We start from the raw sequence: 61726 nt of genomic DNA, 5'->3' as shown, positions 1-61726 counted from the left end.
TGTTCTGCTTTTTTAGTGTTTTTTTGTTGCATATAACGCTCAAAAAACACTCAAGACACTTTTCTAGTAATGTATTTTTTTTCCCACATAAAGCTAGTTTCGAAATGTAATTTGGGATTTTGGTAAAAATGTGAAAAACACTCAAAATACACACATTTTGGTAAGGTAGTTCTGTTTTTCAATTAAAAGTGTTATTCATGAGTTTGTAGCGTTTTTGGTATGTAAGAAACTTCTTTATATACACGAGTTTTTGCGTTTTTTGGCCTTGTGGTTCTTGTGAAACTATAAAACACTCATTATACACGTTTCTCGTAATGTCCTTTTGCTTCCCAATATAGAGTGCTTTCCCCATCCATTTGCGCGTTTTTTGTAGGTAAAAGCTCAAAAACACTTTTTGGTAATGTTATTCTATTTCTTCATATTTGTTGGTTTGCATCCGTTTTTGCGTTTTTCTACGTAAAACACAGAAAAAGATACGTTTTCAGTAATTTTGTTTTGGATTCACATATTGATTGACTTCCATATTATTTATCGTTTTGGTGTCTAACATGCTGAAAAACACTAAAAAGACAGGTTTCTGGTAAAGTTGTTTAACTTCCTTATATAGATGGCATGCACTTTAGAGTTTGGTACATAAAAATCCAAAAAAAAGAGCTATAATTAACTTTTTTGATAATGTTCTTTTTTCCACATAAATTCCCTGAATTTTGGCAGAATTTTGCCATCTTGGTACCTATGAAAAACAATATAAAAAAAAAAGCTATTTTTTTATTTATTTATTTTTTTTTTTTTTTCTCTATAAAGAGTGTTATTTTTGGGTTTTAACGTTTTGGTACTTAAAAACACTTAAAAAACACTTAAAAACACTTAAAACATATGTTTTTAGTAATGTTATTCTGCTTCTCCATAAAGGAGTTTTTTGCATGCCTTTTAGCGTTTTGGTTTGTAAGGTCAAAAACACTTCAAGGCAAGTTCTTGGAAAAAGTTAATTTTATTCCCATGTAATGTGATTGCCCTGTTTTTTTTTTTGTTTTTTGTTTTTTTTTTGTGATTTATTGCCTAACACGCTCAAAAACACTCAAAAGACACTTCTAGTAATGTAATTTCTTTTTCCAACATAGTTTCGCGTGCTATTTGGGGTTTTGCTACGAATGTGAAAAACACTCAAAATATACGCATTTGGTAAGGTTGTTCTGTTTCTCAATTAATAATGTTATTCGTGAGTTTCATCATTTTGGTATCTAAGAAACTTCTTTATATACACGAGTTTTTGCATTTTTTGCCTTGTGGTTCTTGTGAACCACAAGTTCTTTTGCTCAACAATAATAAGACACTCATACACGTTTCTCGTAATGTCTTTTTCTTTCCCAATATGGAGTGCTTTGCATCCATTTTCGCGTTTTTTGTAGGTAACAAGCTCAAAAACCCTCAAAATGTACCTTTTTGGTAATGCTATTTTATTTCTTCTTATTGGTTGGTTTGCATCCGTTTTAGCGTTTTTCTACGTAAAACACCGAAAAGACACTTTTCAGTAATTTTGTTTTAGATTCCCATATAGAATGACTTGCATGTTATTTACCGTTAGGGTGCCTAACAAGCTGAAAAACACTCATAAGACAGTTTTCTGGCAAAGACGTTTAATTTCCCCATATAGGTAGCTTTGCATGCTCTTTAGGGTTTGGTACATAACAGTACGAAAAAAAAGCTAAAATTAACTTTTTTGATAATTGACTCATAATTTCCTGAATTTTGCCCAAATTTTGGCATCTCGGTACCTGTGAAAATGAAAAAAAAAGAAAAAAATATCGTATTTTTTTATTTATTTTATTTTATTTTTTTTTTTTCTCAATAAAGAGTGTTATTTCTGGCTTTTAGCTTTTTGGTAAAGATCTTAATAACACTGATAATACACGTTTCTCGTAATGTCTTTTAGTTTTCCCAAAAATAGGGTTCTTTGCATGTATTTAAGCGTTTTTATTGGTAACATGATCAAAAACACTCAAAATATATGTTTTTTGGTAATGTTATTCTCTATCTCCATAAAGTGTGTTTTGTGCATGCGTTTTAGCGTTTTGGTATATAAGGAGCTCAAAACACTTAAAGACAAGTTCTTGGTAAAAATTGATTTTATTTCCATATGTAAAGTGATTCCTCTGCTTTTTAGTGCTTTATTGCCTATCACGCTCAAAAACACTCAAAAGACACTTTTCTGGTAATGTCATTTTTTTTCCCACATAAAGCTAGTTTCACATGCAATTTGGGATTTTGGTAACTAAGAATGTGAAAAGCACTCAAAATACACGCATTTAGTAAAGTTGTTCTGTTTCTTAATTAAGAGTGTTATTCATGAGTTTAAGCATTTTGGTATCTAGGAAACTTCTCCATATACAGGAGTTTTTGCGTTTTTTGGCTTGTGGTTCTTTTGAACTATAAAATATTCATTATACACTTTTCTTGCAATGTCCCTTTGTTTCCCAATATAGAGTGCTTTGTATCAATTTTCGCGTTTTTTTTTTTTGTAGGTAACAAGCTCAAAAACACTCAAAATATACCTTTTTTGTAATGTTTTTCTACTTCTTGATATTGGTTTTAGCGTTTTTCTTCGTAAAACACTGAGAAGACACGTTTTCAGTAATTTTGTTTTGGTTTGCCATATAGAGTGAGTTCTTCATTATTTATCGTTTTGGTGCCTAACATGCTGAAAAACACTTAAAACACAGATTTCTGGTAAGGTCGTTTAATTTCCTCATATGGGAGGCTTTGCATGCACTTTAGTGTTTGGTACATAACTGTCCGAAAAAAAGCTAATATCAACTTTTTGATATAAATTTCTTATCATATAATGCCCTAATTTTTCCCAGAATTTTGGCATCTCGGTACCTATGAAGGTGAATAACAAAAAAAAAAAAAAAAAAAGAAAATCCTTATACTTATTTATTTTTTTTATTTATTTATTTTTTTTTCTAAATAACGAGTGTTATTTGTGGGTTTTAGCTTTCTGGTAGTTAAGGAACTTAAAAACACTCATAATACACGCTTCTCGTAATGTCCTTACGTTTCCCAAACATAAGGTTCTTTGCATGTATTTAAGCGTTTTTATAGATAACATTATCAAAAACACTCAAAATACAGGTTTTTGGTAATGTTATTATGTTACTCCATAAAGTTTGTTTTCCATGCGTTTTAGCGGTTTGGTATGTATGGAGCTCAAAAACACATATTGGCAAGTTTTTGGTAAAAGTTGGTTTTATTCCCATGTAATGTGATTGCCCTGCTTTTTAGTACTTCATTGCCTAACACGCTAAAAAACAATTAAAAGACACTTCTGATAATGTCATTTTTTTCCCTCATAAAGCTAGTTTCTTATGCTATTTTGGGTATTGCTAACTAAGAATACGAAAAACACTCAAAATACAGGCATTTCCTAATGTTTTTCTGTTTCTCAATTAAGATTGTTATTCATGAGTTTCAGCATTTTGGAATCGAAGAAACTTCTTTATATACACGAGTTTTTTGCGTTTTTCTACGTAAAACACTGAGAAGATACATTTTCAGTAATTTTGTTTTGGATTCCCATATAGAGTGAGTCCCTTATTATTTATCGTTTTGGTGCCTAACATGCTGAAAAACACTCAAAAGACAGATTTCTGGTAAGGTCGTTTAATTTCCTCATATAGGAGGCTTTGCATGCACTTTAGGGTTTGGTACATAACAGTCCGAAAAAAAAGCTAAAATTAACTTTTTTGATAATATTCTTTTGTTCATATAATTTTCCTGAATTTTTTTCAGAATTTTGGCATCTCGGTACCTATGAAGATGAAAAAAAAAATCCTATTTTTTGTTTTTATTTTCTAAATAAAGAGTGTTATTTGTGGGTTTTAGCTTTTTGGTACTTAAGGAACTTAAAAAAAACACTCATAATACACGTTTCTCGTAATGTCCTTTTGTTTCCCAAACATAGTGTTCTTTGCATGTATTTAAGCTTTTTTATAGATAACATGATAAATATCACCCAAATTACATGTTTTTTGGTAATGTTATTCTGTTTCTCCATAAAGTTTGTTTTGCATGCGTTTTAGCGGTTTGGTATATAAGGAGCTCAAAAACATTTAAAGGCAAGTTCTTGGTAAAAATTGGTTTTGATTCCAATGAAAAGTGATTGCCCTGCTTTTTAGTGTTTTATTGCCTATCACGATCAAAAACACTCAAAAGACATTTTTCTGGATATGTCATGTTTTCCCACATAAATCTGGTTTCGCATGAAATTTGGGTTTTTGGTAACTAAGAATATGAAAAACACTCAAAATACATGAATTTGGTAAGGTTGTTCTGCTTCTCAATTAAGAGTGATATTCATGAGTTTCAGAATTTTGGTATCTAGGAAACTTCTCCATATACACGAGTTTTTGCGTTTTTTGCCTTGTTGTTCTTTTGAACTATAATACACTCATTATACACTTTTATAGCAATGTCCCTTTGTTTCCAATTATAGAGTGCTTTGTATCAATTTTAGCGTTTTTTTTTGTAGGTAACAAGCTCAAAAACACTCAAAATATACCTTTTTTGGTAATGTTTTTTTCTATTTCTTTATATTGGTTGGTTTGCATCCATTTTAGCGTTTTTCTACGTAAAACATTGAGAACACACGTTTTCAGTAATTTTGTTTTGGATTCCCATATAAAGTGAGTTCCTTATTATTTATCATTTTGGTGCTTAACATGCTGAAAAACACTCAAAAGACAGATTTCTGGTAAGGTCGTTTAATTTCCTTATATAGGAGGCTTTGCATGCAGTTTAGGGTTTGGTACATAACAGTCCGAAAAAAAAAACAACTAAAATCAACTTTTTTGATAATATTCTCTTATCATATAATTGCCTTGAATTTTCCCAGAATTTTGGCATTTCGGTACCTATGAAGATGAATAACAAAAAAAAAAAAATCCTATTTTTTTTTTTTTTATTTATTTATTTTTTTTTTTTTTTTTCTAAATAAAGAGTGGGTTTTAGATTTTTTGGTACTTAAACTTAAAAACTCTCATAATATACGTTTCTCGTAATGTCCTTTTGTTTCCCAAACATAAGGTTCTTTGTATGTATTTAAGCGTTTTTATAGATAATATGATCAAAAATACTCAAAATACATGTTTTTGGTAATTTTATTTCTGTTTCACCATAAAGTGTATTTTGCGTGCGTTTTAGTGTTTTGGTATATAAGGAGCTCAAAAAGACTTAAAGGCAAGTTCTTATTAAAAATTGGTTTTATTCCAATGTAATGTGATTGCCCTGCTTTTTAGTGCTTTATTGCACTAACACGCTCAAAAACACTCAAAAGACATTTTTTTCTGGTAATGTCATTTTTTTCCCACATAAAGCTGTCTTCGCATGCAATTTGGGGTTTTGGTAACTAAGAATGTGAAAAGCAGTCAAAATACACACATTTAGTAAAATTGTTCTGTTTCTCAATTAAGAGTGTTGTTCATGTAGTTTCAGCATTTTGGTATCTACGAAACTTCTTCATATACGAGTACGAGTACACTAGTTTTTGCATTTTTTGCCTTGTGGTTCTTTTGAACTATAAAACACTCATTATACACCTTTTCTTGTAATGTCCTTTTCTTTCCCATTATAGAGTGCTTTTCATCAATTTTCGTGTTTTTTTATAGGTAACAAGCTCAAAAACACTCATTGTTATCGGTGGTATTGGAATTTTAGATTTATCAATTTATCAGTTATTGGTTATTGGGCAATAAATTTATTGCCAATTATCAGTCATCACTGATAAGGTTATTGTTACCGATTTATCAGTTATCATGATTAATTTTTTTCGTCATCACGACCAGCTATATATATATATATATATATATATATATATATATATATATATATATATATAATATATATATATATATAGATATATATATATATATATATATATATATATATATATATATATATATATATATATATATATATATATATATATATATATATATATATATATATATATATATATATATATATATATATATATATATATATATATATATATATATATATATATATATATATATATATATATATATATATATATATATATATATATATATATATATATATATATATATATATATATATATATATATATATATATATATATATATATATATATATATATATATATATATATATATATATATATATATATATATATATATATATATATATATATATATATATATATATATATATATATATATATATATATATATATATATATATATATATATATTTATATACACCACTTTCAAATTTTACAACATTTATTTAGTTCTTGAAGTAATCATATTTATTTCTCTAGTGCTACTTCCAAGTTTCTCTCACTCTATCACTTTGTTCTACGACTACCCATCTTTGTTTCTTTATCCTCTTGTCCCATTTCCAACATATGCTATTTCTTAGCTCCATTTGTCAATCTTGACTCCGTCATATTCATGTTAATAATCAGATTGGCTCCATTATATTCAGAATTTTCTGATAATTCTCCACTTTTCATTTTGCATGATTATCTTCATGACTGTAGCATCATTTACAGACATATATTTTTTTTGGTCATTTAGCATATAATTTACATAAAATGATATACAAAATTAGAGCTAGTGTGTGTGTGTGTGTGTGTGTGTGTGTGTGTGTGTGTGTGTATGTGTGTGTGTGTGTGTGTGCAGTTGATAAAGACATGCTGTTGCTACAATGAGACAGATCATTTGTTGTGGGGGCTGTTGAACCACACTTAACAAGCTGAGGGAAGTGTAAAATATGTGGTCATTTATATATTTTGGTTGTGTGCAAGTACGGTGAGACAAGTCATAAAGGTTCACATGACTGCTGTACTGACAGGTGTGACCCTTTTATTCAGTGTGGAGCCTGCAGGGGCTGACAGATGATATGGAGTGTTTAAGTCACTATAACAGCAGTTTTGTTTTGTATCTGATGAAATTTTTAAGGATGCTAATGAAGGTCAGTATTGACTTTTTTTTAAGGAGGCAAGATAAAAGATATTTTGTAGCTTTATTCATCCATATACAGTATGTACAGTATTAGTAACAAGGGGAACCCACCAACCTCCTTGTAATCTCCTAAATTTCATTTTCATCTTCCTTTTTCCATTCTCCCTTTATTGCATATTTTCAGAAGTTCTTATATCCTTACCCACTGTCTTTTTTCTCTTCACCTCCCCTTTCCTTCTGTTCCATTTCCTGGTGATGGCACAGAATTATCAACAACAAGCTTTTGATGGCTGAGGATGAAGCCCGAATAAACCAGATACAGGCCAGGTCATTAGCAGCAGGCATGGCCGCCGTGCCCTCCAAGCCCGGGTGTTGAACCTGAGACCAAGCCAGGTAGGTGTGTGGCCTGTACACCTAGCCACTTGTACTTCTTGTGCTTCACTTCCTATGCTGTCACATGAAACATATTTATTCCTTGTTTTCACAATGTTTCACTCTTAATTTTTGTACTTGTGTTTTGCTATGTATGTATGGCAGCATGTCCTCAAAACACTAAGCAACATAAGAGGAAAGGAAATGAGGTGGTGATTTATTATTTCTCTTATATGACAATAAAAAAGTTGTCAAAGGCATGTCAAGTTTGTGTGCAGGATTCTGTATTTGAGTGTTGAAGCATGTGTAAATTCACTTGATAAGTATTTAGCTTTTTAAATTGATGTTTGGATGATAATGTGAAGGTTAACATGGCATTGTACTAATCTCCTAAAAAAAAGGCTGGGAACCATCTGTTCATAATGTGTGTAGGAGGCTCAAGGTATCAGGTGTTTAAGCTTTTAGATTGTGATTTGATAGGAGGAGTTATGTTAAGAAGGTCACATGACCTTGGTTGTCCATGTTGTATAGAATGTTTTCCAATTAAATTTCTTTCAGTCTCCCTATCTTTTTTACAGAGATGTAGTTTAGATATTTGATTCCAAAGTCAGTTAAGTTTTTCTCTTTTCATTCCTGATCAACTCTGTGCTCTTTCATAAGAGGCATTGATCTGTGCCTTTTCATAGAAGCATGGTCCATGACCTAGTGACATGCAAGGTTTATTGAAGGGACCTGAAAAAGAACCATTTTACAGTGATGAAATTATTCCTTTGAAAGTATTGACGGCTGATCTCTTTCTATAGGTGAGGGTTAGTGTTCTCTACTGTACCAAATACTGAACTGTCTTTTGTACTATTTCTCCATCTGTATCCTACCCAGTAATGGTAATAGACTGAGGAACTCCCCACCTTTGTTAATTTTTACTAAGTATTGTCCTAGTGGTAATCAGATGCAGCATTGATTTGCTTAGGAGTTGGGTATCTGAGAATGAGTGGTTATTGGCACCAAGTGCAGCTCAGTTGTGGGTAACTCCAGTTGTTGGGAGCATTCCATGGTACTCGTACACAGATGGTGGGATAGTCTTGCATTGGACTCTTACAAATGTGTACTATGTCCCAGTGAGTTTTGTTTTTATTTGACATGAATCCCAAGTTTATTTAGGCATTTCAGGGACTTATTGTGGGTGATGGAGATCTCCGCAGCACTCTTCTCTTGCTGGGTGGGTAGCTGTGGAAAAATTCATATGAATACAGATGTCAGATGTAGGTAAAATAGAGAAATGTTGATTTGATTGTGAACTAAATCCCACAACTTATATTATCTTTGATAAGAAAGGTTTCATTTAGACCATGAAAATTGGATAAAAGAAGCTGAACATTATTTTACTGCAACAAGAAGGCACACAAAGTGAAGGAGATCGCATACTTGACTTTAGTTTGTTGTTCCTTTGATGGGGAACTTGTATCATTGTTAAAAGCTTAAATCCTGTAAAATAGCATGGATACATCTGAATCTTTATTCAGTCAAAAGTTTATATGATGTGTAGACTATTCAAGCTTGCCAGCCTGGAGCCTGGAGCCTGCTTGTTGTAGAGTTGTCCTATGTTCTGTAGATTTGCTTGATATTATAAACAATTATGATAAAATTTTTGTAAACAATTTTGTTCTTTATTTCTGTCAGTATCAGATTCAGTATTTTCTCCATCTTATGGCAGCATATATTTTCAACACAGAGTGAGGGCAGTGTCATTCCTCCTGTCCACTACCCCAACTTCTACTCCCAACACTACCACAGCAATGAGCGGTCTGGTGTGGTGGCTGAGGATTCTTTTGAAGAGGACAACGCTTCTGCTTCATCTGAGCAGGTCAGAAGGTGGATGGCAGCAGTATTAGTAGCAGACTGGTGTTACCTTGATGCTACTGCTACATTTCATTATTTGCATAGTTTTTTCAGTTGTCATGGACTTTGTGTAATATATATAAAAGTATATGAAGCTCAAGAAACTTGTTGATAAGGTTTATGTTCAGCATACAAATTGTAGGATGCAAAGACAAGGATTGAAATATCATTGCCACAATTCCTGACAAAGCATTTGGTGCCACAGAATATTCAGCAATGTAATGTTTGTTTGGTAAACAAACCAGTTTCCCTGAATGATAGCTTTATTTCTGCAAGTTAATACAGTCTCTCTATGGGGGAGAGTTTGGACACAAAAGCCAAGCATATATATATATATATATATATATATATATATGTGGTTTGTGAGCCAAGCATACTGATCATTACACTATCATGTGTAGTTTTAATATGTAATTTAGATCAAGGACAGTGCAGTGATAGAGGAAAAATTGTTCACTAGATTTTTTCAGAGAAGTTTTATGACATAAAGGATTAATTGAACGATCAGTATATATATTGGCTTACTAGCTGCATCTCTTTAACACAGAAGTGCATCGCTGTTGTGGGAGGGAAGATATGCAGTGTTTCCCTGCCATCTGTGGGAGTTACATTCCAGAGCCTCCTGCAAATAGTTAAAATCTGTGAATATGGGAAACCATCCTTATAAGGATCAGAACTACCTATATTTATATTTTAAACCTTAAACTATGCATCTCACATTTACTAAGCAAATCACTTTAAGACAATAAAAAACAGTTATTATATGTATAGTACATGATATTTTAATTAAAAAATACAGTGCACTATAAAATAAAACGGGAATAAGTTGATATGTACAATAAACCCTTGATATAATGAACTTCTATTTACCAAATTTCAGGTATAACAACCTATTTAAGGCTGCTGTCTGCTGCCTCTCTCTCTCTCTCTCTCTCTCTCTCTCTCTCTCTCTCTCTCTCTCTCTCTCTCTCTCTCTCTCTCTCTCTCTCTCTCTCTCTCTCTCTATACACATATATAGCAAATTTTCATCTCAAGTGACCCACTCTCCCCCCATATGTGTTCATTATATCTTGGGTTACTGTAATTTATAACTGAAAGAATAATTTGGGCTCTTTGGGCTGAAAGACTGAGCTGGTGGTGACACCTGGCAACTCTGAAAACTCCCCATTAGTTAGGTTAGGTTAGGGAAAACTCTGCAAATATGCAAAACCATGAATATGTGAGGGAACGCTGCTATAGGCTATCTCTTATTTGTTGTAGATGTATTCCATTCTATTGGCATAGAACGATAGGAAAATGGCATCAAGGAAGTAGGGATGCCACCAAACTAAGGAAATAGAGAAGTCAAAATTTAGTCATTGCTCTGTTTTGTGAATTGGTAGATATTGTGCCTGGTGGCTCCACTTCACCATTCCTCAAATCAGGGCGGTCAAGTTCTCAACTTAAGCCAAAAGTATTCTAAAAAAGTAGCTTAAGAAAAAATATGTATTTAGTACAGTCCATGTAATGAAAAGGAACTAATCATGATTAAACAAAGAACTCTATGTTCTCCTTTATGAAAGAGAGAAATTCATATATTATAAATATGGGAGGTATGTATATTACAGTCCCTGTATTGAAGGGGAACTCATCATGATTGAATGGATAACTATGTTCTCTTTTATGAAAGAGTGAGAAATTCATATATTATAAATATGGGAGGTATATATATTACAGTCCCTGTACTGAAGGGGAACTCTTCATGATTGAATGGATAACTATGTTCTCTTTTATGAAAGAGTGAGAAATTCATATATTATAAATATGGGAGGTATATTTATATTACACTCCCTGTATTGAAGGGGAACTCATGATTGAATGGATAACTATGTTCTCTTTTATGAAAGAGTGAGAAATTAATTATGAGCGAAACAAAGTTTACTATGGAGGTTGTTGTTTCGTTTTGAGGGGCCTGGCTCGGTCTGACCATAACCCTATTCAATCGCTAATATCTCCAGAACTACGTGGCTGATCGTAACAAAATTAGCATCATATAATAGCACACCTCTATCAATTTTTTATGATATAGCTTTCATCTCTTCTATTGGGTGAAGTTAACTTACTAAAAGTAGAAGGGTGTCAGAAATGGGATTTCTCAAAAACTACTCAACCAGTTTTAATGAAACTTAAGAGGTGTCATGTTATAATTTTAATAAAATTCCTTACGTCAACTTTGAAGTAGCACTGTACATGCACAAAGTCAAAATTACAACTTTTTAAGTAATTAACTGATCAAGCTCAAATTTTTGTTGGTAATAAGAGTAATACAAGTTATGATGAAAAATCATGTGAAATTTGCAACACTACTGTGCATATGCAAAATACAATACAAAACTTTTTGTAAAGTGACCATCAGTTTTCTGCAATTTTCATCAATTTTCTTTTATCTCAATGAGAGCGGATAGATACCACTGAACACAAAATGAAATTTCCTACCAAGTGGTATATAGCACAACCACTGGGCTCTTGTAGAGTTTTGAGCTAGAGTGATTTGAATATTAGGCAAGTGCATGATGTGTGGGGTGCCTGAAGTTGCCTCTCTCTCTCTCTCTCTCTCTCTCTCTCTCTCTCTCTCTCTCTCTCTCTCTCTCTCTCTCTCTCTCTCTTCTTGAAATACCCCTTCCACTGATGCATTACTGACATCTTTGCTCGTTAATCGCCTTCCAAGGCATTTTACTGGTATATTATAACTTTTCTTCATTAAATTGTGTAACATTTGCTGTCTTAGATATAATTTTCTATCTGTACAACATCACCTCTCCTCTAGTAAACCTCATCTTTATTTATGATATGCATGTACAGTATTATGAATAAAATAATAAAAAATAATTAGGTAAAAACCAACTTAAAATTTTCTTGATGTGTCCTGTTGGTGATGCTCATCAAGGCTAGTGTCTTCTGGTATCAACCCTATGTCTCTTGAGACCCCCCCTCAACTTTTTCTTCATTAATTTCTGCAACATTCACAGTCTTAAATCTAGTTTTCAATTTCTAGAACACAATCTCTCCTCTACTAAACCTCATCTTCTTTTCCTCACTGAAACATAGGTGTCTGAGGCAACTTACAATAGCCCCTTTTCTGTTCCCTCCTACTTTCTTTATTCTCATTTTCAATCCAAAGCTGAATGTTGCGTTTATGTGTGCAATGACTTAACCTGCTGTTGTGCCCACACTCTTGAATATTCCGAGTTTTTCACCATCTGGCTACTATTACAGAGTCACTCTCAAACTAAATTTATCTGTGCTGTATACCTCTCACCTAACTCCTCAGACTATAAGAAATTCTTTGACTACTTAACCTCCAAAGTGGAGCACATTCTGACTCACTTCCCTTTTGCAGAGACCTCCATTCTTGGAGACTTCAATGTTCACCACCAGCTTTGGGTTTCCTCTCCCTTCACTGACCATCATGGTGAACTAGCCTTCAACTTTGCTATCCTCCAATTGGTGCAACACCCTGCTCATATCCTTGACCGTTTTGGAGATACACCCAACATTCTTGACCTTTTCCTAACCTCTAATCCTTCTGCTTATGCTGTTACCCTATCTTCTCCATTGGGCTCCTCCAATCACAATCTCATATCTGTATCTTGTCCTATTGCTCCAATCCATCCTCAGGATCTCCTAAGGAGAGGTGCCTCTGGTGTTTTGCCTCTGCTAGTTGGGGGGAACTGAGGAGGTATTTTGCTGAATTTCCTTGGAATGACTACTGCTTCTGTGCCAGAGACTGTGTGCCGAGCCCATAACGGAGGTGATAGTGTCTGGCATCGGGCCCTACATTCCTCACTCTTTTTCTCGACCTAAACCTTCCAAACCTTGGTTTAACACAGCCTGTTCTCCTGCTATTCATGATAGAGAGGTAGCTCACAAAAGGTACTTGAGCCTTCCATTACCAGAATCTCTTGCACTTTATATTTCTGCCCATACCTAAACTTTCCAAACCTTGGTTTAACACAGCATGTTCTCCTGCTATTCATGATAGAGAGGTAGCTCACAAAAGGTACCTGAGCCTTCCATTACTAGAATCTCTTGCACTTTATATTTCTGCCCGGAACCATGCTAAGTCTGTTCTCCGACTAGCCAAAACTCCTTCATTAATAGAGTGTCAAAATCTTTCAAGATCTACCTCCCCTCGTGATCTCTGGCACCTAGCCAAAAACACCTCCAATAACTTTGCTTCTTCTTTCCCTCCTTTATTTCAACCAGATGGTACCACTGTTATCATATCTATCTCTAAAGCTGAACTCTTTGCTCAAACCTTTGCTAAAAACTCTACCTTGGACAATTCAGGGCTTGTTCCTCCCTCTCCTCCATCCTCCATGCTACCTATTAAAATTCTTCACAATGATGTTTTCCATGCCCTTGCTGGCCTAAACCCTCGGAAGGCTTATGGACCTGATGGGATCCCTCCTATTGTTCTGCAAAACTGCTCCTCTGTGCTTGCACCTTGCCTAGTCAAACTCTTTCATCTTTGTCTATCAACATCTATCTTTTCTTCTTGCTGGAATCTTGCCTACATTCAGCCTATTCCTAAAAAGGGTGACCGTTCTAATCCCTCAAATAACCATCCTGTTGCTGTAATTTCCTGCTTATCTGAAGTTTTTAATGCATCAACAGGAAGATTCTTAAACATCTATCACTTCACAACCTTCTATCTGATCAACAGTATGGGTTCCGTCAATGCCACTCTACTGGTGATCCGGCTTTCCTTACTGAGTCTTGATTATCCTCTTTTAGAGATTTTGGTGAATCTTTTGCTGATGCCTTAGACATATCAAAAGCTTTTGATAGAGTGGCACAAAGCTTTGATTTCCAAATTACCCTCCTACAGCCTCTATCCTTCTCTTGGTAACTTGATCTCGAGTTTCTTTTCTGACCATTCTATTGGTACTGTGGTAGATGGTCCCTGTTCTTCTCCTAAATCTATTGACAATGGTGTTCCTCAGGGTTTTGTCCTGTCACCCACTCTCTTCCTATTATTCATCAATGACCTTCTAAACCAAACTTTTGTCCTATCCATTCCTATGCTGATGATACCACCCTGCACTTTTCTGCGTCTTTTTGTAGATGTCCAATCCTTCAGGAAGTAAACAGTTCACACAAGGAAGCCACAGAATTCCTGACTTCTGATCTCTCCAAAATTTCTGACTGGGGGAGAGTGAACTTAGTATTGTTCAGTGTCCCAAGAATTCAATTCCTCCGTCTATCAACTCGACACAACCTTCCAGACAACTATCCCCTCTTCTTCAGTGACACTCAACCGTCCCCCTTCTCTACACTGAACATCCTCAGTCTGTCCTCTGTCCTTTAATCATAATCTAAACTGGAAACTTCACATCTCATCTCTAGCTAAAACAGTTTCTGTGAAGTTAGGCATCAGTCTTCTTCACCAGTTTTTCTCACCCCCACCCCTCCTTATCTGTCCATGTATGTAGTATGCTATCTTTTAGATAGGGTGTAATCAAAAGTTTTCCATCTCATCAACTCCTTTCCTCTAACTGACCGTCTTCAGCCTCATTCTCATTGCTGCAATGTTGCATCTCTTGCTATCTTCTACTGCTATTTTCATGCCAACTGCTCTTCTTATCTTGTGAAGTGCATGCCTCCCCTCCTCCCTTGGTTTTGCTGCATAAGACTTGCTTTTTTCTCTCATCCCTATTCTGTCCATTTCCCTAATGCAAGTTAACCAGTATTCTCAATCATTCATCCCTTTCTCTAGTAAACCTTGGAACTCCCTGCCTGCCTCTGTATTTCCACCTTCCTGTGACTTGAACTCTTTCAAGAGTGAGGTTTCAAGACACTTAACTTGTATTTTTGACTAACATTTTTGACTGTTTGGGGACTGGCACCTCAGTGGCTGTTTTTTTTTTTTTTTTTTTTGCTGGAATTTTTGTTTCCCTTGGCCTGTGCCACTCCTACATGAAGGGGAAGAAAAGAAAAAAAAGGGAGGTAGATGTGATCAGGGACTGAACCAGGAATGAACATACCAGAATACCAAGCCTTAACTAACTGGACCATGAGGTACCTCACAGCTAATCTAGCTTTGGCTCATATTTGTGTCCTATCACTGCATTACATGGCTCTTCCTTCTAGGTTAATTTCTGATGTTTCATTAATTTAATGTGCTACAATAAGTATCCAAACAATCCAAAGTGTGTGTCTGGGAAGTGTGGTTCTGGTCTTGCAAGGTTTACCAGAGTATTCACTAGGAAGCCCCTGCTCCATTCATGTTTTCTCCCTTTTTTGGGTGGGACACTCATTTCCTGTTTGACTCAACAAAACAATGCCATCATAAGTTCGTACTAGGCTTTATTCTTTCCCCTATATGAAATCTTTTAAGACTATCCCACCACCATGTTGCCAATGTCATAGTTAAACAAAGAAATACATTTCCTATTACAAAATTAAAAATTATGAAAAAAAAAAAATTTATAAACATGGGAAGTGGATGTGACCAGGGATTGAAACCAGATCTGACAAGCTTAAAGGACAAGCCTTTAGCTGACATAATCATAAAGTACATCACATCTAGTTTAGCTTTAGCTCATGTTTTCACATCCTAGCTGAGGTCTAAAAATGTGTACTAAGCATTTATGTTCCTTTTTACATAAGCTACTGTTGTTATTTGTCGACAGTATATAATTTATTTAGAGCTGCCTGTTATTTATTTTTCCAGTTTTTAGAGTAACATCTCTCAGGTATCAATAATTTTAACCCCCTGAGCAACAAGCAACACAGTGGTGTGCATCTCAGGGCTCTGATGGGTAATGAATGTATGTGCCTCATGATTTTCAATCCTTAAATTAAAATGAAAGTGGGAGAGAGATATTTTGAACATAACTTAGCAACATTTACAAAGCTGCTCCCTACCACTTTTAGTGACTTGCCATCTGGTATTCTATACAAGGCAAGTATCATGGAAGGAGGTGATCTGCCCTCATCCTAATGAATGGCTAAGTGCAAATGCAAGCTAACCTCATCCACTCCCATTAAGTGCTGTTAGACAAGGAGTCACAGTGGAAGAACATTCCTTTTGATATGTGGGGAAAGCAGTGAGGGCAGGTGGGGCAAGTGAGCTGTAGCCAGTACTATATCCAGCATAATGAACACACCTTTACTTCCTGTTGAACTAAAATAATGAGTCAGACAAAAGTACCACTAGAATGGAGAAGGATAGGTGCTTCTTATGCTGTAAGTTTCATTATTCTAGAATCTGTACTAAATGAGATATAACTAGGAATAAGAGTTATTTTTCTCTAAAAACTCATTACAAGAAGAGGTTTCTGCACAAAACACCCGTTGCTTAGGGGCTAGCAGAAGTTTCTGCATACTGGTAGTCTAGCTGAGTAGGTAATGCTTTTTGAAAGGTGATTACAAAATAATTTTATTACTGTAATATTTAGAGGCACTAGATCATTGATTATGGGGTATTATGAGTGAAAGAATTCACTGAAGAGTGTCTCTGGTATAATTGGCACCCAATCACTAATTGGACATTATGAAGGAAGAGTAACAACTGTAATGTCAGTGTCATTATCAAATTCTGTCCCCCTCCCCACACACACATACACACACACACACAATGGGCAGCAGAATTCTTATAAAAGAAGGAATAATAACAGACAAACAATATGGCTCCAGGAAAAGAAAATCATGTGTAACAAATCTATTAAGCTTCAGCTCAAGAGTGATGACATCATGTAGGAAAGAGAAGCATTTGTGGACTGTATATAACTAGATCTGATAAAAAGCTTTCGACAAGGTTCCCCCATGAAAGACTTATGTGGAAACTTGAAAATATTAAGAGACTACATGGGACAAGTATAAAGTGGATAGAAAATTACTTCAAATGATGAGAAATGAGAACAGTAGCTAATGATGAAAAGTTGGTTTGGAAAACAGTAAAGAGTGGTGTGCCACAAGGGTCAGTACTATCACCAATATGGTATTGTTCATTGTTTATATAAATGATATTCTTGAAAAAATTGATAGCTACAACAGCCTATTTGCAGATAATGCTAAATTACAGAAAGAAATAAAAAGTTGCAAAGACTGTGAATATCTACAAAATGACCAATAAAATTTGTGAATGGAGCAAAAAATGGGAAGTTAAATTCGATGTAAGCAAATGTCATATGATGGAGATGTGCAGAAGTGAATAGAAGACCACATTGGACATACAAGGTAGAAAACGAATATATTAAAAGGATCCAGGAAGAAAAGGATCTAGGAGTAGTAAAGCCAGATAACTTCCAACCAGAGAAGCATACAGGTAGAATATGGAGAACATTTACAGATTACTATGAAACATAGTACAGCTTCTTACCTCATGAACAAAAGTAAGATGAGAAAAATAATCCCTATGATAATAAGACCTAGATTGGAATATGCAGCAGTTGTGTAGTCTCTATGTAAGAAGCATGTAAACAAGTTAGGAAGAATACAAACAATAGCAACAAAAATGGTGGCAGAATTTGAGGAATTAAGTTATGAAGAAAGATTAGAAAAAATAGATTTACCAATACTGGAACAAAGGAGAGAAAGAGATTTGATAACTATCTACAAGTTGGCAAACAAAATGAAGTTGGTAATGACAAAACCATTACTAAAAGAGACAAGCAGTCATGACAGTAGAATGGGACACTCACATAAGCAGGGGAAAAGAAGATGTCTAAACAACACAAAGAATAGTTTTCCACAAAGACACACTGAAGTTTGGAATGGACTAAAAGAAGATATGTATAGTTTTGGCAACAAGTGTACACAAACTAAAGGAAAAATTAGATATGTATAGGTATGGAGATGGGACCACATGAGTGTAGCTCGGGCCCTGTAAATTACACCTAGGTAAATACACAACACAGTGCACACCGTGCATGGCTACATGGATTTGTTTCTGACCATTATAGAGATGTTGTGTGATGTTTCAATAAGTGTGATGCCAAGAATGGAGTGTTATCTGAACTAAATGTATACTATCTATGGTAAGAAATAGTGGTACAGATATTATAATAACTTTCTAATTAATTACTGATTTGAAAGGTATATAAAGACAGGTTGCCTGATGGGATCCCTCCTATTGTTCTCCAAAACTGTGCCTCCGTGCTTGCACCTTGCCTAGTCAAACTCTTTCAACTCTGTCAACATCTACCTTTCCTTCGTGCTGGAAGTTTGCCTACATTCAGCCTGTTCCTAAAAAGGAAGACCATTCTAATCCCTCAAACTACCGTCCTATTGCTTTAATTTCCTGCCTATCTAAAGTTTTTTAATCTATCCTCAAGAGGAAGATTCTTAAACACCTGTCACTTCACAACCTTCTATCTGATTGCCGTATGGGTTCTGTCAAGGCCGCTCTACTGGTGATCTTCTGGGTTTCCTTACTGAGTCTCAATCATCTCTTTTAGAGATTTTGGTGAACCTTTTGCTGTTGCCTTGGATATATCAAAAGCTTTTGATAGAGTGTGGCACAAAGCTTTGATTTCCAAACTACCTTCCTATGGCTTGTGTCCTTCTCTCTGTAACTTCATCTCAAGTTTCCTTTCTGACCATTCTGTTGCTGCTGTGTTAGATGGTCACTTTTTTTTCCTAAATCTATTAACAGTGGTGTTCCTCAGGATTCTGTCCTGGCACCCACTCTCTTCTTATTATTCATCAATGACCTTCTAAACCAAACTTCTTGTCCTATCCACTCCTACACTGATGATACCATCCAGCACTTTTCCACATCTTTTCATAGACGTCCAACCCTTCAAGAAGTAAACATTTCACGCAGGGAAGCCACAGAACACTTGAGTTCTGATCTTTCTAAAATTTCTGATTGGGGCAGAGCAAACTTGGTATTGTTTATTGTCTCAAAACTCAATTCCTCCATCCATCAACTCGACACAACCTTCCAGACAACTATCCCCTCTTCTTCAGTGACACTCAACTGTCCCTCTTCTACACTGAACATCCTCGGTCTGTCCTTTACTTATAATCTGAACTGGAAACTTCACATCTCATCTCTAGCTAAAAACAGCTTCTATGAAGTTAGGCGTTCTGAGACATCTCTGCCAGTTTTTCTCACCCCTCCCACTGCTAACTCTATACAAGGGCCTTATCCGTGCATGTATGGAGTATGCTTCACACGTCTGGGAGGTTCTACTATTACTGCTCTTCTAGACAGGGTGGAATCAAAAGCTTTTCGTCTCATCAACTCCTCTCTTCCAGTTGACTGTCTTCAGCCTCCTTTCATCGCTGCAATATTGCATCTCTAGCTATCTTCTACTGCAGTTTTCAAGCTAGCTGCTCTTCTGATCTTGCTAACTGCATGCCTCTCCTCCTCCTGCAGCCTTGCTGCATAAGACTTTCTTCATTCTCTAACCCCTATTCTGTCCACCTCTCTAATGCAAGAGTTAACTGGTATTCTCAATGATTCATCCCTTTCTCTGGTAAATTCTGGAACTCCCTACCTGCTTCTGTATTTCCACCTTCTTATGACTTGAATTCCTTCAAGAGGGAGGTTTCAAGACACTTATCCTTTAATTTTTGACTACTGGTTTGGACCCTTTTCTGGAACTAGCATCACAGTGGGCTTTTTTTTTTATTGGATTTTTGTTGCCCTTGGCCAGTGTCCCTCCTATGTAAAAAAAAAAAAAAAGAAAAGAAAAAAGGGGGGGAAAGGGGAAAAAAAAAAAAATTAATTGCACTATCCTATGATCATATTGCATCAGATATTATATGAGGTTCCCAGAGCCAGAGTGATCTATGTGCCCTTGTGGTCAAAATTACTATTTTATTGCATTGTCTTCCCCAACCTTCCTAACGTGACGAGAGAGAGTGCAGACATCAGAATGGACCCCACATTAGGGTCAAAATCCATCCAAGTGAAATTATCCACAGAACCTTTTTGTCACGCTTGAGTGATAGCTATCAGTTGCTGGGGCCAGAGAGAATAACTCCCTCGCCACAGCAGCACGAGAAGAGTCAGCCAATGACAGCTCATGCAGTGATTCACGTGTCACACTGAGACACTTCCCCGCCACGACACCCACACACTTCACACTCTCCCTCCCTCCAGCCTGCTTGCTATCCATAAATAACAAGCTGCTATCTTAATTTTACTTTTACACAACACATAAGCCTTTCATTATTATGACGGACAACAACATACCCCTGAGGAGCCAGAAGCCACATTCCCAGATGCTTCTAAGATTTATCTTAGTGGGCTATGAACATCTTAGTGCTGGTAATTTTTTAAAGCAAAATCATTCGCAACTAAGAACCATGGAACATTCATAGCTATGAATGGGTCAGGGTTTTCATAGCTCACTAAGACAACAGTTTCTCCTCAACAACAACAACAATGTGAACATATCCTTGTCTGAAAATAAAATCAGAAAAAAAAACCTGAAAGTAAGCATTAAGATGGGTTTTATTATCAATATCAAGTAGTCTTCAAACACACTGAATAGTCTTTTGCTTTGAATAAATCATGTGTGTTTAACTGACTTGCTAGTTGAGTACTGAAATCACATATCTGGAAATTACACTCATTAATAATCACAGCAGCAACACACATGATCCAGTGTGTGTAGCCAACACAAACTAAGGCTAATTATAGTTAACCCAATCATTCCAAACATGACAATTGCAAATATAACTTTTTTTCATTATGTTCCTTAAAAAGAAAAAATAATTCTGTCAGGGCATTTTCTTTCACATTCACAAAAAAAAAAAAATAAAAATAAAAATAAAAAAATGTAAGTACAAAAGATGAGTGTTTCTTTTCTATGATCAATATCCCTGTGATAATAAGACAAGCAATTTTTTCCTAAATCTAGGTTCAAGATACATACTCATAAGAATATAAGAACATAAAAAATGGAAGCTGCAAGAAACCATCAGGCATACATGTGGCAGTTCCTGTATGAAATATACTTACCTATTTCCACCTATCTCTCCCCATCCATAAATCTTTAATTTTCTCTTAAAGCTTCCTAATGACCCAGCACCAACAACCTGATTACTGAGTCCGTTCCATTCATCTACCACTTTATTTGAGAACTGATTCCTTCCTATCTCTTTTTTAAACTAAATTTTTCAAGCTTAAAACTGTTATTTGTTGATCTATCCTGGTTACTAATCCTAAGAATTTTGCTTATATCCCCTGTGTTGTAACCCTTATAGCATTTAAAGACTTCTATCAGGTCCCCTCTCAACCTACATCTCTCTTAATGTAAATTTAACAGCTTCAATCTCTCTTTGTAAGGAATACTCCTCACTCCTTGTATCCTTTTAGCCATTCTCCTTTGTATTGATTCTAAAAGACCTATATACTTCCTGTAATATGGGGGACCAGAACTGCACAGCATAATATAGATGAGGTTTGACCAGCACCAAATATAACTTTAATATTACTTCGAGACTTCTACTTTTAACACTCTTAAAAATAAATCCTAATATCCTATTTGCCCTGTTTCTGGCCTCTATGCATTGCTTTCTTATATGGAATTTAGAGCTAACTATAAATTCTAAATCTTTTTGTACCCTAAACCTACCAGAGATTCATTGTTTATTGTGTACCTTCTGTGTGGATTTCCTCTACTTATGCTAAGTACTTTGCATTTCTTGATATTAAACTGCATTTGCCATCTGTCTGTCCATTCGTTCATCCTATCCAAATCTGCCTGCAAGGGGATGGCATCCAATTCTAATCTAATTAATCTACCTATCTTCGTGTCATCCTCAAATTTACTAACGTCACAACTAATTCCACTATCCAAGTCACTGATGTATATTAAAAACATCAATGGCCCTTATACTGATCCCTGTGGCACCCCACTAATTACTTAATCCCACTCGGATTTAGAGCTGTTTATTACGACTCTGTCGCCTGTCACTTAGCCACAACCTTATCCACCCTAACACCTTCCCATCTATTCCGTGTGCCCTAACCTTTCTCAGGAGCCTCTGATGGGGTACCTTGTCAAACACTTCACTGAAGTCCAGATATAGGATGTCATAACTATCACCATTATCTCCTGCCATGTAAACTTTACAGTAAAATCTTGACAAGTTTGTCAGGTAAGACTTCCCCTTCGTGAAGCTATGCTGTGACCAATTTATCAAGTTATGTTTGTCTAAATGTTCCCTAATGTTCTTTACTATTACTGACTTCATTATTTTTTCTACAACAGAAGTTAAGCTTAAATCTCCTTTCTTAAAGCTGGGTACTATATTCACTTGCCTCCACATTACCGGTATCTCAAGTGATTTCCTAAAGGCAGAAACTAACAGTTCACTAATAACGTCTTTGCATTCCTTAAGTACTCTGGGATATGAACTGTTCATGTTGACAAGTAGTTGGGTTTAGGAAGGGGGATAAAAACCCAGGGAGGAGTTAGGATTCTTTTAATCTCTAACGTTTCGGCTGAATAGCCATCCTCAGAGAGACTGATTTACATGAGTGAAAACACACTATTTATAACAACATACAAAATTTTCTCATTTGACATTCGTACAGAGTATTGCCATCCTGGCGTGTACCTCACCTAATTTAATTTTCCTAGTCAGGTGGCATTATCTGCCTATGTGACGAGCCTTTACTGGGGATTTTCCTTGTACCTGACCTGAGGGCCAATCTGGCGGAATTACCCACCCACCTGATAAAACCTTCTCTGTGATTAATGACTTCCCTAGTTGTTATGAGGGCTGCCTCTATAGCTTTTCTCATTCTTTTCTTCAATCCAACTTTAATTTCTTTAGCCTCTTCCCATTTTGGTAAGTGTTTACATTTTTCTATGTGCAATACAAGGGAGTTTGATGTGTTGTGTTTTAAAACACCTTTCCTATGCTCTGCTATTCTTGTTTTAAGTCCCCTGCCTGTTTCTCCTATGTACTGCTTTGTACAACCTTTGCATGGTATGCTGTACACTACGCTGTTATTATTAACAAGTCTGGTGTCTTTAGTCCTCGTTAGCTCACCAATTTTCTCTCCCGCTAATGTTGCTATTTTTAATCCTGTTCAAGACAAATATTTATTAATTATGGAAGCCTTGTCCGAATTTGGTACACATATATACCTCTCTCTTTCGCTGGTTGTACAGGGATCTTTATTCTCTTTGTTTTCAGTTGTTATTTTCTTTGCCTTATTCTTAAGCCTAACAAGGAGCCCTTCGGGATAACCCAGCTTTTTGAAAGTTGATATGATATATCGTATTTCTTGCTCTAGGAAGTTGTTGCTGCAAATTCTGAACGCTCTTAAGTAAAAATAAATAATCACACCAGATTTGACTCTCATGCTGTGGGTAGTGAATGAACGTCCAATAAGGACGATTTCATTCACTACCTTTCAGCCCACAGCATGAGAGTCAAATCTGGTGTGATTATTGTTTTTTACTTAAGAGCGTTCAGAATTTGCAGCAACAACTTCCTGACTAGGAAAATAAAATTAGGTGAGGTACACGCCAGAATGGCAATACTCTGTACTAATGTCAAATGAGAAAATTTTGTATGTTGTTATAGATAGTGTGTTTTCACTCATGTAAATCAGTCTCTCTGAGGATGGCTATTCAGCTGAAACGTTAGAGATTAAAAGAATCCTAACTCCTCCCTGGGTTTATATCCCCCTTCCTAAACTTAACTACTCTGGGATATATTTCATCTGGTCTTGGTGTCTTGAACTTTCTTAGCCTATCTATCACCTGTTCCACTATCTCCTTAATTATGGTAATATCTTTCAGCTTCTCATTCTCTTCTGCTCTAAAAATCTCACTATCCAGCATTTCCTGCATGTTTTCCTGGGTGAAGACAGTTAAAAAATACTTCTTCAGAATTTTACTAATCTACTCCCCAGAACTAACCAGCAACCTCAATCCTCACCAAACTTGTAGAACAATCAAGCACTTTCATTCATTGATGATACAAAATTCATTTCTTGGATTGGAATTTAGACTATCAGTTGTCAACTGGTTTTAAAGTGAGCCCTAACTTTCATTATGAAATCAGAAGCATCTGAGATCACTGTAGCACAATGGTGATAAGGCAGCATAGTGAAAACTGTGATGACAAAATGATTATGCTTATGAAGTGGTTAGTCTAGAAATAGTTCTGATATAAATTATAAAACTTGTGGCATGCAGTGAAGCAGAATTTATAGAGCAAGGGTGTCAGTTCTTTCCTTCCAAGCACAAAGTTTGTCTCTCATCAGTGGTATTACACATTACCAACAAATAGAAACAAAAGTGTTCAAAATTGTTATTTCTGACTCAAATCACTCCAATATGCCATTCAAAAATGGTGAAAAAAAATTGAAAGAATGTACAGATTTATAAATGCTTATCAAAGCTTTAATTATGCTTTATTCTGTCTCTCAAATCTCTAATATTAGAGTTACTAGTTTTAAAAGATTGGACTCCCAACTTTTTTATACAAGGCCCATGGATCTCATTTGGAGGAAAGTAGAGACAAGGATTTAATATGGTATACATTCACATTTGGAATCATTCCATCACATCTCAACCTCCAGGCTAGATATACAGAAGATGGTATAACTATTAATCATATGACCTTAATCATGTAAGATTAAAATGGAAATTAAAAAAGCTCTTCCCTGACAGGCAGTGAGGTTAAAAAAACTTTTCTCTGGCAGGTGGTGAGCTACAGCTACCTGGCTGCACCTCAAGGCCAAAGCCACTCCAAAGATGTGGTCTATGGGTCTAGTGCAGCAGCCAAGCCTCCTTCCTCTGGCCACAGCTTCTCTGCCAGATCTCCAACTCTTGGCCAGACACTTTCACTGGAAACTCAGAAATCTGGTCATACAGCAGCTCCTGGCCATGCCTCAGACCATACTCACCTCAGCACTACACCACCTGTTATTACGTTATTACTGCCTTCCAGTCCTCAAAATTATCTCACATTTCCTCTTCCCCATTAGTCCATTCCTCATCATTCTCTGCACCATCACCTTTTTTCTCCTCATCCTTCTCACCTTCTGCTCACTCATCATCTCCCCCACAACCATCACTCCCTCCTGCCTCTCCATTTACTCATCCTGAAGCCATATTTGCCATGCACCAAACTTCTGCCACAGTTCACCCTGCTGATCCCAGCCAATTTATCATCAAGGACTCCACTTTCCAGGTTAGTAAGTATTTGTGATTTCTCTCTCTCTCTCTCTCTCTCTCTCTCTCTCTCTCTCTCTCTCTCTCTCTCTCTCTCTCTCTCTCTCTCTCTCTCTCTCTCTCTCTCTCTCTCTCTCTCTCTCTCTCTCTCTCTCTCTCTCTCTCTCTTTCTCTCTCTCATTAAAAATGGTAATTTAGATTTGGGTCAATCTGTGAAAATACAAATAAGAAACAAATGCAAACACACACAAATGTACAAATTTGATTTTGGCTACCTTCTGTTCATTCATCTCCCTTTCCCCTTGTTTCTCCACCTTTTTATTTTTTGTTTGAGAGAGAGAGAGAGAGAGAGAGAGAGAGAGAGAGAGAGAGAGAGAGAGAGAGAGAGAGAGAGAGAGAGAGAGAGAGAGAGAGAGAGAGAGAGAGAGAGAGAGAGAGAGAGAGAGAGAGAGAGAGAGAGAGAGAGAGAGAGAAAATTGCCTCAGACCAGGGTATTTCCACTTGTATAGTCTTAAAACAGGCCATAGCCATTTTCTTCCATGTTCTTATTTGCTTCTACACACCTGCCATTATACCGTTCATGTTTCCCAATTTTCATTTTATAACCGTACAAACTGTTGCATCCCCTCTCTATACTTGCTCAAAAATATCTCATATTTTTCTTGCACTACTTTACCTTCAAATTGCTCTTTCCATTTAATTTTTCAATAAAACTTACTAAGCTCTGCAAAGTTTGCCTTAGCATAGTTCTGTCTCCAATTTCTGTATTGTTCTTTCCTGTGCAACACTGTTTCCTCCTGTAGTACTATCTCTATTGTCACATAATCACTTCTTCCCATTGAACTCAGACAATGTATACTTGGTCTACTTTCTGGGGTTTTCATAAACACTAAATCCAGCTGTGATGGTTCTTCTTCTCTTCTACATCTTATAGGCTCATTCACCCACTGTCTCGTTGTATTCACCATCATGGTTTGCATAAGTTCTTCACTCCATGACCCAACATTTTCTGTTACTTCCATCTCCTCCCAGTTAATTCTTTTAGTGTTGAAGTCACCTACTAAGAGTACTTTGTTACCTTTCCTTATCATTTCCTCCATACTATTTTTTTGTTTCTAGTTGCATACTTTTGAATTTATTAGTCTACCATGCATTAGTTTTTGGTGGTATGTATTTCACAATGATTTTCCTTTTTTCACATCTTTTGATCTTAATCACAACACTCATTGTTTCTACCATTCCATCACCATATTCCACTTCCTCAACAACAATATCCTTTTTTACCAATATCATCATTTCTCTTCCCTTTCCTTTTCTGTCCCTCTTCCATGTACTGTATCCTTCCTTTGCAAATCCCAACTTTATTTCCTCTTCTAGTTTGGTTCCTGTTAAACATACCACATCTGGTTTATTGTTCTTTAAATAGTCTTCAAGTTCCAGTAGGCTGAACACCAAACCATCTACATTAGTATACATAATCTTTAAACTTCTGTTTGGTGGTCTTGTGTGGCATCTTTGTGCCACCATTTCCTCACTTTCATGTCCACAACTTTCCTGTTCTCTATTCACTTTTTGACTTTTAGTTTACTTCTCTATTCTTTGTTCATGTCTCTTTTTATCCATATTTCCTTCAATCCTTTTGCTTTTGCCAATTTTCCTGTTCTTTGCAAGACATGTTCTGCTGCTGTTTGTGACATGATTCTTGTTTTACATTGGCTTTGTTCTATTTTTGTCATACTTTCCGATCCTGTAAACCTCTTCAATTTGTTCGACTCTCCCCTCTCCTTCCTCTGCCACTTCTGCTATAATTTCCTTAGTTCTTTTCACTTCTTTCTCTCTAGCTGTTTTCATGGGTAGGTTCTTTTCCTTGATCCCAAATACCACCATACACATCTTTCTCTGTACTGTGTCTCTCACAAGATTACTTTTTTCCTTTATTATTTTAATCACTTGCTTTTCCATATCCTTGTTGTTTCTGTTGCTGTTGCCTTGTTATGTCCTCCATGTCCACCTTTTGCTGTTCTCTCTCTTTCCAACCTTTGACTTCCTCTGTAACTAACTCTCACTCCTCCAACCCTAACCTCTCTTGCAAAGTTTTCTTTAATTCTTCATTCTCTTTCTTGAGTTTCTTAATCTCTTCACAGTATTTCTTATTTAAGTCCACTATTTTTGTCACCTCTTCTCAGTTCTTTGTTTTCTTTTTCCCTTTCCATCTCTATTATATCACTGGATATCTTTTTTTACATTGTCGCCACCCACTTCTGTTTCTTCCTTCCATGCCTTTATCATCGCTGTTAAGCTTCTTGTATTTTCACATTTTCTTCTTTAGTTATCCACATTCATGTATTTATATGAGCTACATTGAGATCCTCTTCCTTGAAGCCCTCAAAAATACTTGTATGTGTGTGTGTGTGTTAACCTAGTTGATTACACTTATCTAGTTGTGACATACTGTTCCATCATTACAGTGCGTGTGTCAAGGCTGAAGGAAGGACTTGGATAGTGAATGTGATAGTGTGGGTGATTGGGCCACTCAGGAAAAATTATACGATCAATCATACAAAAGTGTGATGCATGCTTCAAGTGCCAATGAAGAGCATTATGATAAGGATATATATATATATATATATATATATATATATATATATATATATATATATATATATATATATATATATATATATATATATATATATATATATATATATATATATATATATATATATATATATATATATATATATATATATATATATATATATATATGTATATATATATATATATATATATATATATATATATATATATATATATATATATATATATATATATATATATATATATATATATATATATATATATATATATATATATATATATATATATATATATATATATATATGTATATACACACACATTGTATAGGTCTTCTTGATAACTTGTTTTGCAGGGAAACTCCAGTTTCCTTCAACTTTATTCTTTCGTCAGTTGCTGTTTTGCCTATTTCTGCAGGCACCTTCAAGCTAAAAAAAACAATAAAATACTATGTAAAAGTTGTATATAATTCACATCATATGGCACTACACACAAAAAACAAAACACTACAAGCACCAAGATTATAAACTGGATTGACAGAAAACAATAAGTATCCACACACATCTTGCCTGTATGGCAATGAGAGAGGGACTGAAATAGTTGGGTTCCTACACTATGATAATGGTATTGGAACGGGCCTCCGAAACATTATCTTACAATATGTGATTGACTTGATGTTAAGTTATTATTCAGTACTGGATTTATGTGTGTAATATATATTGCCTCTAATAATTTTGTATCCATATTGGACTCTGTCTTGCGTAGTATTCTGAAATCTTTGTCACAAAAAGGGATGATCATGTTCATGTGAATGGGAACTTATTGCTGAAAATGATGGAACAGCTGGTTGATTATTAGTTCAAGGAGAAATACCTTTATGTTCAGCAATTCTATGTGCAAGGTTATGTCTAGTCTCATAAAGTTTGGTGGCATCCCTACTTCCTTGATGCCATTTTCCTATTGTTCTGTGCCAATAGAATGGAATACATCTACAACAAATAAGAGATAGCATATATCAGCGTTCCCTCACATATTCATGGTTTTGCATATTTGTGGAGTTTTCCCTAACCTAACCTAACTAATGGGGAGTTTTCAGAGTTGCCAGGTGTCACCACCAGCTCAGTCTTTCAGCCCAAAGAGCCCAAATTATTCTTTCAGTTATAAATTACAGTAACCCAAGATATAACGAACACATATGGGGGGAGAGTGGGTCACTTGAGATGAAAATTTGCTATATATGTGTATAGAGAGAGAGAGAGAGAGAGAGAGAGAGAGAGAGAGAGAGAGAGAGAGAGAGAGAGAGAGAGAGAGAGAGAGAGAGAGAGAGAGAGAGAGAGAGAGAGAGAGAGAGAGAGGCAGCAGACAGCAGCCTTAAATAGGTTGTTATACCTGAAATTTGGTAAATAGAAGTTCATTATATCAAGGGTTTATTGTACATATCAACTTATTCCCCTTTTATTTTATAGTGCACTGTATTTTTTAATTAAAATATCATGTACTATACATATAATAACTGTTTTTTATTGTCTTAAAGTGAATTGCTTAGTAAATGTGAGATGCATAGTTTAAGGTTTAAACTATAAATATAGGTAGTTCTGATCCTTATAAGGATGGTTTCCCATATTCACAGATTTTAACTATTTGCAGGAGGCTCTGGAATGTAACTCCCACAGATGGCAGGGAAACACTGCATATCTTCCCTCCCACAACAGCGATGCACTTAATGAATTGGGCCAAGATAATTAGTGAAAGCTTTCTGTGTTAAAGAGATGCAGCTAGTGAGCCAATATATATACTGATCGTTCAATTAATCCTTTATGTCATAAAACTTCTCTGAAAAAATCTAGTGAATAATTTTTCCTCTATCACTGCACTGTCCTTGATCTAAATTACATATTAAAACTACACATGATAATGTAATGATCAGTGTGCTTGGCTCACAAACCACATATATATATATGCTTGGCTTTTGTCTCCAAACTCTCCCCCATAGAGAGACTGTATTAACCTGCAGAAATAAAGCTATCATTCAGGGAAACTGGTTTGTTTGCCAAACAAACATTACATTGCTGAATATTCTGTGGCACAAAATGCTTTGTCAGGAATTGTGGCAATGATATTTCAATCCTTGTCTATGTATCCTACAATTTGTATGCTGAACATAAACCTTATCAACAAGTTTCTTGAGCTTCATATACTTTTATATATATTACACAAAGTCCATGACAACTGAAAAAAAAACTATGCAAATAATGCAATGTAGCAGTAGCATCAAGGTAACACCAGTCTGCTACTAGTACTGCTGCCATCCACCTTCTGACCTGCTCAGATGAAGCAGAAGCATTGTCCTCTTCAAAAGAATCCTCAGCCACCACACAAGACCGCTCATTGCTATAGTAGTGTTGGGAGTAGAAGTTGGGGTAGTGGACAGGAGGAAAGACACTGCCCTCACTCTGTGTTGAAAATATATGCTGCCATAAGATGGAGAAAATACTGAATCTGATACTGAAAGAAATAAAGAACAAAATTGTTTACAAAAATTTTATCATAATTGTTTATAATATCAAGAAAATCTACAGAACATAGGACAACTCTACAACAAGCAGGCTCCAGGCTCCAGGCTGGCAAGCTTGAATAGTCTACACATCATATAAACTTTTGACTGAATAAAGATTCAGATGTATCCATGCTATTTTACAGGATTTAAGCTTTTAACAATGATACAAGTTCCCCATCAAAGGAACAACAAACTAAAGTCAAGTATGCGATCTCCTTCACTTTGTGTGCCTTCTTGTTGCAGTAAAATAATGCTCAGCTTCATTTATCCAATTTTCATGGTCTAAACGAAACCTTTCTTATCAAAGATAATATAAGTTGTGGGATTTAGTTCACAATCAAATCAACATTTCTCTATTTTACCTACATCTGACATCTCTATTTATATGAATTTTTCTACAGCTACCCACCCACCAAGAGAAGAGTGCTGTGCAGATCTCCATCACCCACAATAAGTCCCTGAAATGCCTAAATAAACTTGGGATTCATGTTAAATAAAAACAAAACTCACTGGGACATAGTACACATTTGCAAGAGTCCAAGGCAAGACTATCCCACCATCTGTGTACCATGGAATGCTCCCAACAACTGGAGTTACCCACAACTGAGCTGCACTTGGTGCCAATAACCACTCATTCTCAGATACCCAACTCCTAAGCAAATCAGTGCTGCATCTGATTACCACTAGGACAATACTTAGTAAAAATGAACAAAGGTGGGGAGTTCCTCAGTCTATTACCATTACTGGGTAGGATACAGATGGAGAAATAGTACAAAAGACAGTTCAGTATTTAGTACAGTAGAGAACACTAACCCTCACCTATAGAAAGAGATCAGCCATCAATACTTTCAAAGGAATAATTTCATCACTTTTACGAAGAATTTGCCTTTAAGTATTTTTTAACCCCTTATATACCAAACCGCTAAAACGCATGCAAAACAAACTTTATGGAGAAACAGAATAACATTATCAAAAACATGTATTTTGAGTGTTTTTGATCATGTGATCTATAAAAACGCTTAAGTACATGCAAAGAACATTATGTTTGGGAAACAAAAGGACATTACGAGAAACGTGTATTATGAGTGTTTTTATAAGTTCCTTAAGTACCAAAAAGCTAAAACTCACAAATAACACTCTTTATTTAGAAAATAAAAAAATAAAAAAATAAAATAAATAGGATTTTTTTTTTTTTTTGTTATTCATCTTCATAGGTACCGAGATGACAAAATTCTGGGAAAATTCAGGGCAATTATGCGATAAAAGAATATTATCAAAAAAGTTAATTTCAGCTTTTTTTTTTTTCGGACTGTTATGTACTAAACCCTAAAGTGCATGCAAAGCCTCCAATATGAGGAAATTAAACGACCTTACCAAAAATCTGTGTTTTGTGTTTTTAAGCATGTTAGGCACCAAAACAATAAATAATAAGGAACTCACTCTATATGGGAATCCAAAACAAAGTTACTGAAAACGTGTCTTCTCAGTGTTTTACGTAGAAAAACGCTAAAACGGATGCAAACCAACCAATATCAAGAAGTAGAAAAACATTAACAACAAGGTATATTTTGAGTGTTTTTGAGCTTGTTACCTACAAAAAAAAACGCGAAAATTGATACAAAGCACTCTATATTGGGAAACAAAGGGACATTGCAAGAAAAGTGTATAATGAATGTTTTATAGTTCAAAAGAACCACAAGCCAAAAAACGCAAAAACTCGTGTATATGGAGAAGTCTCCTAGATACTAAAATGCTGAAACTCATGAATAGCACTCTTAATTGAGAAACAGAACAACTTTACTAAATGCGTGTATTTTGAGTGCTTTTCACATTCTTAGTTACCAAAAACCCCAAATTACATGCGAAAATAGCTTTGTGGGGAAAAAAAAAAAGACTTTACCAGAAAAGTGTCTTTTGAGTGTTTTTCAACGTGATAGGTAATAAAGCACTCAAAAGCAGGACAATCACATTATATTGGAATAAAAACATTTTTTTACCAAGAACTTGCCTTTAAATGTTTTTGAGCTCCTTATATACAAAACTGCTAAAACGCATGCAAAACACACTATGGAGAAACAGAATAACATTACCAAAACCTTGTATTTTGAGTGTTTTTGATCATGTTATCTATAAAAACGCTTAAATACATGCAAAGAACCTTATGTTTGGGAAACGAAAGGACATTACGAGAAACGTGTATTATGAGTGTTTTTAAGTTCCTTAAGTACCAAAAAGGTAAATCCCACAAATAACACTCTTTATTGAGAAAAAATAAATAAATAAATAAAAAAATAAAAAAAATAGGATTTTTTATTTTTCTTTATTTATCTTCATAGGTATCGAGATGCCAAAATTCTGGGAAAATTCAGGGCAATTATATGATAAAAGAATATTATCAAAAAATTTAATTTAATTTTAGCTTTATTTTCGGCCTGTTATGTACCAAACCCTAAAGTGCATGCAAAGCCTCTTATATGAAGAAATTAAACGACCTTATCAGAAATCTCTCTTTTGAGTGTTGTTCAGCATGTTAGGCACCAAAACAATAAATAATAAAGAACTCACTCTATATGGGAATTCTAAACAAAATTACTGAAAACGTGTCTTCTCAGTGTTTTACGTAAAAAAACGCTAAAACGGGTGCAAACAAACCAATATAAATAAATAGAAAAACATTACCAAAAAGGTATATTTTGAGTGTTTTTGAGCTTGTTACCTATAAAAAACACGAAAATTGATGCAAAGCACTCTATAATGGGAAAGAAAAGGACATTGAAAGAAAAGTGTATAATGAGTGTTTTATAGTTCAAAAGAACCACAAGGCAAAAAATGCAAAAACTAGTGTATATGAAGAAGTTTCGTAGATACCAAAATGCTAAAACTCATGAACAACACTCTTAATTGAGAAACAGAACAATCTTACTAAATGTGTGTATTTTGAGTGCTTTTCACATTCTTAGTTACCAAAACCCCAAATTGCATGCGAAGCCAGCTTTATGTGGGAAAAAAATGACATTACCAGAAAAAATGTCTTTTGAGTGTTTTTGAGCGTGTTAGGCAATAAAGCACTAAAAAGGAGGGCAATCACATTACATTGGAATAAAACCAATTTTGAGCTCCTTATATAACAAAACACTAAAACGCATGCAAAATACACTTTATGGTGAAACAGAATAACATTACCAAAAACATGTATTTATTGTGTTTTTGATCATGTTACCAATAAAAACGCTTAAATGACATTAACAGAAAAAATGTCTTTTAAGTGTTTTTGAGCGTGATATGCAACAAAGCACTAAAAAGCAAAAAAATCACATAACTTGGGAATAAAACTAACTTTTACGAAGAACTTGCCTTTAAATGTTTTTTAACTCCTTACATACCAAAACGCTAAAACGCATGTAAAACACCCTTTATGGAGAAACAGAATAACTACCAAAAATGTGTATTTTGAGTGTTTTTGATCATGTTACTTATAAAAACGCCTAAATACATGTAAAGAACCCTATGTTTGTATAAGAAAAGGACATTAAGAAAATCGTGTATTATGAGTGTTTTTAAGTTCCTTAAGTACCAAAAAGCTAAAACACACAAATAACACTTTATAGAGAAAAAAAAAATTTTATTCATCTTCATAGGTACCAAAATTCTGGAAAAATTCAAGGAAATTTTGTAAAAAAAATTCATTTAAAAAAAATATCTTTAGCTTTTTTCCAGAGTTATGTACCAAACCATGAAGTGCATGGAAAGCCACCTATATGGAGAAATTACTCGACTTTACCAGAAACCTGTCTTTTGAGTGTTTTTTCCAGCAATTTCAACAATATTACTGAAAACGTGTCTTTTCAGTGATTTACGTAGAAAAAAGCTAAAACGGATGCAAACCAACCAATATGAAGAAATAGAATAACATTTTCAAAAAGACATATTTTGATGTGTTTTTGAGCTTCTCACCTACAAAAAATGCGAAAATGGATGAAACGCACTCTATATTAGGAAAGAAAAGGATATTACGAGAAACGTGTATAATGAGTGTTTTATAGTTTTAAAAGAACCACAAGGCAAAAAACTAAAAAAACTCGTGTACATAAAGAAGTTTCTTACATACCAAAATGCTGAATCTCATGAATAACATTTTTAATTAAGAAACAGAACAACCTTACTAAATGCCTGTATTTTGAGTGTTTTTCACATTCTTAGTTACCAAAACCCCAAATACCATGCGAAACTAGCTTTATGTGGGAAAAAAAAAATATATTACCAGAAAATGTCTTTCGAGTGTTTTTGAGCGTGTTAGGCAATAAACCACTAAAAAGCAATCACATTACATGGGAATAAAACCAACTTTTACCAAGAACTTGCCTTTAGGTGTTTTTGAGCTCATTACATACCAAAACGCTAAAACACATGCAAAACACCTTTTATGGAGAAACAATAACATTACCAAAAATATGTATTTTGAGTGTTTTTGATAATTTTCTCTATAAAAACGCTTAAATACATGCAAAGAACCTTATGTTTGGGAAACGAAAGTACATTACGAGAAATATGTATTATGAGTGTTTTTTAGTTCGTTAAGTACCAAAAAGCTAAAACCCACAAATAACACTCATTATTTAGAAAAATATATAAATAAAAATAAAAAAATAGGATCTTTTTTTTTGTTATTCATCTTCATAGGTACCGAGATGCCAAAATTCTGGGAAAATTCCGGGCTATTATATGATAAAAGAAAATTATCAAAAAAGTTAATTTTAGTTTTTTTTCGGACTGTTATATACCAAACCGTAAAGTGCATGCAAACCCTTCTATATGAGGAAATTAAACGAACTTAAAAGAAATCAGTCTTTTGAGTGTTTTTCAGAATGTTAGGCACCAAAACGATAAATAAATAAGGAACTCACTCTATATGGGAATCCAAACAAAACTACTGAAAACGTGTCTTCTCAGTGTTTTACGTAGAAAAACGCTAAAACGGATGCAAACCAACCAATTTAAAAAAAAAATAGAAAAACATTACCAAAAAGGTAAATTTTGAGTTTTTTTGAGCTTGTTACCTACAAAAAACGCGAAAATTGATGCAAAGCACTCTATATTAGGAAATAAAAGGACATTGCAAGAAAAGTGTATAATGAGTGTTTTATAGTTCAAAAGAACCAAAAGGCAAAAAACGCAAAAACTTATGGATATTTTCCTAGTTTAGTTTAGTTTTCCTTAGTTTCCTAGATACCAAAATGCTGAAACTCATGAATAACCTTCCTAATTGAGAAACAGAACAACCTTACTAATTGCGTGTATTATGAGAGCTTTTCACATTCTTAGTTACCAAAACCCAAAATTGCATGCGAAACCAGCTTTATGTGAGAAAAAAATGACATTACCAGAAAAGTCTTTTGAGTGTTTTTGAGCCTGATAGGCAATAAAGCATTAAAAAGCAGGGCAATCACATTACATTTGAATAAAACCAATTTTTAATAAGAACTTGCCTTTAAGTCTTTTTGAGCTTCTTATATACCAAAACACTAAATCGCATGCAAAATACACTTTATGGTGAAACAGAATAAAATTACCTAAAACATGTATTTTGAGTATTTTTGATCATGTTATCTATAAAAACGCTTAAATACATGTTTGGGAAACAAAAGGACATTACGAGAAACGTATATTATGAGAGTTTTTAAGTTTAAGTGCCAAAAATCTAAAACCCACTCTTTATTTAAAAAAATAAATAAATAAATAAAAAAATAAAAAAAATAGGATTTTTTTTTTGTTATTCATCTTCATAGGTACCGAAATGCCAAAATTCTGGGAAAATTCAAGGCAATTATATGATAAGAGAATATTATCAAAAAAGTTGATTTTAGCTTTTTTTTTCGGACTGTTATGTAGGAAACCCTAAACTGCATGCAAACCCTCCTATATAAGGAAATGAAACGACCTTACCAGAAATCTGTCTTTTCATTGTTTTCAGCATGTTAAGCACCAAAATGATCAATAATAAGCAACTCACTTCATATGGGAATCCAAAACAAAATTACTGAAAACGTGTGTTCCCAGTGTTTTACGTAGAAAAACGCTAAAATGGATGCAAACCAACCAATATCAAGAAATAGAAAAAACATTAACAACAAGGTATATTTTGAGTGTTTTTGAGCTTGTTACCTACAAAAAAAACGCTAAAATTGATACAAAGCACTCTATATTGGGAAACAAAGGGACAATGCTATAAAAGTGTATAATGAGTGTATTATAGTTCAAAAGAACAACAAGGCAAAAAACGCAAAAACTCGTGTATATGGAGAAGTTTCCTAGATACCAAAATGCTGAAACTCATGAATAACACTCTTACTTGAGAAATAGAACAACCTTACCAAATTCGTGTATTTTGACTGTTTTTCATATTCTTAGTTACCAAAAACCTAAATTTCATGCGAAACCAGATTTATGTGGGAAAACATGACATTTCCAGAAAAATGTCTTTTGAGTGTTTTTGAGCGTGATAGGCAATAAAACACTAAAAAGCAGGGCAATCACTATTCATTGGAATAAAACCAATTTTTACCAAGAACTTGCATTTAAATGTTTTTGAGCTTCTTATATACCAAACCGTTAAAACGCATGGAAAACAAACTTCATGGAGAAATAGAATAACATAACCAAAAACATGTAATTTGGGTGTTTTTATCATTTTATATATAAAAAACGCTTAAATACATGCAAAGAACATTATTTTTGGGAAAGAAAAGGACATTACGAGAAACGTGCATTATGAGTGTTTTTTTTTAAGTTCCTTAAGTACCAAAAAGCTAAAACCAACAAATAACACTCTTTATTTAGAAAATAAAAACAAAAAATAGGAATTTTTTTCATCTTCATAGGTACCGAGATGCCAAAATTCTGGGAAAATTCAGGAAAATTATATGAACAAAAGAATATTATCAAAAAAGTTAATTTTAGCTTTTTTTTTCGGACTGTTATGTACCAAACCCTAAAGTGCATGCAAAGCCTCCTATATGAAGAAATAAAACGACTTTACCAGAAATCTGTCTTTTGAGTGTTTTTCAGCATGTTAGGCACCAAAACGATAAATAATAAAGAACTCACTCTATATGGGAATCCAAAAGAAAATTACTGAAAATGTATCTTCTCAGTGTTTTACGTAGAAAAACGCAAAAACTCGTGTATATAAAGAAGTTTCTTAGATACCAAAATGCTGAAACTCATGAATAACAATTCTAATTGAGAAACAGAACAACCTTAGCAAATGCTGTATTTTGAGTGTTTTTCATATTCCTAGTTAGCAATACCCAAAATAGCATAAGAAACTAGCTTTATGAGCGAAAAAAATGACATTATCAGAAGTGTCTTTTAATTATTTTTGAGCGTGTTAGGCAATGAAGTACTAAAAAGCAGGGCAATCACATTACATGGGAATAAAACCAACTTTTTCCAAGAATTTGCCAATATGTGTTTTCGAGCTCCATACATACCAAACCGCTAAAACGCATGGAAAACAAACTTTATTGAGAAACAGAATAGCATTACCAAAAACACGTATTTTGAGTGTTTTTGATAATGTTATCTATAAAAACGCTTAAATACATGCAAAGAACCTTATATTTGGGAAACGTAAGGACATTACGAGAAACGTGTATTATGAGTGTTTTTAAGTTTCTTAACTACCAAAAAGCTAAAACCCCCAAATAACACTCGTTATTTAGAAAGAAATAAAAAAATAAAAAAAAATAAAAAAAAGATTTTCTATCTTTCTTTTTTTTTTTTTCATTCACCTCCATAGGTACCGAGATGCCAAAATTCTGGGAAAAATTAGGGCAATTATATGATAAGAGATTTTTATAAAAAAGTTGATATTAGCTTTTTTTCGGACTGTTATGTACCAAACACTAAAGTGCATGCAAAGCCTCCCATATGAGGAAATTAAACGACCTTACCAGAAATCTGTGTTTTGAGTGTTTTTCAGCATGTTAGGCACCAAAACGATAAATAATAAAGAACTCACTCTCTATGGCAAACCAAAAAAAAAAATTACTAAAAACGTGTCTTCTCAGTGTTTTACGTAGAGAAACGCTAAAACGGATGCAAACCAACCAATATCAAGAAGTAGAAAAACATTACCAAAAAGGTATATTTTGAGTGTTTTTGAGCTTGTTACCTACAAAAAAACGCGAAAATTGATACAAAGCACTCTATATTGGGAAACAAAGGGACATTGCAAGAAAAGTGTATAATGAATGTTTTATAGTTCAAAAGAACCACAAGCCAAAAAACGCAAAAACTCGTGTATATGGAGAAGTCTCCTAGATACTAAAATGCTGAAACTCATGAATAGCACTCTTAATTGAGAAACAGAACAACTTTACTAAATGCGTGTATTTTGAGTGCTTTTCACATTCTTAGTTACCAAAATCCCAAATTGCATGTGAAACTAGCTTTATGTGGGGAAAAAAAATGACATTACCAGGAAAGTGTCTTTTGAGTGTTTTTGAGCGTGATAGGCAATAAAGCACTAAAAAGCAGGGGAATCACTTTACATGGAAATAAAATCAATTTTTATCAAGAACTTGCCTTTAAGTGTTTTGAGCTCCTTATATACCTAAACGCTAAAATACATGCAAAACACACTTTATGGAGAAAGAGAATAACATTACCAAAACATATATTTTGAGTGTTTTTGATCATGTTACCAATAAAAACGCTTAAATACATGCAAAGAACCCTATTTTTGGGAAACGAAAGGACATGACGAGAAACGTGTATTATCAGTGTTTTTAAGATCATTATTTACCAAAAAGCTAAAAGCCACAAATAACACTCTTTATAGAGAAAAAATAGATAAATAAATACAATAAAATAAAAAAATACGATATTTTTTTCTTTCTTTTTAATCTTCACAGGTACCGAGATTCCAAAATTTGGGCAGAATTCAGGAAATTATGAGTCAATTATCAAAAAATTAATTATTTTTATTTTTTTCGTACTGTTATGTACCAAACCCTAAAGTGCATGCAAAGCCACCTATATGGGGAAATTAAACGTCTTTGCTAGAAAACTGTCTTATGAGTGTTTTTCAGCTTGTTAGGCACCCTAACGGTAAATAACATGCAAGTCACTCTATATGGAAATCTAAAACAAAATTACTGAAAAAGTGTCTTTTTCGGTGTTTTACATAGAAAAACGCTAAAACGGATGCAAACCAACCAATAAGAAGAAATAAAATAACATTACCAAAAAGGTACATTTTGAGTGTTTTTGAGCTTGTTACCTACAAAAAACGCGAAAATGGATGCAAAGCACTCCCTATTGGGAAACAAAAAGACATTACGAGAAACGTGTATAATGAGTGTCTTATTATTTTTGAGCAAAAAAACTTGTGGTTCAGAAGAACCACAAGGCAAAAAAAAACGCAAAAACTCGTGTATATATGGAAGTTTCTTAGATACCAAAATGCTGAAACTCATGAATAACAATATTAATTGAGAAACAGAAGAACCTTACCAAATGCGTATATTTTGAGTGTTTTTCACATTCTTAGCAAAACCCCAAATAGCACACGAAACTATGTTGGAAAAAGAATGACATTACTAGATGTGTCTTTTGAGTGTTTTTGAGCGTGTTAGGCAATAAATCACACACACACACACAAAAAAAAAAACAAAAAACAAAACAGGGCAATAACATTACATGGGAATAAAATCAACTTTTACCAAGAACTTGCCTTGAAGTGTTTTTGACCTCCTTACAAGCCAAAACGCTAAAACGCATGCAAAAAACTCCTTTATGGAGAAGCAGAATAACATTACTAAAAACATGTGTTTTAAGTGTTTTTAAGTGTTTTTAAGTGTTCCTTAAGTACCAAAACGTTAAAACCCAAAAATAACACTCTTTATAGAGAGAAAAAAAAAAAAAAAATAAATAAATAAAAAAATATCTTTTTTTTCATATTGATTTTCATAGGTACCAAAATGCCAAAATTCTGCCAAAATTCAGCGAATTTATGTGGAAAAAAAGAACATTATCAAAAAAGTTAATTATAGCTCTTTTTTCGGATCTTTATGTACCAAACTCTAAAGTGCATGCCACCTATATGAGGAAGTTAAACGACTTTACCAGAAACCTGTCTTTTCAGTGTTTTTGAGCATGTTAGGCACCAAAACGATAAATAATATGGAAGTCAGTCAATATGTGAATCCAAAACAAAATTACTGAAAACGTGTCTTTTCAGTGTTTTACGTAGAAAAACGCTAAAACGGATGCAAACCAACAAATACGAAGAAATAGAATAACATTACCGAAAAGTGTTTTTGAGCTTTTTACCTACAAAAAACGCGCAAAAAGATGGAATGCACTCTATATTGGGAAGCAAAAGGACATTACGAGAAACGTGTATAATGAGTGTTTTATAGTTTCACAAGAACCACAAGGCAAAAAACGCAAAAACTCGTGTATATAGAGAAGTTTCTTACATACCAAAACGCTAAAACTCATGAATAACACTTTTAATTGAAAAACAGAACTACCTTACCAAATGTGTGTATTTTGAGTGTTTTTCACATTCTTAGTTACGAAAATCCCAAATTACATGCGAAACTAGCTTTATGTGGGAAAAAAATGACATTATCAGAAAAGTGTATTTTGAGTGTTTTTGAGCGTTATATGCAACAAAACACTAAAAAGCAAAATAATCACATTACACTGGAATAAAACCAAAATTTACGAAGAACTTGCCTTTAAGTTTTTTTTAACTCCTTACATACCAAAACGCTAAACGCATGGAAAACAACCTTTATGGAGAAACAGAATAACATTACCAAAAACATGTATTTTGAGTGTTTTTGATCATGTTACCTATAAAATCGCTTAAATACATGCAAAGAAATGTTTGTGAAACGAAAGGACATTACGAAAATCGTGTATTATGAGTATTTTTAAGTTCCTTAAGTACCAATAATCTAAAACCCACAAATAACACTCTTTATTGAGAAAAAAATAATAAAAAAATAGATTTTTTTTTGTTATTCATCTTCATAGGTACCGACATGCCAAAATTCTGAGAAAATTCAGGGAAATTATGTGAAAAAACAAAAAAAAAATAATTCTAGCTTTTTCCGGAGTTATGTACGAAACCCGGAAGTGCATGCAAAGCCACCTATATGGGGAAAATTACACGACTTTACAAGAAACATGTCTTTGGGTGTTTTCAGCAATTTCAACAATATTACTGTAAACGTGTTTTTTTCAGTTTTAGCGTAGAATGCTAAAACGGATGCAAACCAACCAATAAGAAGAAATAGAATAACATTACAAAAAAGTTGAGTGTTTTTGAGCTTGTTGCCTACAAAAAACGCAAAAATGAATGCAAAGAAGTCTATATTGGGAAACAAAAGTATATTACAAGAAAATTGTATAATGAATGTTTTAATAGTTTTCAAAAACCATAAGGCAAAAAACGCAAAAACTCGTCTATATGGAGATTTTCTTAGATACCAAAATGCTGAAATTCATGAATAACACTTGTAATTGAGAAACAGAACAACCTTACCAAATGAGTGTATTTGAGTGTTTTTCGCATTCTTAGTTACCAGAACCCGAAATTACATGCGAAACTAGCTTTATGTTGGAAATAAATGACATTACCAGAAAAAAAGTGTCTTTTGAGTGTTTTTGAGCTTGTTAGGCAATAAAGCACAAAAAAGCAGGGCAATGACATTACATGGGAATAAAACCAACATTTACCAAGAACTTGTCTTTAAGTGCTTTTCAGCTCCTTACATACTAAAATGCTAAAATGCATGCAAAACACCCTTTATTGAGAAACAAAATAACATTACGAGAAACATGAATTTTCAGTGTTTTTGATCTCTTACGTATAAAAACGCTTAAATACATGCAAAGAACTCTATGTTTGGGAAACGAAAGGACATTACGAGAAACGTGTATTATGAGTGTTTTTAAGTTCCATGAGTACGAAAAGAGTTAAAACCCACAAATAACAGTCTTTATAGAGAAAATAAATAAATAAATTAAATTTAGGATTTTTTTTTTGTTATTTATCTTCATAGGTACCGAGATGCCAATATTCTGGCAAAATTTAGGGAAATTATTTGAAAAAAATAATATTTTGAAAAAAGTTAATTTTAGCTTTTTTTTTGGACTGTAATGTACCAAACCCTAAAGTGTATGCAAAGCCACCTACATAAGGAAATTAAACGACTTTACCAGATACCTGTCTTTTGAGTTTTTTTCGGCAAGTTAGGCACCAAAACGATAAATAATATGGAAGTCACTCTTTATGGGAATCCAAAACAAAATTACTGAAAACGTGTCTTTTTTAGTGTTTTACTTAGAAAAACATTGAAACGGATGCAAACAAACCAATATGAAGAAATAGAATCATATTACTAAAAAGTTATATTTTGAGTGTTTTTGAGCTTGTTACCTACAGAAAACGCGAAAATAGTTGCAAAGCACTCTATATTGGGAAAGAAAAGGACATTACGAGAAACGTGTATAATGAGTGTTTTATAGTTTCACAAGAACAACAAGGCAAAACACGCAAAAACTCGTGTATATGGAGATGTTTCTTAGATACCAAAATGCTGAAATTCATGAAGAACACTCTTAATTGAGAAACAGAACAACCTTACCAAATGGGTGTATTTTGAATCTTTTTAACATTCTTACTTAGCAAAACCCCAAATTGCATGCAAAACTAGCTTTGTGTGAAAAAAAATATTACCAGAAAATTGTCGAGTTTTTTTGAGCGTGTTAGGCAATAAAGCACTAAAAAGCAGGGCAATCACATTACATGGGAATAAAACCAACTTTTACTTGCCTTTAAGTGTTTTTAAGCTCCTTACATACGAAAACGCTAAAACGCATACAAAACAAGTATTTTGAGTCTTTTGTAAGATTGTTACGTAAAAAAAACGCCTAAATGAATCGGAAATATCGTATATGGGAAAAATTAAAAGATATTACGAGAAACGTGTTTTATGAGTGTTTTTGATTTTCGTGGTATCAAAAGGGTAAAACGCATGAAAAACACTCTATATGGAGAAACAGAACAATACTGCCAAAAAAAAGAAAACTGCATTTTGAGTGTTATGACATTGTTAGTTACCAAAAAGCCAAAACTCATGCAAAGACCCATATATAGATATATGAAACGACTCAAAAACACTCAAAATATACCTTTTTGGTAATGTTTTTTTCTATTTCTTGACATTGGTTGGTTTGCATCCATTTTAGCGTTTTTCTACGTAAAACACTGGGAACACACGTTTTCAGTAATTTTGTTTTGGATTCCCATATAAAGTGAGTTCCTTATTATTGATCATTTTGGTGCTTAACATGCTGAAAACACTGAAAAGACAGATTTCTGGTAAGGTCGTTTCATTTCCTTATATAGGAGGCTTTGCATGCAGTTTAGGGTTTGGTACATAACAGTCCGAAAAAAAAGCTAAAATCAACTTTTTTGATAATATTCTCTTATCATATAATTGCCTTGAATTTTCCCAGAATTTTGGCATTTCGGTACCTATGAAGATGAATAAAAAAATAAAAAAATCCAATTTTTTTATTATTTTATTTATTTCTTTTTTTCCAAATAAAGAGTGGGTTTTATGTTTTTGGTACTTAAACTTAAAAACACTCATAATATACGTTTCTCGTAATGTCCTTTTGTTTCCCAAACATAAGGTTCTTTGCATGCATTTAAGCGTTTTTAGAGATAACATGATCAAAAATACTCAAAATACATGTTTTTGGTAATTTTATTCTTTTTCATTATAAAGTGTATTTTGCATGCGTTTTAGTGTTTTGGTATATAAGGAGCTCAAAAAGACTTAAAGGCAAGTTCTTATTAAAAATTTGTTTTATTGAAATGTAATGTGATTGCCCTGCTTTTTAGTGTTTTATTGCATATCAGGCTCAAAAACACTCAAAAGACTTTTTTCTGGTAAAGTCATTTTTTTCTCACATAAAGCTGGTTTCGCATGCAATTTGGGGTTTTGGTAACTAAGAATGTGAAAAGCTCTTAAATTACACGCATTTAGTAGGGTTGTTCTGTTTCTCAATTAGGAATGTTATTCATGAGTTTCAGCATTTTAGTATCTCGGAAACTTCTCCATATCCAGAAGTTTTTGCGTTTTTTGCCTTTTTGTTCTTTTGAACTATAAAACACTCATTATACACTTTTCTTGCAATGTCCTTTTATTTCCTAATATAGAGTGCTTTGCATCAATTTTCGTGTTTTTTATAGGTAACAAGCTCAAAAACACTCAAAATATACCTTTCTGGTAATGTTTTTCTATTATTTTTAAATTGGCTGGTTTGTATACGTTTTAGCGTTTTTCTACGTAAAACATTGAGAAGACACTTTTTCAGTAGTTTTGTTTGGATTCCCATATAGAGTGAGTTCCTTATTTATTTATCGTTTTGGTGCCTAACATTCTGAAAAACACTCAAAAGACAGATTTCTTTTAAGGTCGTTTAATTTCCTCATATAGGAGGCTTTGGATGCACTTTAGGGTTTGGTACATAACAGGCCGAAAAAAAACTAAAATTAACTTTTTTTGATAATATTCTTTTATCACATAATTACCCTGAATTTTCCCAGAATTTTGGCATCTCCGTACCTATGAAGATAAATAAAGAAAAAAAAAAAATCTTATTTTTTAATTTTTTATTGATTTATTTATTTTTTTCTCAATAAAGAGTGTTATTTGTGGGATTTACCTTTTTGGTACTTAAGGAACTTAAAAACACTCATAATACACGTTTCTCGTAATGTCCTTTTGTTTCCCAGACATAAGGTTCTTTGCATGTATTTAAGCGGTTTTATAGATAACATGATCAAAAACACTCAAAATACAAAGTTTTTGTAATGCTATTCTGTTTCTCCATAAAGTGTGTTTTGCATGCGTTTTATCAGTTTTTTATATAAGGAGCTCAAAAACACTTAAAGCCAAGTTCTTGGTAAAAAATGGTTTTATTCCAGTGTAACGTGATTGTCCTGCTTTTGAGAGCTTTATTACCTATTACGTTGAAAAACACTCATAAGACACTTTTCTGGTAAAGTCGTTTTTTTTCCCCACAAAGCTATTTTTTGCATGTAATTTGGTGTTTTTGGTAACTAAGAATGTGAAAAGCACTCAAAATACACGCATTTAGTAAGGTTATTCTGTTTCTCAATTAAGAGTGTTATTTATGAGTTTCAGCATTTTGGTATAAAAGAAATCTCTCCATATACACGAGTTTTTGCGTTGTGGTTCTTTTGAAGTATAAAACACTCATTATACACTTTTCTTGCAATGCCCTTTTGTTTCCCAATATAGAGTGCTTTTGCTTTCTTGTTTTTGTAGGTAAAAAGCTCAATAACACTCAAAATATACTTTTTTGGTAACGTTTTTCTATTTCTTGATATTGGTTGGTTTGCATCCGTTTTAACGTTTTTCTACGTAAAACACTGAGAAGACACGTTTTCAGTAACTTTGTTTTGGATTCCCATATAGAGTGAGTTCCTTATTATTTATCGTTTTGGTGTCTAACATGCTTAAAAACACACAAAACACAGATTTCTGGTAAGGTCGTTTAATTTCCTCATATTGGAGGCTTTGCATGCACTTTAGGGTTTAGTACATAACAGTCCGAAAAAAAAAAAGCTGAAATTAACTTTTTTGATAATATTCTTTTATCACATAATTGACCTGAATTTTCCCAGAATTTTGGCATCTCGGTACTTATGAAGATGAATAACAAAAAAAAAAAAAAAAATCCTATTTATTTTATTTTTCATTTTTTATTTTCTAAATAAAGAATGTTATTTGTGGGTTTTAGCTTTTTGGTACTTAAGGAACTTATAAATACACTCATAATACACGTTTCTCGTAATGTCCTTTTGTTTCCCAAACATAATGTTCTTTGCATGTACTTAAGCGCTTTTTATAGATCACATGATCAAAAACACTCAAAATACATGTTTTTGGTAATGTTATTCTGTTTCTCCATGAAGTTTGTTTTGCATGCGTTTGAGTGGTTTGGTATATAAGGGGTTAAAAAATACTTAAAGGCAAATTCTTCGTAAAAGTTGGTTTTATTCTCATGTAATGTGATTATTCTGCTTTTTTATTGCTTTGTTGTATATCACGCTCAAAAACACTCAAAAGACACTTTTCTGGTAATGTCATTTTTTTCCCAAATGATGCTAGTTTCGCATGTAATTTGGCAATTTTGTAACTAAGAATGTGAAAAAAACTCAAAATACACAATTTGGTAAGTAGTTTCGTTTATCGATTAAAAGTGTTATTCATGCATTTCATCATTTTGGTATGTAAAAATTTCTCTATATACACGAGTTTTTGCGTTTATTGCCTTGTTATTCTTTTGAAACTATAAAACACTCATTATACACGTTTCTCGTAATGTCCTTTTGTTTCCTAATATAGAGTGCTTTACATCCATTTTTGCATTTTTTGTAGGTAACAAGCTCAAAAACACTCAAAATATATTTTTTTGGTAATGTTATTCTATTTCTTCATATAGGATGGTTTGCATCTGCTTTAGCATTTTTCTACGTAAAACACCGAAAAGACACGTTTTCAGTAATTTTGTTTTGGATTCACATATTGACTGATTTTCATATTATTTATCGTATTGGTGCCTAACATGATGAAAAACACTGAGAAGACAGGTTTCTGGTAAAGTCGTTTAACTTCCCTATATAGGTGGCTTTGCATGCATTTTAGGTTTTGGTACATAACAATCAGAAAAAAAAAACTATAATTAACTTTCACGATAATGTTTTTTTTTTTTATATAAATTCCCTGAATTTTGGCAAAATTTTTGGCAATTCGGTACCTATGAAGATGAAAAAAAAAAAAAAAAATTCCCAATTTTTTATTTTTTCATTTATTAATATTTTTTTTGTAAAACGTGTTATTTGTGGGTTTTAGCTTTTTCGTACTGAAGGAACTTAAAAAACACTCATAATAGACATTTCTCGTAATGTCCTTTCGTTTTCCAAACATAAGGTTCTCTTTGCATGTATTTAAGCGTTTTTATAGATAGCATGATCAAAAACACTCAAAATACATGTATTTGGTAATGTTATTCTTTTTCTTTATAAAATGTATTTTACATGCGTTTTAGCGTTTTGGTATGTAAGGAGCTCAAAAACACTTAAGGGCAAGTTCTTGGTAAAATTTGGTTTTATTCCCATGTAATGTGATTGCCCTGGCTTTTAGTGCTTTATTGCGTAACACGCTCAAAAACACTGAAAAGACATGCAAAGCCTCCCATATGAGGAAATTAAAGACCTTACCAGAAATCTGTCTTTTGAGTGTTTTTCAGCATATTAGGCACCAAAACGATAAATAATAAGGAACTCACTCTATTTGGGAATCGAAAAGAAAATTACTGAAAACGTGTCTTCTCAGTGTTTTACGCAGAAAAAAACGCTAAAACTGATACAAATCAACCAATATGAAGAAGCAGAAAAACATTACCAAAAAAATGTATATCTTGAGTGTTTTTGAGCTTGTTACCTACAAAAAAAAAAAAACGCAAAAATGGATACAAAGCACTCTATATTGGGAAACAAAGGGACATTGCGAGAAAAGTGTATAATGAATGTTTTATAATAAAAAAAAAAAAAAACACACAAGGCAAAAAACGAAAAAAACTCGTGTATATGGAGAAGTTTCCTATATACCAAAATGCTGAAACTCATGAATAACACTTAATTGAGAAACAGAGCAACCTTACTAAATGCGTGTCAAAAACACTAAAAGGCAAGTTCTTCGTAAAAGTTGGTTTTATTCCCATGTAATGTGAATGCCCTGCTTTTTAGTGCTTTATTGCCTAACACGCTCAAAAACACTCAAAGACACTTTTCTGGTAATGTCATTCTTTTTCCACATAAAAGCTAGTTTCGCATGGAATTTGGGGTTTTGGTAACTAAGAATGTAAAAAAACACTCAAACTACACGCATTTAGTAAGGTTGTTCTGTTTCTTGATTAAGAGTGTTATTCATGAGTTTCAGTATTTTGGTATCTTAGAAACTTCTCCATACAGTCGAGTTTTTGCGTTTTTTGCCTTGTGATTCTGGTGATTCTATAAAACACTCATTATATACGTTTCTCGTTATGTCATTTTTTTTTTCCTTATATAGAGTGCTTTGCATCCATTTTCGCGTTTTTTTTTATTTAATAATCTCAAAAACACACAAAATATACTTTTTTTGGTAATGTTATTTTATTTCTTCATATTAGTTTGGTTTGCATCCGTTTTAGCGTTTTTCTACGTAAATCTTTTAAAAGACACGTTTTCAGTCATTTTCTTTTGGATTTACATATAGAGTGACTTTCATATTATTTATCATTTTGGTGCCTAACATGCAGAAAAACACTCAAAAGACAGGTTTCTTGTAAAGTCATTAAATTTCATCAGATAGGTGGCTTTGCATACACTTTTTGGTTTGGAACATAACTCCGAAAAAAAAGGTAAAATGAACTTTTTCGGTAATGTTTTTTCCACATAATTTCCCTGAATTTTGGCAGAATTTTGACATCTTGGTACCTATCAACATCAATAACAAAAAAATAAAAATGCTATTTTTTTATTTATTTTTTTCTCTATAAAGAGTGTTATTTGTAGTTTTTAACGTTTTGGTACTTAAGGAACTTAAAAACATTCACAATACACATTTTTCGTAATATCCTTTCGTTTCCAAAATATGGGGATCTTTGCATGTATTTAAGTGTTTTTATAGGTAACATGATAAAAAACACTCAAAACACTTATTTTTGGTAATGTTATTCTGCTTCTCCATAAACGAGTGTTTTCCATGCGTTTTAGCGATTTGGTATGTAAGGAGCTGAAAAACACTTTAAGGCAAGTTCTTGGTAAAAGTTGGTTTTATTCCAATGTAATATGATTGCCCTGCTTTTTAGTGCTTTATTGCCTAACACGCTCAAAAACACTGAAAAGATACTTTTGGTAATGTCATTTTTTTCCCACATAAAGCTAGTTTCGCATGCTATTTAGAGTTTTGGAAAAGAATATGAAAAAGCACTCAAAATACACGCATTTGGTAATGTTTTTCTGTTTCTCAATTAAGATTTTTATTCATGAGTTTCAGCATTTTGGTATCTAAGAAACGTCTTTATATACACGAGTTTTTGCGTTTTTTGCCTTGTGGTTCTTGTGAACCACAAGTACTTCAGCCCGAAAATAATAAGACACTCATTATACATGTTTCTCGTAATGTCCTTTTTTTTTTTTTTTTTTCCAATAGGGAGTGCTTTGCATCCATTTTCGCGTTTTTTGTAGATAACAAGCTCAAAAACACTCAAAATATACCTCTTTGGTAATGTTATTCTATTTCTTCATATTGGTTGGTTTTCATCTGTTTTAGCGTTTTAGTAAGTAAGTAAGTAAGTAAGTAAGTAAGCTTTATTGTCACATTGAATTACATACAACATGAAAATCTTCTTGGCTTGCTCAGTAGCTCATCCACATAATATAATATAATATACTAAAAATAATACATCATTAAAAATACACACTCACACACATAAAACAAAAGTTAGCGGGAAGCAAAGGAATTGAAGAGATCTATACTCTTAGGAATAAAGGTATTTTTAAATCTAGTAGTTTGCAGCTTTGGGAGGGCAAGTCTTTTACCAGATCTCAGGAACTTGTATTGGCAGTGCAGTGGATGCTGGACATCATTCATAATTTTATTTAGTTGTTTCATCACCATCATAATATATATATATCATCTAGGGAATCAGTTCTAGCTTTAAGTTTACCAGCGTTCTTTACAATTCTTTTGAGTTTATTTCTATCTTTACATGTTAAGGATCCATACCATACTGTAATAGCAAAGCTCAAAATGGATTAAATTACTGATTTATAAAATAGTGATAATATTGATTGATCTATATGGATGTTTTTCAATATTCTTAGAAAATTAATTCTCTGTTTACATTTTTTGTATAATTTAATTGTATTTGAAGATCCTGTTAATTTGTCATCAATTATTACGCCAAGATATTTATATTCATGTACTCTTTCAACTTTGTCATTGGCTATGACTAGTGGATCTGGAATTGTGTTAATTGTACGGAAATCAATTATCATTTCTTTTGTTTTCTTTACATTTAGATTTAAAAAAGTTATTATTGCACCATGTAACAAAGTCTTCAACTTGCTTCAGGAACTCTCGTGAATCATCATTATTGATTTTTCCCACTATTGCCGTGTCATCTGCATATTTAATTATAGAACAACTTTTATATTTACTTCTGCAGTCATTTGTGTACAATACAAAAAGTAGTGGAGCCAGAACACAACCTTGGGGTGCCCCTGTATTTGTTATAGCAATGTCTGATTTAACATTTTTAAGTTTTGTATATTGTGAACGCATTGTTAGGTAACTATGTATCCATTTAATGAGTTTTCTGTTTACATTTAATGCTAGTAACTTTTGTAACAATATGTGGGGTTGGATGGTGTTAAAAGCGCTACTAAAATCTATAAAAAGAATGCGAACCTGTGTATTTCGATTCTCTAAGTGTTCATGGATAGGGTGAAGTAACGTTAATATAGCATCTTGAACACATCTGTTTTCACAATAAGCAAATTGAAAGTTATCTCGCTCTGAGTCTAAATATTTACAGAGATGTGGTTTTACATTGTGCTCCAAACATTTCATAAGAATTGGGGTTAGTGCGACAGGTCTTAAATCATTTAGCTCTTTTGGGTTGTTGGTTTTAGGCACTGGATTAACTTCAGATTTCTTCCACACATCTGGAATTACGAACTGATCAAGTGAAGCTTGGTAAAGTTTACAAACTGGATTAACAAGTTGTTCTGCACAGTTTTTCAATAACCTTGAACCTATACCATCTGGACCACCAGCTTTACCACACTTAATTCGTTTCAAAGAGCGTCTTGTATCTTCTTCTGTGATAGTTATATGGTCTGACTCAATACTATTTGCAAGTGACATAATATTGTTACATTCTTCATTAAAATCATGGATATCAAATCTAGAGTAAAAAGAATTTAATTCATTTACATATTCTTGAGGATTTGACGGGTCTATTCTCTGTTTTCTCTACGTAAAACACCGAAAAGATACGTTTTCAGTAATTTTGTTTTCGATTCCGAAAAAATATTGCCAGAATTTTGGCATCTTAGTACCTATGAAGATGAATAAAAAAAAAAAAAAAAAAATAATAATAATAATTTTTTTATTTTTTTTCTTTATAAAGAGTGTTATTTGTGGGTTTTAGCTTTTTTTGGTACTTAAGGAACCTAAAAACACTCATAATACACGTTTCTCGTAATGTCCTTTCGTTCCTAAAAAATAGGGTTCTTTGCATGTATTTAAGCGTTTTTATTGGTAACATGATCAAAAACACTCAAAATACATGTTTTTGGTAATGTTCTTCTGTTTCACCATAAAGTGTATTTTGCATGCGTTTTAGTGTTTTGGTATATAAAGAGCTCAAAAACACTTAAAGTCAAGTTCTTGTTAAAAATTGGTTTTATTGCAATGTAATGTTTTTGCCCAGCTTTTTAGTGCTTTATTGCCTAACACGCTCAAAAACACTGAAAAGACATTTTTTCTGGTAATGTCATTTTTTTCCCACATAAAGCTGGTTTCGCATGCAATTTGGGGTTTTGGTAACTAAGAATGTGAAAAACACTCAAAATACACGTATTTAGTAATATTGTTCTGTTTCTCAATTAAGAGTGTTGTTCCAGAGTTTCAGCATTTTAGAATGTAAGAAACTTCTCTATATAAACGAGTTTTTACGTTTTTTGCCTTGTAGTTCTTGTGAAACTATAAAACACTCATTATACACGTTTCTTGTAATGTCCTTTTGCTTCCCAATATAGAGTGCTTTCCATCCATTTTCGCGTTTTTTGTAGGTAACAATTTCAAAAACACTCAAAATATACCTTTTAGGTAATGTTATTTTATTTCTTCATATTGGTTGGTTTGCATCCGTTTTAGCGTTTTTCTACGTAAAACACGGAAAAGACACGTTTTTAGTAATTTTGTTTTGGATTCCCATATAGATTGATTTCCATGTTATTGATCGTGTTGGTTCCTAAGATGCTGAAAAACACTCATAAGACCGTTTTTTCGCAAAGACGTTTAATTTACCCTTACAGGTGGCTTTGCATTCACTTTACGGGTTTGGTACATAACAGTCCGAAAAAAAGCTAAATTTAACTTTTTTGATAATGTTCTTATTTTACATAATATCCTGAATTTTGCCAGAATTTTGGCATATTGGTACCTGTAAAGATGAATAAGAAAGAAAAAAAAATATCGTATTTTTTTTGTTTATTTATTGTTTCTCAATAAAGAGTGTTATTTGTGGCTTTTAGGTTTTTGGTAATTAATGAACTTAAAAACACTCATAATACACATTTCTCGTAATCTCCTTTCGTTTCCCAAAAATAGTGTTTTTTTTCATTGTATTTAAGCGTTTTTATTGGTAACATGATCAAAAACACTCAAAATACATGTTTTTGTTAATTATATTCTGTTTCACCATAAAGTGTGTTTTGCATGCGTTTTAGTGTTTTGGTATATAAGGAGTTCAAAAACACTTATAGGCAAGTTCTTGGTAAAAATTCGTTTTACTCCAATGTAATGTGATTGCCCTCCTTTTTAGTGCTTTATTGCCTATCACGCTCAAAAACACTCAAAATACACTTTTCTGGTAAATCATTTTTTTTCCCACAAATCTATTTTCGCATGCAATTTGGGGTATTGGTAACTAAGAATGTTAAAAGCACTCAAAATACACTCATTTAGTAAGGTTGTTCTGTTTCTCAATTAAGAGTGTTATTCATGAGTTTCAGTATTTTGGTATCTAGGAAATCTCTCCATATACACGATTTTTCCGTTTTTTGCTTTGTGGTTCTTTTGAACTATAAAACACTCATTATACACTTTTCTTGCAATGTCCTTTTGTCTCCCAATATAGAGTGCTTTGCATCAATTTTCAAGTTTTTTGTAGGGAAAAAGCTCAAAAACACTCAAAATATACCTTTTTGGTAACGTTTTTCTATTTCTTGATATTGGTTGGTTTCCATCCGTTTTAACGTTTTTCTACGTAAAACACTGAGAAGACACGTTTTCAGTAACTTTGTTTTGGATTCCCATATAGAATGAGTTCCTTGTTATTTATCGTTTTGGTGTATAACATGCTAAAAAACACTCAAAACACAGATTTCTGGTAAGGTCGTTTAATTTCCTCATATTGGAGGCTTTCCATGCACTTTAGTGTTTGGTACATAATAGTCCGAATAAAAAAGAAGCTGAAATTAACTTTTTTAATAATATTCTTTTATCACATAATTGCCCTGAATTTTCCTAGAATTTTGGCATCTCGGTACCTATGAAGATAACAAAAAAAAAAAAGAAAATAATAATAATTTTCTTTATTTTTTTTATTTGGTTTTATTTTCTAAATAAAGAGTGTTATTTGTGGGTTTTAGCTTTTTGGTACTTAAGGAACTTAAAAAAAAAACACTCATAATACACGTTTCTCGTAATGTCCTTTTCTTTCCCAAACATAATGTTCTTTGCATATACTTAAGCGTTTTTATAGATAACATGATAAAAAACACTGAAAATACATGTTTTTGGTAATATTATTCTGTTTCTCCATAAAGTTTGTTTTTCATGCGTTTTAGCTGTTTCGTATATAAGTTGTTAAAAAACACTTTAAGGCAAATTCTTCGTAAAAGTTGGTTTTATTCCCATGTAATGTGATCGTTCTGCTTTTTAATGCTTTGTTGCATATCACGCTGAAAAACACTCAAAAGACACTTTTCTAGTAATGTCATTTTTTTCCCACATGAAGCTTGTTTCGCATGTAATTTGGCATTTTTGTAACTAAGAATGTGAAAAACATTCAAAATACAGAATTTCGTAAGGTAGTTCTGTTTATCGATAAAAAGTGTTATTCATGCATTTATTCATTTTGGTATGTAAGAAATTTCTCTATATACACAAGTTTTTGCGTTTATTGCCTTGTGGTTGTTTTAAAACTATAAAACACCTATTATACACGTTTCACGTAATGTCCTTTTGTTTCCTAATATAGAGTGCTTTACATCCATTTTTTGCATTTTTTGCATTAATAAGCTCAAAAACACTCAAAATATATCTTTTTGGTAATGTTATTTTATTTCTTCATATAGGATGGTTTGTATCCGCTTTAGCGTTTTTCTACGTAAAATACTGAAAAGACACGTTTTCAGTAATTTTCTCTTGGATTCACATATTGACTGACTTCCATATTATTTATCGTTTTGGTGCCTAACATGCTGAAAACACTGAAAAGACAGGTTTCTAGTAAAGTCGTTTAACTTCCCTATATAGGTGGCTTTGCATGCACTTTAGGGTTTGATACATAACAATCCGAAAAAAAAGCTATAATTAACTTTTATGATAATGTTCTTTTTTCCACATAAATTAACTGAATTTTGGTAGAATTTTGGCATCTTGGTTCCTATGAAGATGAATAACAAAAAAAAAAAAGTCCCATTTTTTAATTTTTTAATTTATTATTTATTTTTCTAAAGAGTGTTATTTGTGGGTTTTATCTTTTTGGTACTGAAGGAACTTTAAAATCACTTATAATACACGTTTCTCGTAATGTTGTTTCGTTTCCCAAACATAAGGTTCTTTGCATGTATTTAAACGCCAAAATGCATGCAAACCACAATATAAAGGGAACAATAAAGATGTCTAGAATCGCGTCTTTTGAGTATTTATGGAGTGGCGGTGACGTAGAATCACGAATCCTATGTTAAATTGCCTATATTTTTTTTTTCATTAAAAATGCATTTAATCAGGAAGGATAGACCAACAATTTTTTCTATATATTGTTTTTTTTCATGTAAAATGGTAAAAAAAAAAAAAATATTTCTACGAAAAATATTTAAAAAAAATGTTATAACATATTTAAAAAAAAAAACTCCAAACAAAAATTTTGATAGCACATTTTTTTGTCTTATATAGTTTAAAAAGCTGCAATAGCCTGTATATGTGTAACAGGAAGAGTAACGATCATTTTTACATCCGAAAATTCGCTACTTTGAGATATGAAGCGATAATGTTTAAAGGGGTACTATAATTCATTTATTGCAGCTAGGGACGTAAAATTCACATGATATAAACATCAGGATATGTTGAAAATTTGAAAACGAAACGATATTTCCAGAAACATGTATTTTTTAGTATTCATAAGCGTGTTAGTCACCAAAACGCTAAAAAAAAAAAACATGGAAAACTCCGACTATGGGAAAACCAAACATCATTAGCAAATACGTGTCTACTAAATGGGATAAGAAATGACATTTCCAGAAACATGTGTTTTGAGTGTTTATGAGTGTTCTAGGCAACAAAACGCTTAAAAGAATGGTAAGGACCTTGTAAGAGAAAACAAAACATTACAAAACACTTGATTTATGAGTATTTTTGAGCTACTTACATACCATATCGTTAAAACGCATACAAAACACGTTTCTTGTAATGTCACTTCATTTCCCCATATAATAGGCTTTGCACGCATTTTGGTGATTTCACAGCTAACAATTTGAAACTAGCGTTTTGTTACGTAAGAAGTTAAGAAATCCTCAGAAGACACTTTTTTTTATAATTTTGTTCTATTTTATAATGAAGTGTGATTTCTTGGCTTTTTTTTAATGTTTTGGTGCGTAACACGGTGAAAAATACTCAAAAGAAACATTTTTCGTAATGTTTCTTTTTTTTTTTTATTTAGGGAGTTTTGCAGACATTTTCGCCTTTTGGTACCTAACAATATTAAACACGGAAAATACCTTTTTTTTTTTTGTGTGTGTGTGTGTAATATTATTCTGTTTCTTAAATATGAGTAGTGTTTTGGTACCTAAGAAGGTCAATAACACTTATAATACACGTTTCTCGTAATGTTCTTTAGTTTCCCCATGAATTATATTTTTCATGCATTTTGTCTTTTTCTAAGTAACAATTAAAGAAAAAAAAACACTCAAAATACACGTTTTTGGTAATGATCTCTTCATGCATTTTACCATATTCATACCTAAAACGAAGACATTCATAATACAAGTTTCTCGTAATGTCTTCTCGTTTCATGATAGAGTACTTCTGTATGAATTTTCTACATAAGAAGATGAAAAACACTCAAAATACACGTTTTTGATAAAGTGATAGTGTTTCTCGATTTTTTTTTGTGTGTGTTTTAGCGTTTTGGTACATAAGAATAAAAAAAAAAAAACAGTGAATGTATACGTTCAAAGTATTTCATTTTTTTTTTTTCCATAGAGGGTGCTTTATATGCTTTTTATCGTTTTGGTGCTTAGAACGCTCATAAACACTGAAAAAAAAGAAAACATTTCTGGAGGTCTCGTTTTATTTTTCCATATTGGATGCTTTGCACGGATTTTGTCCTTTACGTATCTAAGAATGTTAAATACACTCAAAATGCATGTTTTTGGTAAAGTTGTTATGTTTCTCTATTTAGAGATTTTTAGGTACCAAAAAATGCTGAAACGCATGAATAGTACTCTCTATCGAGAAATACAAGAGAATTACCAAAAACGTGCATTTTTTTAGGTTTTTCCACATTATTAGGGACCAAAACGCCAAAATGCATGCAAAACAACTATATTGAGGAAATTAGACAACACCAGAAACGTGTCTTTTGAGAGTTTTTGAGGCACTAATACGCTAAAAATTATAAAAAGCACTCTATATGGAAAACAAAACATTACGAAAATAGTGTATTTTGTGAGTTTTTCACCTTGTTAGGTTAAAACACCAAAATTAATCGAAATCCTTTGATATGTGGAAACGAAAAATAACATAACGAATAACATATAATATAAAAATAACATTACGAATAACGTATCTTTTCAGTGTCTTTGAGCTTTTTATGTAATAAAAAGCATGTGTTTTAACACATGCAAAACACCCTTTATGGAGAAAGAAAATAGTGTTTTGTGTGTTTTCTGCTTATTACGTAGAAAATCGCCAATATGCACACAAAGTATTTATTACGAAAAACGTGTATTAGGAGTGTTTTTTGAAGTTTTTGGATACTCCCCAAAAAATGCAAGAGTCATTCTATATGGAGAAAGAGATCAATATTACCAAGAACGTTTATTTTCAGTGTTTATCAAATTATGAGTTATTAAAACGCAAAAATGCATGCAAAGCCTCTTATATTAGGAAGGAAAACATCATTACAAATATATTTTTTTTCATGTTATGCACCAATCAGCAAAAAAAAAAAAAAAAATGCAAGCACTTTATATAGGAAAACAAACAACATGCCAAAATCGTGCCTTCTGTGTTTCTTTCAGCTAGATACGTACCAAAACGCTAAAACGCATGCAGAACACCCTTTATGTAAAAAGATGATAACATTACCCAAAACAAGTATTTTGAGTGTTTTTGAGATTGGTGGGAAGAAAAACTCCGAAATGCATGCAAAGTACTCTATTTGAGGAAACGAAAAGACATCAAGAGAAACTTGAATTATGAATATATTTTTTTACTTCTTAGGTACTAAAAGGCTAAAACGCATAAATAGCACTCTGTATGGAGAAACATACATTAAAATCTTGTATTTTTAGTGTATTTCACATTGTTATTTACCAAAACATAAACATGATGCAAAGTAGCTTGTATTTCGGAAAGGAAATGATATCTCCAGAAACATGTCTTTTGAGTGTTTATCAGCTTGCTAGGCAGAAAACGCTGTAAAGCATGGAAAGAACCATATATGAGAAAACAAAACATTTCCTGAAAGGTGTCTTTTGAGTATTTTTGAACTATTTGCTTATTAAAGCGCTTGTAAAACGCATGCAAAACATCATTTATGGAGAAACACAATACACAAAAAGGTGCATTTTATGTGTTTTTGAACTTGTTACGTAAAAAAAAAACACAATATACTCTATTAGGGAAAAAAGATAAATCATTACGAGAAACGTGTATTACGAGTGTTTTTGAGCTTTTTAGGTATCAAACAGCTAAAACTCATGAAGAGCACTCTACATGAAGAAACAAAACAAACTTTTTTTTTTTTTGTGTGTGTGTGTGTGTGTGTGTGTGTGTGTGTGCGTTTATCCCATTGGTAGGTACCAAAACGCCAAAGTGGATGGAAAAAACCTATCGGGAAACAAAACGATATTTCCAGAACATGTCTTTTGAGTGTTTGAATGTTAGGCACCAAAATGTGAAAAAAAGAATGGACAACTCTGTGGGAAAACAAAACAACATTACCAAAAAACGTGTTGTTTAAATGTTTTGATCTACTTATGTACCAAAACGCTAAAACGCAAGCAAAACACCATCTTTAGAAAAACAGAATATTACCAAAAACAAGTATTTTGAGTGTTTTCGAGTTTCTTAGGTGGCAAAACGCGAATACGCGTTAATATCACTCTATATGGAGAAACAGAACAACTTTACCAAAAACAAGAATTATAAGTTTTTTTTTTTTATTTTAGGTATCACATAGGGTACTTTGCAAGGAATTTTTGCCTCTCTTCCTATGTAATATTCTCCAAAACACTTAAAATGCACTTTTGTTATTTTTTTTTATTTATTTTTTTTATATTTTTTTTCATAAAGGGTGTTCTGCATGCGTTTTAGCCTTTTGGTACGTAAGTTGCTTGAAAACAATCAAAAGACACGTTTTTGTTAATGTTGTTTTATTTCCCCAAATAGGGTTCCTTCCATGTTATTTAGCGTTTTGGTGCATAACACGCTCATAAATACTCAAAAGACACGTTTCTGAATATGTTGTATTTTTTCATCATGTAGGGTACTTTGCATGGAGTTTGGCGTTTTGGTACTAAACAATGTGCAATACACTCAGACATTGGTTGGTTTACATTTGTTTTAGCGTTTTTCTACGTAAAACACCGAAAAGACACGTTTTCAGTAATTTTGTTTTTGATTCTAAAAGAATATTGCCAGAATTTTGGCATCATAGTACCTATGAAGATGAATAACAAAAAAATAATAATATTTTCTTTTTCTTTTTTTTTTTCTATAAAGAGTGTTATTTGTGGGTTTTAGCTTTTTTGGTACTTAAAAACTTAAAAACTTAAAAACTTAAAAATTAAGGAACTTAAAAACACTCACAATACACGTTTCTCGTAATGTCCTCATGTTTCCCAAAAATACGTTTCTTTACATGTATTTAAGCGTTTTTATTGGTAACATGATCAAAAACACTCAAAATACATGTTTTTGGTAATGTTCTTCTGTTTCACCAAAAAGTGTATTTTGCATGCGTTTTAGTGTTTTGATATATAAGGAGCTCAAAACACTTAAAGGCAAGTTCTTGTTAAAAATTGGTTTTATTCCAATGTAATGTGTTTGCCCTGCTTTTTAGTGCTTTATTGCCTAACACGCTCAAAAACACTCAAAAGACATTTTTTATAGTAATGTCATTTTTTACCCACATAAAGCTGGTTTCGCAATTTGGGGTTTTGGTAACTAAGAATGTGAAAAACACTCAAAATACACGCATTTAGTAAGATTGTTCTGTTTCTCAATTAAGAGTGTTGTTCCAGAGTTTCAGCATTTTAGAATGTAAGAAACTTCTCTATATACACGAGTTTTTACGTTTTTTGCCTTGTAGTTCTTGTGAAACTATAAAACACTCATTATACACGTTTCTCGTAATGTCCTTTTGCTTCCGAATATAGAGTGCTTTCCATCCATTTTCGCGTTTTTTGTAGGTAACAAATTAAAAAAACACTAAAAATATACCTTTTTGGTAATGTTATTTTATTTCTTCATATTGGTTGGTTTGCATCCGTTTTAGCGTTTTTCTACGTAAAACACGGAAAAGACACGTTTTTAGTAATTTTGTTTTGGATTCCCATATAGATTGACTTCCATGTTATATATCGTGTTGGTTCCCAAGATGCTGAAAAACACTCATAAGACCGTTTTCTGGCAAAGACGTTTAATTTACCAAATTGGCTTTGCATGCATGCATGGCTTTTGCATGCATGCATGGCTTTGCATGCACTTTACGGGCTTGGTACATAACAGTCCGAAAAAAAAGGTAAGTTTAACTTTTTGATAATGTTCTTATTTCACATAATTTCCTGAATTTTGCTCGAATTTTGGCATATCGGTACTTGTGATGATGAATAAGAAAGAAAAAAAATATCGTATTTTTTTTTATTTATTTATTGTATTCTCAATAAAGAGTTTTATTTGTGGCTCTTAGCTTTTTGGTAATTAATGAACTTAAAAGCACTCATAATACACGTTTCTCGTAATCTCCTTTCGTTTCCCAAAAATAGTGTTCTTTGCATGTTTTTAAGCGTTTTTATTGGTAACGTGATCAAAAACACTCAAAATACATGTTTTTGGTAATGTTATTCTGTTTCACCATAAAGTGTGTTTTGCATGCGTTTTAGTGTTTTGGTATATAAGTAGATCAAAAACACTTAAAGGCAAGTTCTTGGTAAAAATTCGTTTTACTCCAATGTAATGTGATTGCCCTCCTTTTTAGTACTTTATTGCCTATCACGCTCAAAAACACTCAAAAGACACTTTTCTGGTAAATCATTTTTTTTTCCCACAAATCTATTTTCCATTAAATTTGGAGTTTTGGTAACTAAGAATGTTAAAAGCACTCAAAATACACGCATTTAGTAAGGTTGTTCTGTTTCTCAATTAGGAGTGTTATACATGAGTTTTAGCATTTTGGTATCAAGGAAACCTCTCCATGTACACGAGATTTTGCGTTTTTTGCCTTGTGGTTCTTTTAAACTATAAAGCACTCATTATACACTTTTCTTGCAATGTCCTCTTGTTTCCCAATATAGAGTGCTTTGCATCAATTTTCGCGTTTTTTGTTGGTAACAAGCTTAAAAACACTCAAAATATACCTTTTTAGTAACGTTTTTCTATTTCTTGATATTGGTTCCTTTGCATCCGTTTTAGCGTTTTTCTATGTAAAACACTGAGAAGACATGTTTTCAGTAACTTTGTTTTGGATTCCCATATAGAGTGAGTTCCTTATTATTTATCGTTTTGGTGCCTAACATGCTAAAAAACATT

At 33.0% G+C, this 61726-nt stretch overlaps 1 long non-coding RNA gene across 1 annotated transcript; it reads left to right on the top strand.

Moving 5' to 3' along the window:
• The first annotated feature begins 6832 nt into the window (after positions 1-6832).
• On the top strand, positions 6833-30135 carry LOC135102742 (uncharacterized). The gene is made up of 4 exons (XR_010269756.1): positions 6833-7397; positions 9109-9240; positions 24946-25436; positions 29660-30135. It is a non-coding gene; the product is annotated as an uncharacterized LOC135102742 (long non-coding RNA).
• Positions 30136-61726: the final 31591 nt, after the last annotated feature.

This window comes from Scylla paramamosain, chromosome 8, assembly GCF_035594125.1.
Source record: "Scylla paramamosain isolate STU-SP2022 chromosome 8, ASM3559412v1, whole genome shotgun sequence".
NCBI lineage: Eukaryota > Metazoa > Arthropoda > Malacostraca > Decapoda > Portunidae > Scylla > Scylla paramamosain.
This window is presented reverse-complemented; position numbering and strand designations above follow the sequence as displayed.